Here is a 72,089-nt window from a genome sequence, read left to right on the forward strand (position 1 = left end):
ACGTGAATCGATATAGCGCCGCTGGTGGAATGATTGTGTCACTGTTTTCTCATTATACGAATATCTATATTTGTAATTCTTCACAACCAGTTTATAACGATGCCGTTTGGCCCCCCACGCGGCAAAAGCTTGAGAATAGGATGGCTTGTCGTGTGACCTGCCATTCGGGTGCGCGGCTACTGCTGTTCTTTATATATATATATATATATATATATATATATATATATATATATGGAATTGCAATACAGTTTTCCTACAGCAAGTTTATTTATCTATTATTTATTTATTTATTTATTTATTTATTTATTCATTGTGACTTGCAATGCACAGCCAGAACTTCTATTGTTGGGAGTAGAAACGTGGCGCTTCCTACGCGCGACGTAATCAAACCACCCTAATGAGCGGTCCTCATCGTCTTCATTGTGATGGCGACGTGTACTGGCGCATTGTAAGTGCTACTGTTGCTGCTTTTAATAGAGAGTTTTATAGTGTCGGCAAACTTTTTACCGTTTGCGCATTGTCGGTTTACCGGGGGTGTAAACGTCAACGGCCGGGGTGGTGTAGTCACATGTTGGCTTAGACCTCAACCAAACACAGAGCTATTACTGCAGTAGCCAGGTGTATTCTACTTCGCTGCTGGTGCAAATTTTCGGCAGTGACGTAAGCACTAACGCTTTGCCTTTTTAAGTGTATTTTTCGCCAGGAACATTCCATGTAAAACAAAGACGTGCCTATAAGGCACTGTCGTTATACAAAACGTCACAGGACGTCGCTACCAGCGTTGTTGCCGTCGTACACCTCTGCGGTAACCTGTTAAACCGCAAATGATTAGGAGTCTGAGGACAAACTGAGACTCTCTATTTACTAACCAAGCCATGTATTATAGCTGCGCGGCTGGCGGTGATGCGGGCCTTTCAAAACATGGGTCGTCTTTTTCACTGCCGTCGTGTATGGGAACAGAGCGGTTAGGTGCTTGTTCGTGCGGCTTTAAGTTCTCCTCTCGTATGCGAGCTAGAATTTACAATTCCAAATCGCTGAGGTTTTCGAGTGGCGACATGTTTGGGCATGTGAACACACAGAAATTGCTCGCGGTGGTACCGCGCCGTCACCTGAAAAATCGTGTTTTTTTTTTTTTTTTTAGATGAGATGGCTTGGCTTGTCTATGGGCAGAGTGGGGACGCCGGAGGCAAGCCTTGACATAACCGTCTACCTAAGGGGAAAGGAGCGATATAAATCTTTAAAAGGTCTGCACAGCAACTCACTTATTGCGGCAGCTCTTTGTTTTTAAATTGTGGCTGAAAGACCAAAGTGCAGGTGGGTAACTAAAATTGCACTTACTCCTGTGAAAGCCGCCAATCGTTCTGCTTTCCCATTTGGCGAAGCGGGCTATCGGCGTAGCTCTTGCTTCTCTGTGTTGCTTGCATCGGGACTCCTACTTTTTTATAGATTGTCATGGAGGAAAGAAAAAAATGTGAGCAGCTTGCACTTGTGGTGCAAGGCTGGAGTAAACAGTGGAGCTGGTGATCGAGCTAGCTTCTTCCAGGTTTTACTAGGCTTGGCTAAGTTTTTCTAGGAAATGGTAAGTGCTGCTAGGCACGGTATTTCGAATCGGCTCGCCGCCGGCGTGCAGATTCTCGCTCGGCCGCGCGACGCGCTTCAAGATGAGCTGCTTCTTATTCGGTTGTCCCGATCTTCTTTGGTCGTCCCATGTCAAGGCTACATGTACTTGCCACAGAGTCAACGAGAGTTCTGCCGCCGTCGCGGCGGCTCTAAGCTTTATCTCCCTGGTGACGTCACGGCCAAGCTGCGCCTCCCTACTTGCCGCGGCGTGGCTGGTCGAAACCTGCCGAGCCGCCGCCAGAGGCACCTGCTGCAGTCATGGACACCGCGCGCATTCGGCGCGAACGCGGGCAAACGGGGAAACGCGGACGGCGTCGGCAGCAGCTCTGCTCGTTGCCTCGTTGGTACTGCTACAAATTCTTTCTCTGTCTCTCTTTGTCTCTCCCGAGCATAGCCCACGCCGCGCGCATGCTCTCCTTCCTTCTCCTTAACATCTCATGTCAAGGCAACATGAGCTCGGCACGGAGAGGAGGCGAAGCACACGCTGCTCCGCGAGGTGGTTGCTAGGCAACGCGCGGTGACGTCATCGCCAGGAGCAGTTTTTGTTCGCACTACGCGGCGCAACCGAGAGCTTAAACAGCTCCGCTGTTAAAACTAAGAGGCTCTGACGTCGCTCTTTGTGAAGCCTCCGTGACACCGTAAGCTGCCGTTACTCCGCCATCTTATCGGGGCAGATTCTCCTCTCTTGTTAACATTAATCGCCTCCAGTGTGCAACCAAGTGCTGCCCTGCCGGGCTGCGCGCACGCGCTGTGCCGTTCCGACCAACGGATCCATTCGTGGTGTACCTTCACAATACCGTTGCAAAAGTATTTCGTTCGAGTATTGGGCTCTAGCGTAGGAAGGCGTTCATAGTGAACTTCACAAATTAGGCTGTGAGGCCGGTTCCCGCTTCTTATATTTGCCGGCATTTGTGAAGATAAATCTATGCATTCTAACAGCACTGCAATAATGCACAGGCGATGACCGGCAGTACACTTTACGCACATCATGCCACATCGACCTATGGCTAGCCCATCTGCCGTTTACCAGAACAAATACGTAAGGTGGTCGTGACTTCAGGAACTGTTCTGCTTTATTGCGCAAGTTTCGGGCGGCCGCGCACCGTGGAGATGTGACGAGCCGCAGGGCGCCGACAAGGAGGCCAGCAGAAGAGAACGTCATTTAAGCGTTAATACACTTACTGTGGCCTGAGGTACTATATCGTTCTCACGGTAAGTGAAGCTCCACGGAAACAAGGTTCGGTGGTATCCGCCGCGCGGTGCCGAACAGTGCGCGCGTATGCGTGCGGCTACCGCGTTGACCAGGCCTACGTGCGACCATCAGCCGTTTGACGTACGCGCAGGCGCACGTTCTTCTGTCGAGCCTTGTTCACTCTTGCACCGCGTCTGCCAACTTCCACTTCTTTGCGCCCCTCGGGAACAAGGATAAGATGTCTGCTGTAACGAGGGACTCACAGCAGCGGCTTCTTTCCTATCCGTCCACATGGCTGTTCTGCGTGTCACAAATGCATCGTTCGCTGTCAAAAGCAGGAACACTGCACAACTGTCACTCACTTGCAAGGCGTTTATCGTACAGATTCTGAAGCACAGTGGTTTCAATTTGTGATGGCACGCTAACATGAATCCTCCTTAGACGGCAAATTACACCCAGGTAGTCCTTCGTATTACGGGACGTGGTATACGTGGTGTACGGCGTTGCAGGCGCGCTGGTTTCACGATTGTTACTTCTTAAATTCACACCTGGCCACAACAACAGCCTGGAGAGCACGGTCTATAGCTAACGCAGTGGCACAAAACGCGGAGACTATATAATGCAAATCTGCACACACGACGTGTTTGCCACAGTACGAGACCTACAGAGCAGCTCACATGAGCCCACGCCGCCATAACAAAACCGCCATTGCGCCACGAAAACAGGGAATTCACAGCGAAAAATACCACGTGGCTTCCTCCGCACTTTTCTCCTAGCGCGCGGACTGGGTAGGTTGTCTCCTCAGTTTTTTTTTCCCCTTCCTCCATGTAGAATGCTCAAATTGAAACATTGTGCTTACAAAATTTCCTCGCGCTTTTGGAAGTAATAGCTGCAGGTATAAACACTTACAAGGATGATCTTTTCGTTGCGGCATAAAAAACTGGGTCCTTAAATATCGGTTGTTGGCCCCTATAATTATCTCCCTAAGTGTGTTACTTCATCACTAATTATTCTGTTTGCGAACTAGTGTAATATACCTCTAAATTGCCAACCATGGTGATTCATATAAACTAGCAGGAAATCTCTACAATGTGTCACTCTGGCGTAAGTAAGTAAAATGGCGTAAGACGAATAAAATGTCGTGCTAACAAGAGTAACTGCGCATATCACGTACTCTCAACGCTAGAAATCAGTGTAGATGTATATTGAATGACATTTTCTCATCATCAGTTAGCACTCACAAGCACCTTGGTTTTCACACTAGTCGTGATCGGTCAGGGAGCGTGCGTTTTAGCGATTTTACTGCTAATGTTAATTGTATGCTGGGATATATTAACACAGAGACACGGCACCAACAGCAAAAAAAAAAAAAAGAAAATCAGAATACTGACATTCATATTTTAATCTCCGCTCACGCGCAGGAATTGTGATTCTTTACGACACGGCCAATCGTATATATAATCTTCCATAATCAGACGCGTCTGATGATGGAAGCTGAGTGAATTGCCAGGGTTGGCGATGCGTGGGTTAATAAACCTTCCATTGCCTCGTAGAATATAAAACTGTACAATTCCGGCGCGTGCGCTGAGATTTAACAATATACGAATTGGCAGCATATCTATTTGTTTTTGTTGCTTTTAGGGGTCGTGTTTGTGTGTTCTTGTTCACTTCTGTGTCTTCATCTTGCTTGGACTACTCTAGAGCTCATAAAGGTAGGTACAGGCGTTCAGAAGGGCGGCGCGGATGTCGAGCCACGGGGACGGTGGACGAAGTGGCCGCGCGACATGCTCGGAATACAACTATGCCCAGCACAGGCGGAGGTCAGCGTTGACCTAACCCTCAAAGATCACTGCGGGCGAGCCGAAGTGACCACCCACATATAACGCATCCCGAAGGAATACTCGACGAGTAGGGAACACAGAGTGCAGTGCTTGCGTGGCACCAACGGAAACCCCAACGTGACTGCACTTTGATTCGCAAGGTTGTTCAGGACTTTACTACGCTATTTACCTGCTTTGAATTATACAAAGCCGATGTTAGTTACCCTCCTCGGATGATGACAACTCCCAGAATAGAGCTATTCGTCGAGAGGATAACAAGTAAGATATATATGTTCATGACAGCCGTCCAACAACTCGCACTGTACAAGATTTGTATCGTATGTCCTCAGTATATGTACATGCATGCAGACGGATCGCGCCCTAAAGATTCCTCTGCTTTAGCTTCCGTCATTCCCCAATTGATTTTATAGCCATAGACATGGTTCTGAGTTATCCTGAGTGACATCTTCGACTTGAGCTATCTCCCTGCGTTCCGCATCTTCTTTTTCTCTCGTTTTCTGTATTCGACTGAAGCTGAACGTTTTGCTGTTTTATCCATCTTGCTCTTTTCTCGGTATATGCGAAAATGAGTTGTCAGTAGCAATTTTCAAGCCACTCTCACGTCACTAGAGAACATAACCAAAAATTCTTTGATTACACATTTATTCTAAGAAATGATGAAACCACCAAAATGCTCACAAAGGCCAGCGCAAAGAATCACATTATAGCGTTTGAATAAATACCAGGACACTGGTATTTACTGCAGCGGTGCAGCACGAAACGAGTACACGAGAACGAAGAAGCATTAAATCTCCCTGTTTTCCCCTGTGAAGCCCGCCAGCTACTGCGACAGATATCTTGTCGTGACAGCAAGAAACCTGGTTTGATTGGCAGTCTAGATGTTCCGGGTTATTCTTTTTGGACCCATGCATAAAACTGTCTATTCTATCAAATCTGAGCGATAACAGAAAAGTTGAAAGATTACTGCAGCGTCATCAGCTAGGCACAACATGTACGGTGCCCATTATTCTGCAGGAAAAAACACGCCACAATGTCCGCAGTGTCCTTGCAGCCATGCAGACGGTTATGTGCACTACCTGTTTCTCAGGTGCCCAAGACAAAACTGCGCAAGTGAATACTGAGAGCAGAGCTATCGATACTAGACTGTCAACCATATACCCTGAAAAAAAAAAGCTTGGTTCACTAGCCAACAAAGGGATTACAGAGAAAAGCCCTTCTCGCTCTAAAAGTTTTGTTTAAACGTTTTGATATCTTAGGTTTACGTTATATTTTACAGTCATCTAACACAAAAGTCACAATACTACAGATGATTGATATATCGCGTAAGTTGACCTAGTTAACTTTTAACTAGTCTGGTGGTATGTTATGCACACGTACTTGCTCTAGATGGCAAGCAGTCATTCATATGGTATGCTACGCCCGTAAGTCTATATACTTGCGTTAGTCGACTCGTCTGCGAAACTACGAACTTATGAGCGTGCCCTCGGACATATTAATATACATTTATGTATTTATGCAACTGTATATATTGTGAGACAGGTCCGTATCCGAGGAAGGACTTCTGTCACAAGCATCGGGCTGCAAACGGATGGCCTGCATTGCGTCCAGATGTTGGCAAGTGGCGATGACATCGTCAACGGTAGCGATATTTTTGATCGCGAGTGCGTTGAACGCGATGTGTGCAGTGCCCTTCAGGATGTGACGAACACGATCGCATTCTTTCGTGGTGTAGTCAAAGCGGCGACAAAGGGGAGAACGTCATTGATAGAAGAAGTGTATGTCTCACCGGGGAGTTGCATTCGTCTACCAAGCTTCCTCTTGGCGGCCTGAGAGCGGACGTTTGGGATGTCGAAAATCTCTCCGAGCTGGCGCTTGAACGCAGCCCAGTCAGGCAAGGTGCTCTCATGGTTAAAGAACCAAGCCTTAGCAGCATAGGTGAGGTAGAAAGCGTCGTTGCGGTGCTTGTGTGAATCGTCCCACCAGTTAAACTCACTCACTCACTCACTTCCACTTTCCAAACCAGCTGTCAAGCATTTGTCAACGCCGTACTGATACCAGGACGAATGGCGCCGCCAATACCTTCTCTGGGAGATAGGGTGTGGCCAAAAAAAAATTGCCCGCCAATCCACCCTGTGAAGGTGGTTGGAAAGCGAAGCTTTTTACGCCACCCTCACGGTGACTGCGGCGCACTTGATATTTCACAAACTACAACGTAACTTTAACCACGGCCTTTATTATTATTTACTTCACATTATTTACTTCACAACAATGTTCACTACAGCTTTATGATTGGTGTGATATACACTACTAGACTATCCCATAGTGGGGTAGTCTAGAAAATGAACCGAAGCAGTTACTAGGCTGAAAGGGTTTCGAATGACGTCAACCCTCTTTCAAGCAGCTGCATAAGCTTTGCAACAGCTGCAATCTAATCTTACGGACCGCGCCGAGCCTGTTTCCGTTGTTTGCCCGCAGCCCTTATCATCCATCATGTTGGCTCATCACTTTGAAGCTTGTTTTCGTGGTTTTTCTTGCGAAAACGAGTCCTTAGTTGTACGCTGAATGCCTGAATTCAAGTAAGCTATACTGCTATACCTGCAATTGTTAGCGGTTCGTCGGGATCGTTTTTTGCTTACAACGACGGACACGACAGAACCCTTGGCTGGTAGAGGTACATAGCCTCGCTTTAAAAGCGGACGATGGGGCATATGCCCAATGTTATGAAGCATAAAACTACGTGCGGCAATACCTACCTGCCTCCCTGGTGGCGCGCGTGGTGTGTGTGTGTGTGTGTGTGTGTGTGTGTGTGTGTGTGTGTGTGTGTGTGTGTGTGTGTGTGTGTGTGTGTGTGTGTGTGTGTGTGTGTGTGTGTGTGTGTGTGTGTGTGTGTGTGCGTGCGTGGTGTGGGAGAGAGAGAGAGAGAGAGAGGGGGAGGTAATTATGACTGATGAGCACATGAATTAAATCTGTGCGTGCCAGCAGGTCCTTTGCTAAATATCCCTTCAGCAATGACTTGAAAACATAATATGTGCACAGGCAATGTTTTCATGTATGTGGTTTAATTACAGGCAATTGCGATTACAGAGTACTAAGCAAGGAAATCTTCGCTTCAAGAAAAGTGCATTAAAGGAGTGGCTGGGTTTATGCGTGTCTTATCTAGTCGAAACTATAGCCTCCGCTTGTGCACGATATGCGCTTTAAGTACAAGGGCAAAGCAGGAACTGCAGTCAAGATTTAGCTACATTGCAAAAACACTCGCTGTCTCAGCAAGAATAAACTCACGAGACCATGTTTCTTTCACAGCTATGAATGACCGAACTCGAGCTGTGTTCGTCTCGTATCAGTTTGTGCCAATATCGAGAAGACGAGCCATGCTTGTCCAGGGCAGGTTCCTTTACCCTCAGTGCCAGAAACAACTCGCTCCCATATTTCATTTCCCGTTTCGCAGTCGGGTCTGTGTATTCAGGCATATTTTACGAGCTACTTTGCATAATTTGGGATGTATTCCGACAATAATATGAAAAGATGACACGTGTCACAGAACTAAGTGCCTTCTTTGACAGATGTAGGTGAATATAGAGGACAAATCGTAAATAGAAAATAGTTTTATTGCGTTAGCATTCTTAGGGTACTTCACACATTTTCCGGTGGCTTTGCATGTATGCACGTGTACGTATATAAACATTTTACCGGCTATACCTGGGTCACTGGGTACTCCATGATTTAATAGGTAGCGCATGGTGCTGCTGTGCTGAGGGAACGGCGTTCGAAACCAACCGTGGAACCAACTTGGGTGGCTGAGCATGTTATGTGGCCATGTGTACATACGTGCCGCTCTTCAACGAACCTCCTACACGCCGACACGGGGCACCGTAGACGCGGGACTGGGTAGGTAACGCTGTTCGAAGAAACTTTGACGCCGACTTGGAGCACTGGGTATATGCCACTGGGTGTGCGGCAAGCGAGGGAACGATTGTCAGCATTCGCAGGCATTGGCGCGCCACTCTACTGGTCTCGGAGGCAACGCTCAGACTTCTCGGCAGCAACACTAGGTGGCGCAGCGTGTCCACCAAGAAGCGTGAGAGAGGAGCTCAGTTGCCGCATGACGGGTTTCTAGGCGTTCGCACGCATCGGCGCGCCATGCATTCCGGAGGCCACGCCCAGGCTTCACTGCCGTGGCGCTAAATGGCGCCGAGTGTTCGTAGAGAAGGGCGAAAGAGGAATCCCGCTGCAGTACACATCTCATACATAACTCGTTTCGACGGCGGCAATACGTTGTGTCGCTATTTTGATTCCATGCTACACGCATTACCGTCGAAAGTCATCGTGAGATCGGGTCTGCCGAATTTTTGTTTTATCTGCATATGAAGCATAACTTTCTACAGCCACCACCGTAATCATATTGACCTAAGCCGACACTTGAACTATTCTATGGAAGAAGGGGAACCTATGCGAGCACTCGGCGTTTCTTTCCCCTTCAGGAGGCTCGCCAGCTATAGCACCGAACAGCGGTCACATTCCACTTGATTCCAATGGCTTAGCACTCGAGTGTAAGTTATTCGCTTCAATGCACGCGCATCTATTTTGTCGCGCTCCAATCCTTCAATGCACCGCCATCTGTTTGTGTCACGCTCCACTCTTTACACCCCGCAGCGTACAGGCGACAATGAATACTCAATTCTCGGTTCGCGTGTTTTCGCATTCGACGCACTACAGGCTATGAAGAGGGCCCAGGGCGCGCTTCATCACCAATAGATGTCACTAAAATGGCAGGGAAAAGGTGACCCAAACGTATACCAGAGTTAAATAAAAAAAATCATCAATCTCTCAACTTAGTAATTGCCGCTTGCTTCCTGACCTCTTGCGCGAGACCTTGGGGTGGAGGGAAATGTCACGGCCATTGAAAGAACCCATGAGGCATCTCATGCAGCCGAGGAAGCTGCGTGCGCTGTGCTAAAAAAATACATATGCTCCTATTTTTCTTCCCAGATATTAAAAATGAGGCGCCATAGCAGAGAGCTGTCTGTGTCGTTCGTCGTACACTCGGGAAAACTCCCGTTGGGGAAAAAGAGCGCGCGGGGAAAGAAAAGGGAGCGCGACGGAGAAGGAAGGCGGAGGGAAAGTCGCGCGCCAGTGGCGTCTCCTACCGCCGGCTGCTTACCACGTGAGAACACGTTTCTGCGGTTGGCTTGCACTGCTCCGCATTCACCTCCAGGACCGTCCCGAGCGTGGCATGCCTGTTGGATTACAGCGACAAGCTTGGTGAGTGGGTGTGTCTCCTCTATGTCTTACTCGCGTTACAGAATCAGTTCACCTAACAGCGCGGCGTATTTGTTTTTATTTTTGGCTATTTGGCGAATAAGCTCTTCGTCATTTTCTGCAGTTGACGACAAACAACAAAAAAAAAAGAAAGGAAAGGAAAGAAGTGCGGTGTCTCGATTTCATTAGTTTTGGCATTACGGACTTAAGGTACGTGAAACGGTACTTGCCAGTGGACGAAAACGCTGAAAAAAGGTAGAAACTATTCTTTGACGCGGTGAGATGTGTTTTTTTTTTTTCTCGTTTTTCGTCGTAGTTGATATCAATTCAGAGACATATACTGTTAATTGTCGCACGAAGTTACTCTCGCGAAATCTATCAACGAAATCATTCATCTTGCCTTTCGTATGAATAAAAAAGGCACATTTCTTGCTTTATTTCGCGGTTGTGGTTGAAGGTTCTTGCGACGTATCTCTTCAATTTTTTTACAGGTATACACCCGTGAGCAAAAGTATGCGGACCACAGGGTCGCCGAAAAAACTGCATTTCTTCGTAATTAACACGCATCAACTGAAATTGAAGAGTACAATGGAAAGTTCGCAATGCCAAGTTTGGACTTCAGTCCTCAATTTCAAGTTTCATTCCCAGGCAGTTGAAAAAATCGGCTTTTTCGCGAAGTCCCTTGTCCGTATACTTTTGCTCACGGGTGTACGTTATACGGATTTACGTTATACGTAGTTATGGAAGCATGTCCGACCTATCTCATTGACTTCGGCATGTTTCTCGTTAAGATACGTAGGGAATCAGCACGTGGAACCACTTAAATACTCGCTTGCCTCGCGTCAACGTTCCTGATGTGTGCGTTGCAGTGAAGCGCTCCTGAGTGAGCACAGCCGGCGAACATTGGCATGCTCGTCACTGCTGCAACAACTGCCGTATCTTCTTCCACCGCGTTGATGCGCGCTTTCACGGAAACAAAAACGTATTCCATTAGCAGCCTCTCTTTGCGATACTATACCAACAACTGCTCCTCGCAAATGAACCAATCGCTTTCCTCGCGTCAACGTTGCTAGCTGTCTGAGTTGCAGTGGAGAGCGCCTGAGTGAATGATATGTTTCGATACCGATCCGCGTGAGTGATTGGTGTAAATGCGTCGGGGTCGCACCCTGTTGTTCGCATATTTCGCACTTACTGACATGTCGAAGTCATAACTGCGATGCACAAATTCACAGAAATGGTAACTAACCTGAAGTAGGGAAACTCAACTATTCACCGAACAGTATGCTCCGCTTACCGCTCTTCAAGTCGCCTTTTGTTTTCATTGGCAAACAGGCGTGTGTGAACCCTTGTGGTGCGGTTTATTTTGTCGTTCACAAGTAGTCCCTTCTTTACCTTCCACGAAGACTGTGCTTTTATCATACCGCTATGCAGACCACAAATAAAAACTTGGCAATCGCTAGCGCGTGTAGCGGCGTCATATGAGACGCCATGCTTCTGTATACGTTTCAAAGCCTTCGCCGTGACTGTGGAGACCTTTGGCTTGATGTTGCGTCGTCTACTTACAGCAATTAATGCTGTAGGTGAGTTTCTGCGCAAGCATGAGCGATAATCTATATATACGTGCAGCAGTAGCGCACCCAGGATCTCTGCCAGGGGGAGGGGGGGGGGGGTGACAGTTTGCCAATACCATCTAAACAGCACTAATTTCAATTTCTTCACGAGAAATTGTTAAAAAATTCGCTTTTTGCGCAAGTTTGCGAGTGTGCAGACGATTGCGCGTCTTACATCTTTCTTAGTTGCAGTACTCAAAGGTGCAAGGTAAGAAAAGGGGTTAAACAAAAGGGGGGGTTAACTCGGCCTCGGAGGGGGGGGGGGGGGGGGGTTGCAACCCCTGAAACCGCCCCGTCGGTGCGCCACTGACGTGCAGTACAGCTTCCTTCATGGCAATCAATCTGAGGGCTCACTCACGGTACTGAAATGCTGGAGCTGGATAATCTGCGTCCAAAAAATAAAGAAAATGTCAGAAGGTGCAATTGGTTAAACATTAATGAGGTTTGGCACAGAGTTGCCATTTCCAGGAAAATTTTTGATATACAGGGTGTTTCAGAAGACGTGTTCAAAATACCTTAAATATATAGGCAAGATGTGATATGAAAGCGAGTTCCTCGCATTTGTTTTTATGAGACATACATACGTTTTAAAACAATTCAAGCTAGTAATAATTCAAGCATATAAATGCGATTTAGACCAATAAACTTTACGACTGACCAAGGACACAGCATGATAAGGACTTCCGATTGATGTTCGCCCGACGCTGAGGCCTATTTACATGACTCATGGCCGTCTGTTTAACAGCATGACAGTTTCGCTCTTCGTCAGTTCGCTACAATTGTATGGTTGCTATTGACCGGAACTTATTAAACTGCAGAAACGAAGAACTTCAACTTTTACATATCTCAAACCGCATATGAACTCTCCGTATGGACCACCTAATTTAACTCTTGCGTTAGGATCAATCAGAAGAGAATAGCTTTGGGCATGTTGGTTATTGATCGTAATACAACTAACATAGCACAGCAAAGATAAGGGACAAGTCGAGACAGGACAAGCGGTAACTTTCAACAAAGGTTTTAATGTAGGTCCTGAGCATATATATATATATATATATATATATATATATATATATATATATATAAATTTACACCCATGATATACACCCATCAGTTTTCCTTCTTTCTCACTGTAGATTCAGATGGGGTTATATATGTGCTCAGGATCTGCATTAACACCTTTGTTGAATGTTACCGCTTGTCCTGCCTCGACTTGAACCTCTTCTTTAGTGCACTATGTTAGTTGTATTAGGATCAATCGTCGGGCTCTTTCGGATATAAATTTTAATTACATCCCAAAGGTTCCACGCTGGGCTTGTTGGTAATTCATACTGAAGGTCTTAGGGGATCGTCCCGGACCGAAAACAAAAGAGGTCACAGAACACACACACGGCCACACGGCTCTACGCGCGCCATCTCTATGTGTATTTTCTGTCGCTCTTTTACTCTGTGTCGGGTGCGTCACGCCTGATGCATATCATAATATTGTAAAAAGCAGATCATATTGCCGCGCCTGTACTCCGATGAAGAGGTAACCGGATGCGGTAATCGTTGCATCGATTACCGCAAATTAAATCGGATGCGGTAATCGTATTTGCGGTAATCGGTGCATCGATTGCCGCAAATTAAACCAAGTCACAAAGAAAGACGTCTACCGGCTGCCACGCATAGACGATTCGCTGGACAGGCTGCGGCATGCACGTTATTTTTCATCAATGGACCTGCGAAGCGGGTATTGGCAGATAGAGGTCGATGAGAGAGATCGTGAGAAAACGGCCTTCGTGACCCCCGACGGTCTTTACGAGTTTAAGGTACTTCCGTTCGGTCTGTGCTCAGCGCCAGCCAGTTATCAGCGTTTAATGGACACCGTACTATCAGGCCTGAAGTGGCAAACTTGCTTGGTCTATTTAGACGACGTCATAGTGTTCTCAGCTACATTACAGGAGCACCTAAGCCGGTTACTCACTGTTCTTCATGCCATACGCTCAGCTGGCCTGACGTTAAAGCCCGAGAAATGTCACTTTGGTTTCAGTGAACTGTGCTTCCTCGGCCACGTCGTCAGTTACGAGGTTGTACGACCTGACCCCGATAAAATAGACGCTGTGGCAAAGTTCCCCACACCGCCCGACAAGAAGGCAGTGAGGCGCTTCTTGGGGCTGTGCGCCTATTACCGGCGATTCATTGCGAACTTCTCACGTATTGCTGCCCCGTTAACACGCCTTACACGCGACGATGTTCCCTTTCGGTGGGGTGAAAATGAGCAAGTAGCATTTGACGAACTACGCCAGCGCCTGCAAACGCCTCCAGTTCTTGCACACTTTGACCTGGAAGCCCCTACAGAACTTCACACCGATGCGAGCAATGTTGGTCTGGGGGCCGTACTGGTGCAGTGGCAAGACGGCTTCGAAAAAGTAATCGCTTACGCCAGCCGAACTCTCTCTCGTACGGAGGAAAACTACTCGACTACCGATAAGGAATGCCTCGCCGTGGTGTGGGCGGTTAGCAAATTTCGCCCGTATTTGTACGGCCGTTCATTCAAGGTTGTCAGCGATCATCATTCTCTTTGTTGGCTGACTATAGCTTGAAAGATCCGTCTTGCCGTCTGGCGCGCTGGAGTCTTAGGCTTCAGGAGTTCGACATGACCATAATTTACAAGTCTGGGAAAAGGCACACCGACGCCGACTGCCTTTCGCGGTCACCCGTCGAGCCAGCAGGTACCGATGACGGGGACGTGGACGCTGCATTTTGGGAGTCGTTGACGCCGTCACCGTTTCACAGGAGCAGCGCCACGACCCAGAGCTACTCCCACTCATTAATTTCTTGGAAGGCCGAAGTAAAGACGCCCCGCGACTCTTTGCCAGGGGACTGCCGTCATTTTGTCTGTGGAATGATGTTCTCTATAAGAAGAACTTTTCTGCCAGCGGCAACACGTACCTGCTTATCGTACCGGCATCACTTCTTAAAGAAATACTAACAGCATGCCACAATGAAGCCACCTCAGGTCATCTAGGCTGCACGAGAACACTGTCCCGACTCCGACGCAAGTACTATTGGCCAAAGCTACCCGCTACTGTGAAACATCATGTACAAACATGTTCCGACTGCCAAAGACGCAAATCACCTCCCGGCAAGCCTGCAGGTCTCTTACATCCAGTCGAGGTACCAGGACAGCCTTTCACCCAAGTTGGAATGGATTTCTTGGGCCCATTTCCAACGTCTATAGCCCGCAACAAATGTATCATTGTCGCAACCGATTACCTGACGCGCTACGCAGAGACTAAAGCTATACGCAGCGGGGCACAGAAGCCGAAGCGGCTCATTTTTTCATCGAAAACGTCGTCCTTCGGCACGGTGCCCCAAAAGTAGTTATCACAGACAGGGGAGCTGCCTTCACTGCAGAACGTCTTGACTCGGTTGTGGTACAAGCCACCGGAAAACAACCGCATATCATTCCCAGACCAACGGACTAACCGAGCGGCTTAATAAGACCCTTGCAGACATGCTATGCATGTACGTCGACGTGGAACACAAGAACTGGGATCAGATTTTGCCTTATGTGACTTTCCCGTACAATACCGCTCGGCAAGAAACTACTCGAATGACACCCTTCAGCTTGGTCCACGGTCGCGAAGCCACGACGACGTTGGATGCCATGCTGCCTCACGAGTGTGACGACATACCTACCGACGTTGTAGAATTTACTCAGCACGCCTGAAAAAGCCAGACAGCTTGCCCGCGTACGCATCTGCTACCAGCAAGCCCAAAATGCAAAACGCTACGATCTTCGACACAGGTCCGTTCTCTACACTCCCGGCGATAAAGTATGGGTTTGGATACCCATACGCCGTCGTGGACTTTCTGAAAAACTGCTAAGACGGTACTTTGGGCCGTACAGAGTGATTCGACGCCTGAGCGACGTGACATACGAGGTCGTTCCTGACACTGACAGTAGCTCCAGTCGCCGCAAGAACTTACCCGAAGTGGTGCATGTCGTGCGGATGAAGCCGTATCTGTCGAATTAAGTTTCGTTTGTTATTTTCTGTTGTTTTTGTGGATTTCGTTTTGCGTGTCTTATACTTTGTGCCATTTGTATACCGCCCTCATATGCGCATCGGGATGATGCTTCCTTCGGAGGGACGCAAATGCCGCGCCTGTACTCCGATGAAGAGGAGGACTATACGAGCAGGCATGCGCGTTTCTATCAAGGCGCGGCGAAGAAGTCGCAGTAGCGCGCTGTATTAAAAAGGCGACCTGCTCCTATCCCTCTTGATCAGGGCTGTGCGACCTCTGTTTTTGACGTTGCGACAATATCAAGTTCATTTCTTGTAGTGCTGACGTTATCACGTCAATACTTTTGTCAATACCTTGAAACACAACCGTAACTGTGAACGCTGTTTTTGTCGGCTTTACGAGCCATTGTAGGCAGCAAAGACGTCAAGGTGTTAGAATCTTAGCTACGTCTATGTTAGGATCTTTTACTTTTTGCGACGTATCTGACAGGCTATGAGGCCGTAAAAGCTCGGTTGTGTGTTAAATGACGACCGAGGTTGCACATGAGATGGCGCGGGAGGAATTCTGGGCGTGTTTCAAGGCGGCGCCAACAGTAACGGGAGGAATTCCGGGAGGAATTCAAGGCAGGCGCCAACAGTAACGCAGACGCGTGAATGCGCCTCGAGTGTCCGTGTAATTCAGATGGCGCTAAAGAAGACATAAACATGAAATGTCAAGTACGATGCAACACTCGATGCATCTATATTGTGTGTCATCATCTGGTTGGCGCTCGTACTGAACACAGTGTATTCAATACATACACCGCACTTTGCGCAGACGTGGTGTTCTGGTTGTTGACGTCCATTAATGATCTTAGCATAAATATGGCTTGTCATTCTGCAACTGGTACCTCATCAGCAGGTGCGCATATCAGAGAAGGGAGAAGCACACTGAGACTACTTCACATTCTGTGCATGCCATAGTGCAGTCCATTCTTCTGAACAGTTAGGCTTGCCGGATTCTACCTCCGATGTTCCCTCAACTTCGGATGCACGCGGCGCTAGAGGGGCAGAAAATACTGGCTATGTAGACGTCTCCTTCGCAGCATTCGTAGTCTGCCGTGAAGACCATCGCTATCGACGTAGGCGATTCCGGACAATTGCAGTGGCTTTTCTGTGGGTTAAATTTCCTGGTCATTTTCTTAAAGATAACGGACTCGATCTTAATTTGAGGACAGTCTTTGGAAGTGACGTCATGATAAACCTGGCAGTTCGAGCACTTCAGTGTTGTTGGAGGGAGGTTAACATTTGTGTGTTGCATGGCAAATTCCTTTTCAGTGGTTCCCCGCACACAGAGCACATACCACTAAGCCTGTTCCCATGGCCTTCCCGAGTCCAAGCTTCAGTGTAAGAAAAAGCGCGATCGGTCAAAGACAACAGAAAAACACCGGACGAGAGCATTAGTCGTCTTTGTCCGTTCGCGCTTTTTTCAACAATGAATGCGCAGCAGCTCCTTCAATTTGCCCTTTTAATCAAGCTTCACGCTTGCACGTGTGGCTCTGAAGTAATTTGGGAATAAATGGACTAATTATGTGCCAGAAGTGACAATCGTGACATATGTCACCCTTAAATGTAACCTTGACACAGCGTACGTTCGCAAGGCGGCAATTGTGCACAATTTTAACACTTTCGGTAGCAGACTTTTTAAGTATTGAGAGGTCCGTGTTTTGTATATAGATGACGTCGGCTGTGGTAACACTTTCCTCAGGTATATGACACAGGACTTTGATTTTGTCCAGCTGAGTTATATTGCGAACTGTGCCTAGCACGCTCCTGTCGATAATGCCAGTGGTCCGAATGTTTCTTCCGGTGTTTAGTTTCACATGCTTAATTTCATTTGGAGGAATGTTTTCAAAGAATAATGATAGAGCTTGCCTGTTCAGTACATGAAGATTGATCCTTGAGTCCTCTGGCAGGAACAATATAGTATGTAACCGGCGCTGAGGCACAGGCTTCAGAGTCAACGTGCACACTAGATGCCGAGAATGCCTTGAGAAGTCTTCTTTTGGTCTTGTGACGTGATACAGTAAAAAATTCGTCATTAGAGAAATCATCACCTGAGGCGGAGTATACATTTGCGTGAGAGTGCGTCCAGTTAATATTAGGGGCGAAGCTCCCTATGGCGGCACCCGTTCCGTCCCCGTCGTAGTAGTAGTAGTAGTGTGTAACCAGTCTGAGAAAAATGAGAAAAAAATTCCGAAGTTGTGTCCGTAGCGCGGAATCGAACCAGGGACCCCTCGCTTCCGAGCGCGCCGCGTTAGCCCACTACGCCACGAAGCGGACACGGACAAACGCACCACGATGGTTATAAATACCCAACATTAACGAAAGGCCGCGTTTCTAGCGCGTTTCTAACGCGTTTGTGCTAGCGCGTTACGGCCCGTGTAAGAAGCTGGTGTAAGACGCTGTGGCCTCTCCACCTTACCTTCAACGCGTTTCGAACGCGCTGCCCAAAGCGGTGGCAAGTCAAGTTCAAGTCGAGGAGCGTTTATGAATACGGGGGGTATACTCTCTCAGCAGTCATGTGATGGCGTCGGCAAACGCGGTGCACGTTCCGGCATGTGTAAATGGCTGCGTAAGACGCTGTGGCCGCTCCCCCTTACTAGAGAGTACTGCACGTTTCTAACGCGTTTGTGCTAGCGTCCCCTTAAGCGGAAGATCCGATGATTCCCTCCGGAGCTTCGCCCACTCATCATCATTCACCTCGTGGATCTGCTGTCATTTTTTAACATAATCTTCGTAAGCTGAACATTCGGCAATCTAGATTTATATACTTGTGTACATGAAAGCAAAGCCTCTTTATTTGAATCTCCGACTTAGCGAAACTTTCTTTACTTCAAGAGTCTTCAAGCATCAATTACATTCTGAAAGCCCATACGGACGTCATCCCATATTTTTCTTATCGAAAAGTTCATGACCCGAATCGTAAAGTTCTTCGTACATTTCCTGTGCAAACCATTTTTATCAGCAAAAACATTACACGCTCTCAGTGCTGGGGTTTTCATGGCCCCTGTCGTATAATAAATCCGGTCTGAAATAAAACATTAAAACCAGGCCATACCTTTGGTCACGCCTGCGACTGGCTGGTTTACGTAGTCCGAGCTCTTCGACGATTCTGTATGCAAAGAATTATTGAGTCCGGCAAGCTTTCATCAGCGCTGCGAGTAAAGTGCCCACGTCAGCCAAAGAGGACGTAGGCCGCACAAGTGGTTGCTTAAAGTGCGTATCAGTACAGCTCATAACAAACATCAGCGTACACTGCGATCTTATAAAATGGTTTGCAAGGTGCTCTGAAACTGCTCAGACCTCCGTGTGCTTTGTCCAGTCGTTTCTTTTTTCGCTGTTCATACGTTATTACAATTCCTGCAAGGGAATAGCCTATCTTTCAACGATAACTACATGGTGAAACTAGTTTTTGCTTGACCAAGTTCATCAGATATGCGATCATGGCGCAAAAAGAGGGAACCAAGCATGACAAAAATATCACAAAGGGCACTCGCTTTGTTTCGCTGTGCTATGCCCTTTAGCCGATTCCATTCGCTCTCTGCCCCACTGTCTTTTCTGCTGCTACTTCATTGTCTTATACACCTTTCCGACACAGTCAAACTTCTTAAAAGAAGGCTGCCTGAGAAGGCTGTTCAGAAACAACGCGAAGGCAGAAGGGTATAGGAGCTTACATCTCTAGACGAAGAGAAGAACTGGCATATTCTGACGTAGTCGGAGTCCTCGATAGACAGAAGGAGCCCACTTGAGACTTATTGGAGAACATGTACGATACCGGTCGGCTGGAGCACAGCGTAGCCAGCCGGTACTTACACTGGCTAGCCTCCTTGTCTTTCTTTCCCATTGTTTCTCTCTCTAAGCCATTATTGGGAGAAGTATTCTGGCGGAAAATGGACGTATCATGATATTTCAGCCGAGCCGCCGCCCCCTCAACGCATCACACCGTCAACTCAGACTACGCTTCAATCAACCCCGTCTGAACTTCGCCCAATCCACCAAAATGAAATTTCGGCACTCGCGATGTCGCCATTGTGCTTCTACACCACTGACAAGCAAGAGGTACAGTTGGAAAATACACGTAGGGGATTGGTATTCTCATTTTGTACGTTCTATATACGACACAATTCAACAGATGGCAGAAGTAGGGAAACCCACAGCAGCGAGACCGACTGATATTTTTGCTGATGACAACGGCTTGCACAACAAAGAAACGAAGAGCTTTGCGAAATCTGATCATGAAGCTCCCCGAAGCTCAAGCCAGCTGCCTTAAATTCCTAGGTTCAAATCTGCATTTTTGTTTGCCACCAACATTATGAACTGCTGAGCTCGCAGAGTATGCGCGTGCGCTGTTTTCCTATAGAATCGGTTTACACGCATTCCGGACATTGCCTGTTCTCTTGCTAATAGTTTTTTCGCGTTAACCTATAGTTGTGCGCGTTTACCTGCGATTATCACCTGCCACTGAATTGAAAGGTTTGCGACGACAATATAGGCTTAGGATGCATTATTTTCGTCTACCTTTTCTGATGATAGCCTGAAGGCGCGACAGTGAATCGTTTCTCACCTGCTTTACGCAAATAGCAGCAGCGTCACCCAAATATCATTGAGGAAAATCACATCGCTGAATCTGCAACTCTGTGCGCATCACAACCATTTGGAGCCGTGGATTCAGGTACGGGAAAGCGAGGGCTGAGCAAAGGCCCTTTTGCAAATGTCGAGCGTATAGCTCGAAATTTACAAGGAGGCAAAAACAAAATCCGCTCTCTTTCCAAGAAAGTCCCGAATATGATAGAGAAAAATTAATACAGAAATAAATTATGATGTAGTTTGAGGTGAGTTGTGAATGGTGACATGGCTATTCAGGCTTTCCACAACGCAGGGACGCTTTCGAGCGCACCACGCCCGAAGCACTGGAGCAATGCGCGCGTCGAATTCAGTGACGTCGCAACAGGTATAGATAGACCCGTCGTTTCTCTGTTCTCGTCGGTATATAAACGGTATTGGTTCAGGACTTGGGAGATCAAAAATATATGTTCTTTATTGAGAGCGCGAAACGTCGCGCGAACATTCCATCTCGGAGAGTGCAGAATGACATATGTTACAAAGCTTTTGGCCTACGTGCTAACACATGCTGTAGTACCGAAATGCCGCGGACAAACGCTAGAAAGAAAAGCAGCGCTCATGGCGGTACATTGTTAAGTAGAATTCAGTCTTATTACGCAATAGGCAGTTCTTGCGTTACACAGCTCTTCTCAAGGAAGATAAGAAATTAAATATACGTTCAAGTAAGATTGTGTATAACTGACGCCGCCTTTATGCCAGTCACTGCAAATAGAAGATCGTCGTTTGTCGCGGGTTCGGCGGGGCTAATTTTTGACATGGCGTCTAAATATAATGCCAGCGCCACTGGTGTTCTCGCGTGCATCGCCTTATCCGCAGTAATAAATACAGGGGACGCTCTCCAAATATCGCAAAAGTCCAAAAGCCGAGTCATACATAACTCTTCGTGCTCTTTGTGGGAAGGCCTGTAGCCATCACTCCATCCTTTAACGACAGTTGCGGATTTATATTCGTCTCGACAAGAATCGTCAAAACTGTCTTTAAAGAAGGAAAAAAAAACATTAGAGATTGGTTGTGAATCGGTGGCTCAGGGACGAACAGTGTAAATGAGAAAACGACGTTCACACACAGCATGAATACAAACAGGCTGATAAAATGTACCATACTTTCCGGACTATAGTCCACGGACCACACGAGTTTGAAAGTTGAAATTACGCGGGGTGTTACTATCTATGGGTGCGGACTATGCATGATTTTATTTCTCAAGAATGGAGGTGTGCTTGAAGATAACTAGGTAGCACTGCGCCTGCGAATACTTCCCGTGCTAAATCACATAACAAGATCAGCTCCGCAACGGTCGTCGCTGCTCACACGCAGTATTTCAAGCTCACTTCTGGCCGCTCGTTAGATTGTTAGGGTACATGACATATACGCCATAAAAAAATGAAACACCGTGACAATCTCCAAGCGAATCCTGCGCCTTCACGGCATTATTCAGGCTAAGTGTAGTCGACCGTGTGCGAGAACTAAATATTCCGCAGGCGGCGGTACCGCTTTTCCAAGTAAGCGGTGCTACGGCTGTTGGAAATGCTGCCACTGGCCCCAAAAGACAACGAACGTGGTCACCCCGTCCCGCCGCTGCTGCAGCTTCTGATCGCACTGCAATTCTACGGCGCTGGAACCTTTCAGGGTGTCACCGGGGACATCATTAATGTTTAATTAATTTAATTAATTTCATTATTGAGCGAAGCAAGCTCCAGGAGCACGGCGCGTTCTTCTTCGGAAAAGGTTGTTTTCGTTTTTTTTTTTTTTTTCATCGTTAGCGCGGGTTCTAAAACACACAACACACACACATTCTATGCACAAACACCGCACGTGTTCAGCAACAAAACCAAGAACGTCGGTACGGCGACACCCACAACCGCAGTGGCTGCGAGAACCAATGTAAACTTGTGGCCAGACGAGTTTGAGTGAAGCGCTAAAACCAAATAGTTCTTTGTATTTTACTCGGCAGAATGCGCGTGCAAGCAATGGAACATTTATATACGCATCACGGCCATTATTCAGGCTACAGTGTCGACCGTGTGCGAGAACTAAATATTCCGCAGGCGGAGAAGACATCGAGGAGCCGTTCACCGAATCCGACATGCTAAACTTGTTTTGTTCTGGCAGCCCTGACGAGAGTGAATTTGACGGCTTTTAGTATTGCATTCTATATACAGTCCAACAAAGGACCCAGCCTTTTATTTATCATCATAATCGTCATCATCATCATCCTATATGCATGTCCACTGCAGGACGAAGACCTCTCCCTGTGATATCCAATTACCCCTGTCTTGCGCTAGGTGATTCCAACTTGCGCCTCCAAATTTCCTAAGTTCATCACTTTTACATTTTTTACTGGCTGACTATATTCTTTTTCCTTCTATGCCTACTGTTTACTGGTTGCAGAAAAGTTAAACCACCTAATTTCCCACGAAGTTCATCGCTGCGGACTATACAGTGGGTGGGACTAAGAATATATATATATATATATATATATATATATATATATATATATATATATATATATATATATATTTCATTTTAAACCCTAATTGGCTCTTGCGGACTATACGCCGGGTGCGGACTATAATCTTAAAAATACGGTGTTTTCATACACGGCATTTGTAGCGTAACAGGGTGCCGGAATTAATGTGGCTTTTGAAAACGCAATAAACTTGTTTCCCCCAGGCGCATTCTTACAAATACGAACTGGCGCAGGCATAGTGAGCAAGTTGCTCGCAATACAGTGATACTGCAGTCCCTAAGCTGTTCAATGTATGGCTGGTGCAAGGAGGGATGCAAGCAACGCTGATGGGGCCTCTTGTTCCCAACTCCCTCTATACCGCTATTTGCCGCACTGTCAAGATCAGCAGAAATGAAGCATGTGCTCCACTTCGAAGAAGTTTACGTGCTTGCTTTGTGTGATTTGGGAATAACATCAGGTGGCCGCTTTTACGAATAAGCTCGTCAGCTTCCCGGTCACGTACTGCGACTAGGAAAATCATTCAGTGCTTCGCACCCCACTGCAGTTATACCAATGTCAGAGCTTTTTGAAGAACTTAGGGTAGCCTACCGGGCTCAGCCTGGCTAACCTCGCTGTCTTTCCCTTCTAACTTCTCTCTCTTTCTCTCTCTCTCTTTAGTACGCAACACCAGCATATTCCATGTATCAGGGGCTATTACTAAGCTCAAGCTACAGATTCAATGTTGCTGTCGCGACGGTTCATTAATTATGTAAGCGAAGCGGCTAAGGAAAATGAACACATGATGCACCGACACTGACGGCAGTCCTTGCTATCGTTTATCTCGTTGAAAGCAATGCGAAGTTGCACTCAAAATGTTGTCGCGATATTTTAATTCTTCTATTGAACCTAATGAAAAGGATAGGTGTAATATCCGCATCGACATCCTCTTAAAATATCCAAAAATTCCGGTAAGATGCCGGGCAAATATTTCTACCAAAAGTTTGGGCAGCTTTTTTAGAACTAATTTAATTCAGATAAATTTCAAATTGTGACATCGCTTACACACAAAGTAAATCATCTTTCTGGAAAGCTAGCGTACACTCGCCGATTTTGTAGATTCTCTCTCGGACTTCATCAGATTGTCCGACGACGTGTTCTCACATTTTACCCTAATGACTTTGAAATAAACAATAGATAAACGAGGTAGTTTAAACAATCTCATCAAATTAGAAAGCTACAGAATAGGCTAAGCGGTCCTCAATCTTCAGGCGGAGAACGGTTTCAAGCTATACCATCGGCATCACGGCTTCTTATTGCTCTCACGATAAGAATCTACGCGCTGAAAACTGTGCCCGAATAAGTCGTAAAGGTTGTAGCAGGTGAAGAAGCTCTTTCTGCCACAGGAAAGGCAAGGGCAAAGGAAAGGGGACCTACGGCGACCGATACGTCACAGCTGTCTTCAGCGGCCCATCTGATTAAAAAGAACTGCCATAACGGTGTTGAAAGAAACGTAGGCTTCAAAAAGAAGTTATTTCAACTACATTTCATAAGTTTCACAAGCACACACATACACGTGCGCACACACACTCACACACACACATACACACGTGCAGGCGCGCGCGCTCGACTTGTTGCCCAGTGGCAAAGGCGTTGTGCTGCAGACCATGATGTCGGGGTGCGATTTGATGTCGGGGCCATATTTTTATGGGGAAGAAATGCAAGAACGCTCGTTTCTTAGATTTACGGGCACATTATAGATCCCTAAGTGGTCAAAATTAATCAGTAGCCGTCTACTACGGCGTCTCTCATGGCCCCAGAGTTGTTTTCATAGGAAGTTTCCATAAGTAGGCAGTCATGCAGGGGGGAATCTCAATTTCACAGTTCGATTCATGACGCCTATATCTCTGCGCACCCCATAGCCGTGATCTTGTAGCGATGCCTTCCGCGCGATTACATGCCACTCTTATCAATCACAGTTCACGGCCGGCTGATGCCATTAATAACGCGGCCGGGGCGTCACTCTGACCACTGAGTAGCGCAAAAACCTCGAAAAGGAATTGCCTAGCAACAGACATTGGCCACATATTCGAGACCCATGTGTGCTGTGAGGAAAGCCAAAGGCTAACCACACAACTTAAACCTATCGGTGTTGTTACGTGTACAAGTATAAGCTCTCGTCTCTCGTCCCTATCACGGATTCGTTGCACCGACTGCAGAGAGTAAATATAGTGGCCGCTTTTATTGGTTTGTGCTCAACGTCACAACATTAACCCGTGAAACCCGAGTCAATGCCTCCTATTCGTGGCTGTTGTGAAACTGTCCTTCGAATCCCGACGTTATGCTAGGTCTTCTCATGGAGCGCCCTCTTTTTGGAAAACTGAGCGTAGACGCATGGATACGTATGCCATTGTCTGCGTTATGCATTTTTTTTTTCGCAATATATGGTCAGTACGACCAATTAAAGACGCAATTTCTCTACCCCACTAATGCATAGAAAGGTGCGCAACAATTTACAGAGAGGGTTTTCTTGTTTTTGTTTATTATTAACTGCCGCGGTATGTGCAGTTGGGCTGCTAAAGAACCCGTAGCATCAAAATTCTAGCTGTAAAAACAAACAAGAACCACTAAGCGAGAGAAAAAAAAAGTAAATAAATATAGGAGAAATTATCAGAATCTTGCCCAATCGCTTAGAAAGAAACGCATTACGTACTTAGAACGTTTTTGTTTCATACTAAGAAGAATCAGTTTGTGAAACGTCTACGTTAATCACACAACTATGTGTGACGACGTTGTTAGAGAAAAGATTAAACACATTTCCCATAGTGTCCAAGAAGCTTTTTTCAGTACTATTAACAGTGTAAGTGACTCCTTTAAAACGCATTCACAAATGGCCGTTGCTTCCCGCCCCTGTTTTTTTTTTTTTCATTTGTACTTTGCATCATTCACAGCATCAAGAAAGTGCCTAGACCACATATGATCGCCCATTCTCGTGACTGTATACTGTTGTGATGTCTGAAGAACTGATTCGTAAAATAACGCGTTGATACGATTCAGTCGAGGACAATCGATCCAATTCTTTTAAAGCGTTTGTATTACTATAAGAATGGACAAATGCTGCTAAAAACCAATAAAAATACGCTATAGCTATATTATATTAGGTCACGCTTGGATCGGTTCAGCAAAAAGGGGAGCATTAAAGGATCGTTGTGGGGTTTTGGCAAAAGTTCATGTGCTTCAATGGGAAATCAATGTCGTCCTTTTGTCCCTGAGAAGCCTTTAATCTCTTTGTCCGGCACGACGCTTAAATCTTGTTATTTCGCTGCACGTCTGGCGCTGCTGCCAGAGTCTTCAGGGTCTTCTAGCATAATGTTCTATCTTTACATTTTGTGTGTTTGCTTCTACTTGCTCTCTTTTTCCTGTCGCCTGTGTCTCGTGTTTTTTCTTGCTTTTTTTTTCGTTTTGTTTTTTGTATCTTCTTTTTTCTTCATGATCATGTCGCTCCAGATTTCTATAAGGGAGAGCATAGATCTCGACCTTGTTTCTTGACGTCGTGTTGATTTTCTTTTCGTTCCTTGCTCTCACACGGCTTTTTTCTTCTCTCCTTTTTTCATATTGCATCCCGGCTGGCTTTGATTACCCACTCCTTCATTAAAAGCACTGTACAGTTGGCGTCCTTTCCTAAGCTGTAGAGTTCAGGCACATACTGTCCTTTCTTTCTCATTTTACTTATTTTGGCACAATATTGATAGCCACAAAGGCATTTGAAGAATCTCTTTTCCAGGCCTTCCATCTGCTCTTGCGAGAACTAGAGAATGGAACCATGGATTTTATAATCTAGGTTATAGCTTGTAATTGACTACCTGCGTTTTCTTTAACCTAGGAGTGCTAAAAGCAGTTCGATTTGAATGTACAAGCTACCGCGCTGAATTCTTCGTGTTGGGTTTACCACAAGCGAAAGCTCTCCGGCTGCATTAGAGAAAGCAGCAATATTGTTCGACAGTTTGCGCAATCTCTCAAATCTTCATTTCTGTTGCTGCTTTCCGGTCAATACAGTGAGCGTTTTCCAATACGACTAAAGTTTACGAAAAAAAAAAACTGCCACAGCTGCGCAGCTTACGTCGTTCCAGACACACGACTACACCAGAGAAACAGCAGGTCCAGGCAGAATTGCAGAAAAAATAAAAATAAAATAGAAGTTGGTTGAGGCGTATTCATACTTTTTTGTTTAATTCTCGCCTTGGCCTCGTGTTTCTGTAATGTACAATGTCACGAAAGTGCTGCTACGCTTCTTGAGGTAAACCGACTTACATGACCGCCTGTGACAGACTGCAAAGGGCATGCAAAGGACCCTTTGCATGCACATGCAAAGGGTCCTGTGCATGTACCTCCACACATGCACAGGACCGCCTGTGCATGTGTGGAGGTGCACACTGTGGAATTCTCGTCTTCTTCTCACCTTTCAGGCCCCCTTCCGCTATTCAGAGTAGCCAATCAGGCTGAGCCTGGCTAACCTCCCTGCCTTTTCCTTATCAATCTTCTCTCGCTCTCCTTTCTTTCTATATCATCAATCGTGATATCAGTCATAATCGATGATTATTCAATAATGATACAACCATGATTACAATCATGATAAAACTTATTCTCAACTTGTTTCTGTTACCAATAAATTGTTGTTACATTGTCGCGCATTTTTAACGCGACAGCTTTAAGGGCCCCGTGTCGCAGAAAATTAGTTGTCGGCGTCGGCGGCGTTGTCCGGCCAAGAAAATCATCCCGAACCACTCCGACCACGCAGGCCCTCCGCGTGGCGCAGAAGCGCTGGTAAACTCATTGAATTTCTCAAAGTAAAATGCCTTAGAAAAAATCGTAAAGTACGACTTCACCACAACCTACAGGCATGCTAGCATCGGATTGTAATTTGAATATACGAGAAAACATAATTCTGTTATGGCGGGAACTAGCACACAAACCCCTTTTCAAGCATTTCTACCATTCATACAGTGGCGCGGCCCAATCGGTTGTCCTTGCAAGAACGCCGTTCAGGCGGCGCTCGCCTCCTCAGCAGGGGTGCGCCTAGGCGAAAGTGCAGAAAAAAAGAAAGCTGTAGTTGCCGGGAAGCCTGACAAACAGTCAGAGATCTATCGCGTTCCACTCTTAAAGGCGAAGCTTGGCATCCTCCAAATTTTTTATTCCTCTACATCTGACACTATACCCAAAATATTAATTAATCCTCTTATGCATCACGAAGTAATCTTCGACTGCTCGTGATTCTCTGAACAAATTGTCGCGAGTAAATATATATGCTCAAAGTAAGCCGTAGCGTGTCATGGCGACGATTGAAAGCACGAAAGAACGAGCCGAGAGAAGCTTCGTTTTAAGTATATGTAAGCGAGAAAGTTATGGAATTAGTGAATAGCAAACATTTCCGGCTGCTATCTACATAGCTGAAATAAGGAGCGCCGATGAATTATTTCGTATTATAAAAAACTGTCGAGATTTCAGGTGGAAAACGGCGGAAGCAGATATAAGTATTGTGTTGCTTAAATTACATCCGGAATATTGGGATGGCGGATATTTTTTATTCTTTATTTGATCTACGAAAATATATAACCCCCAGATGAAACACAAAACGAGAGAGCAAACGTGTCTTCATTAAAATTTAGTGATGAGGTACAGAGCTTTCCTCTTGCTTCTGGCATCTGGAGGCCACAGGGATGAGACAGGAGGATTGGGTTTGAAGGGGATGCTGGGCTGAAGCTATACTTCTGCTTACCCTCACTGAACACGAAAAACTAAATAAATTTAAGTTATTTCCGTTGCTTTTTAGAGATTCATTATGATCTTGCACTAAGCTCATTTATATTGCTCACGCACTCGCAAATTTCATCATATTATCTGTAGACAGTTTAAATATCTCGGAGAAGCTTTAGAAAGGAACATACGTATTAAAAGCGTGGAAAAAGAACCAGCATATACCTACGTGAAGCGGTGAGACAAACCTACGGCTAGTACGCAAGCGAAAAGGAATGGTTACAGGGGCCACATTTCTTTGTAATATTACCGTTTCCCTACCTTCGGTAGTACGCAAGAGGCTTCCCTTTTGAGGATATTGGAACTCATGACGCTCAAGCATTTCTTTTTTTTTTTCTTCTTTTTTTTCCTTTTTCGAAGTCGCAATCGTCTAAGTACTCGTAATCCTTTTCAGCCCATGTTTAGTGATAGGTTACCTTCGGTGAAGTTATTTACAAGATTAATCGGGCTCCTTAAGCGTGGTTTACGCTTCATCTACCAGAATATTTCACTGCAGTCCTCAGACTAACTAACGCTCTGCACTATCATTGTCCTAGGAATACGTACAGTTTTCCCATGTATACCCGCCGTATACCGTGCACATTTAACAAGGAGACTCAATAAGCCACGAAAGGTCGCATACTACACGAATGACGCAAGATCTCAAGTATAGAAGCCAACTAGCGTTTCCGTTCCCGTTGCAATCGCCACTCCTTCCTTTTATTAGTTTATTTTTCGCGCTGTTCTTCCTGGGCCTGCGACAGTGGTAATTGGCTTCAGACAACCCAGGGATTTCTCCATCTTTCTTCTAGCTGCCGAGCGACGTCTTTTACTATACTTGGGAAGTGGGTCCAATTTCCCGTTGCGCAAAGCGCGATCAGATTGCTGCTGCAACGGGAACCGCGCACTCAACGCTACTGAAACCCAAGTTCTTGATCGCGTCCTCTCCTGTCGGCGTTCCTATTTGTTTATTTTTGGCGACAAGAGCATGAGGCATCGTTGCACTCTGCTCTTTATTCCTTTAGAAAAACACGAGATGGCACAAGTTATTCTAGATTCGTCGAGGCGCCGACCGTGACGCCGAACGACATGTTTTTCGCACAGAGTTTCAGTGCTTCAAGATCATTGTTTTCACGGGTGGTGAATGAATTCAAATAAAAAAATAATAATGATCAAGAAGTCTCGTCAATTCAGGAACTGATTAAAAAAACGAATATTTATTGAGTTCTTAATGTTGACGTTCCACGCAATCATTATTAATTAATACAACGGTGCGAGCGCCTACGTGTGTTCGTATCTAAAAGGCCTGTTCAGAGAGATTTACTTTTTAGTTCCGTTTAAGTTTCTTTGGCTCTGCCTGCAGCAGCATCAGCAACAAAATGTTTTGGCAATGCCAGCATACTTACTCACAGTTTGTCCCAAGTTTCTGTTCTGATTTATTATTATTTTTTGATGGACTAGTCTCAGTAAGTCGTTTACCTCTTCTTTAACACCAGGGGCCGTAATCACAAAAGCGGCTGACGCTACAATGTATTCATATGTGGAAATCTCAGCCAGTCCAAATGCTGGACATATTATTATAGTGAAGGCAGGTCAGCCATTGGCAAAAAACACCTAGAAACAAAAATCTTTGTGAATTCTCACTTTAGTTACAGCGAGCAGCGCTGTATGGAATATGTGTGCATCTCTTGCAAAGAAATTAAGTGGGATATTGCTCCAGCAACGCAAGAATGACAGAGCACGTTTTCATCAGTTCTATAACATTCTGACACTGCATGTAATTTGAGAGTAACGCACCATTCGGGTGAGATTCGTAGGTAATTTTAGCCCTTGTATAGGTAGCTGTTGTCAGAGGGCGTAGCTGTACACTTCCGTAAAATAGTGAGTGATATTGTGGCTGAACTTAGTTTTCAGTACGATGGGTTTATAAATAAAAACGTCCTGGTTTGACATAGATTCCAGCATGTGTGTTCGATCTCCATAATTTTTAAAACCAAGAGTAAATTTCTGCACTAAAAAAACGAAAAAAAAGAAAACCTCAGGCTTAAACTTTCCTATTCCTTTTCTCAAGGATTCAGCGAATGGCGACGTCGGAATTCGTCACGACTGACTGAGCTTCGAGCAGGGAAATACCAGAGTGTGGAAGATGTTCCTTTTTTCGAAAGCAAATGAACACGTGCATTCTTGGGTGCGAAAATTATAAGAGAAGCCAACGCTGTCAAGGAGAAGTCTTTGCGGCAATAAACACTCACATACCTCGTTGGTCACACCTTGGCGAAATCTTAGTCTCTTCATTGATCACTTATGATCATTGGTCACACCAATACAACGTTGCTGCTTCGTCTTCTTCTCTTGTTTTCTTTGTCGTGTTATTTTTTTTTCTTCTTGTTCTTTTAAAAAAAGCTCTTTGACTTCTGTACACACCAGCTTTTCTCCTCCTCCATTGAGGGTGGAAAATAGGGAGCTACACGTACATAAAAAACACTGCTAATAAATGTCGTTGCTGCACACACAGCTGCAGTTGCCGCAGTTGCTGCTTGGTCCTTCCCGAAAAAGTGGCTCCATCGAAATTCACTGTGTTGCCACTGTTTAGCAACACAACGTTGCTTACTAATAAAAAAAAAGAAAGTGTCCGGCAATTCGCGGACAAAATTCCCGTGTAGGACTCAGCGAGAGAAATCGCGAGTCAACGCATTGTAGGAGTTAAGGGCGGGACGAACGTTAGCCTAGCGACGATTAAAATATTCTGAAAACTATTATAAAGGAAGCGCTCGTGCACCGTAAGCCAGTCTCGCGTCGCTTGATCCGCCTGTAGTAAGCAACATACTCGTCGTCCTCCCTAGAAGAGAGCGAATCGATATAATATGACGAAATATCTGCAGGAACAAGCAAATCGTCAAATTATCCTATGTGCAACGCACCCGCAGTCTGTCGGTGTCAATAAGAGTTCGTGATGCAGAACGCAACGCATACCTAAAAAAAAAAGAGAAGAATCTCGTGAGAGTGGCCGCGTCTCTCAGGAATGCAATTTGTACCGGAATGCGCCTGGAAGAGCGAAGTCGCCGCTCAAGAAGCGTAGATTGCTTCGCAAAAGCGCATTGTGTCGGTCGGCGCCTTTTAACGTGTATGCTGCGCGTAGGACTAGCAGCAACCCTGTAAATCTGAAAAAAAAAGAAGAAAAGATTAATTCTTGACTTTAAATGTAGACATTATTGGAAACTATAAATAAAATTTCAATTCAATGCCAAAATAATAGCTACAATGAGGCGTGTTTTAGATTCCGCCTATATCGTTTCTCTATTATATCTCACTTTTGTAACTGCTGGCGGGTGGTGTTTGCTTTTAGTCACACATGTTTTGATCGCATACGCCTATTAGAAAACCCCTATTTTTAACTCTGAGATATAACGTTAGCGCACAATACCAGGTGTTGTATGAGCGCCAAGAAGTCAAGCGAAATATTTAAAGAAGCGAGGAAGAAAAGTTCACTCTGCGGTGACTCTGGTCATGATAATTCTTTTTGATGAAGGCACGTTTTCCGGTAGGGAAGGGGTGTACCACCTCAAGTGCATATAGGAGATTTCACTCCAACGTATACGAGCATGCTCAGCTGCCGTCTTCGCTTGAGGTAAGCGCTTCGCACATGGCTTTTATAAACACCTTCCGACTACGATTTCTTGCGTTCATCATACGGTTGTTACTGTTTTTTGTTAACCAGGTCAAAGTGAGAAGTTTTGAAGGTAAATATCTCGCTATCCTAGCTCGCTGGCAATTGTAAGAGTGTTCGTATAGGTAGTATTCATCACTAAATCATCATCTTGTCAAAATAATGGAAGCATTAAATATTTACCGAATACCGATGACAAACATTTCTCTTGGTCCATGCCGAAGTTGACAGCTTCACTTCGAAATTGAAGTAGCTGCCCCACCAGAACTTCAACGAAGCCCGAACGCTAAAAAACTTCATCACAGCCTACGTACCCTGGAGTCTTTGTTACGTCCTCAAGTGCCAACTAGCCTCGGCCGCGGCGGATGCAACATTGCTCTGCCACCGCTATGACTGAGTGGGACATTCACGAACGCCTATCCTTTCCGTCGTGAAACGGCCGACACACCAGCGTGCCACACTTGCAGGTCTGAAGAAACTATCGTACACCTGTTGTGCACATGCCCTCATTACTCTCTCCCGCGCATCTCTTCACAGACCGCACTAAGCTAACCGGATTCTAACGGAACATTTCCTAAAACTAAAATTCTTGGACCATGCAGTCACATCCGCAGATGGCGCAGAAAGTTATTTGTGTGCTACTGCAGTTTTTGGTGAACACCGGCCTGAGTGACCAACCGTAGTCCTTCTGTGCGTCCTGCTGCGTGCTCTCAGTGTTGCCTACCGCCCTCTTTTCCTATTTTTGTTCCCCCTTTCCATTACACCCAGTGTACGGTAAGCTCGTCTGATTGATCTCCATAACTTAACTCTCGTTGGTATCTCAGTTTCTTTCTTTAAAACAATTCAGAGCCTTTCCCCTGTCGAGAAAATGCGGGTAAGCGAAGCTTGCGGCAAGATTCAGATACTTTTCCCTGTCGAGAAAATGGGAGTAAGCGAAGCTTGCGGCAAAACGACGCTGTCGCAGGCGTTCCGCTTCGTTTGCCCTAAACTCGGCAAGAGAAGACAATAACGGCCGTCGTAGTCCTGCTTGTATCGTTGTCGTGATTGTTGCGCGCTGCTGAGGATGCCTTCTTCAGCTGATACAGGGAAAAACTCCACGAGTCTTACTGTGCTAATGCACTTGACTCGCCGCGGCACTATGGCGTTGCGTTGCTAAGCACGAGGTCGCGTGTTCGAATCCCGACCACGGTGGCCGCATTAGATGAGGACGAAATGAATAAAAAAAAGAATACTCGTGTAATTAAATTTGGATGCATGTCAGAGAATCCAAGGTGGTCAAAATTATGATACGGCATGCCATGCGGCGTGCCTAGTCATCATATCTTGGTTTTGGAACGTAAAGCCACAGCACTTTGTTTTTAATGATTCCCTTGCTATTGCCCTCCCTTCCTCGCACTTAAGCGTAGCTGCAACTTTCTTTACTGATCGATATTGCATAAAGCATGCAAATTTAATACATCCACTTCAACAGCTAAAGTATTAGTGTATATTAATAGAACAGAGGAGCTGTGAAACACCTTTCGAGAAAGCGGCAGCTTATCCCGTCCCATCGCAACAACGTCGTATGACTCAAGAGACGCTGGGCAAAACGTGCCGCACTTGCGGTGCTCGGTCAGTATGGGCTCCGTACAGTCGAGTTTGGGGCTGCTCTGGCGCCATCTGCCGCAGCGACGCGACAGTATTGGGAAGGTGGCTCCGCATCTCGGCTGGCTCGATGTGTATTCTTTCCCGCGCGCTACACTTCGTCTCGGCCACGTTTGAAGTCGTTTTGCTTTGTTCACCAGCCTCCCTTTCTTTTTTTTTTTTTTTATACGTCTTGCCACGGTGCAATGGCATGCGCTTCATCGGCAAGCGTCGAAATAAACGGAGGTGAAAAAAAAAAGGCAAGTGGAACCGGCGATACTGCTGCGTAAAAGACTGTCCCAACCACGAAGGCCAGCCCGGGATAAAGTTGTACAGGTTTCCTGGCAAGTCTTGCGAAATCGAACGGCTAAAGAAATGAATCGCAGCTGTGAGGAGAGTAAAGTAAGTCAGCTTCTTTCATATTTGTGAGAAGGGTTTGTTTTGTAAACCATGTTACGCATGCGCGTTTCGCAGCTCGTTGTGCGATGAATTCTGATGAATTTTTATGGTTCATTATAACTTATAAAGCTGCCAATAATTTAATTTACAATATTATAACGATTAAATATCTTCGCAAATTGCGCATTTCTTGAGCAGATACAAGGCATTACACTTTTCGCGTGACGGACAGATTGTACTGGCACCTTTCTTTTATCCAGCGGCCGTGGTACTGGGCTATATACTCACCAAAGATTGCTTACGCATTAAAAAGACCGGATAAATAAGGGCTCATTTGTCTCACTTGCCGCGCAAAGCGACTCGTAGTTGCGCGGATTAGGTCGGCAAGTAAGTCCCGGTTCCGTGTTCAGCAGTGAGCTCCTATATGACAGACGGCTTACCAACTGCTTTAAAACCACAAAAGCTTTCGTTTGGCGGCGTGCCAGACGACGACGAAGTACACAACGTTAGAGCACCACGGTGTCACATGGTCAGTGTCAATCAAGATCGCGCCCGATCCGGATCACATTTCTCAATTTCTATCAAGCGTGGTCACTGCCACACAGTCCAACAATCTGAATCGAGTTAGTTTAGCTCACTCGACATGACTGTGCTGACGACAGCCTACGAGTGACTGTGTAGCTGCACGCGGTCCAGATCGAGCTGTATGACAATCTAAAGTAACAGTGTGACACCAAATGATAGGCCGTGGCGTACAACACGCCCGAGCGAAATGAGGCATGCATTGCCAACAGTGAGGCGTCGATTAAAAGTCGGTCAACTACAACGTTTCCAGGGTGCCAGTTAGTGACTTAGCTTTTAGTGTAACAGTAGGCTTTACTCACGTGAAGGATGATTTCGTACAGTTGCTTTTCCTGCTGCGAACGGCACTTCGCGTGAGCGTCCACGCCGTCCACTTCTTTCACAGAGGTAACATGCGAAGTAGCGTAGAGCTTGTCTCCGCTGGTTAACACTGCCCCATGAAAGTACTCGTCTATTCCTTTAATAGGCCTGAACCCCGCAAGAACTATTTGCGACATCACAGAGGGCTACGCTTGCACTTTCACGTACACACACGCACAAAAAAGAAAAAAAAAGACGGCGGATCGCGGATACACGTGCGGCTTTCGGAGACGTGTATATCTTACGTAGTTTCGAAATCTCGCGGTCTTCCCACCTTCCCAGTTTCGCGCCACCCGCCACATACGGCGCTGAGCATCGCTGCACTGCTGCTGCGCAGCAGCGCCGCCTGTTCACTGTACGGAGCCTACCGGGGCGTTTCTAAGCTTCAGCGATGCAATGCCACTTATTTGTGAAGCAACACATTCGACGTGTAAGGATTCAAGTGTTGGAAGCCGATTGACTCCTTTTCAATGTACAATTTTCTGGCGAAAATCGTCGGCATAAGAGGCTCTTTCGGGGTACTGGAGTAAAACAATCTTAAATAGCCTGCAATCTACGCTTTATCGCATTTATTTGATAATGAAATTGAATTATTCCAGCACAAGACCATGCGGGGGTCTATCACTTGACAATTTAGGTTGGAAACAAGAGCTTCATTGCGCTTACATCATATACGAAGCGCGACGACGCATTTATTTGTGTTTGCTTGTGTACGGGCTGACATTTGCATCCGCACTCACGTACGTGTGTGCGTGTCCGTGCGTGCGTGCGTGTGTAATAATAAATTATGGGGTTTTACGTGCCAAAACCACGATCTGATTGTCAGGCATGCCGTAGTGGGTGACTCCGGAAATTTGGACCACCTGGGGTTCTTTAACGTGCACCTAAATCTAAGTACACGGGTGTTTTCGCCTTGCGCCCCCATCGAAATGCGGCCGCCGTGGCCGGGATTCGATCCCGCTACCTCGTGCTCAGCAGCCCAACACCATAGCCACTGAGCAACCACGGCGGGTGTGTGTGTGTGTGTGTGTGTGTGTGTGTGTGTGTGTGTGTGTGTGTGTGCGTGTGCGTGTGCGTTCGTGTGCGTGTGTGTGTGTGGGGGGGGGGGGGATTTTTATCTATGAGAGAGAGAGAGAGTCCGTTTGTATGTACGATATGTGCAAGCGCTTGGATTGGCAATCGTGCGCGTTTGTATATGCGTATATCTTTAAATGTGTGGATGTCGATGCTGTGTCCCAGTATGACGAAGAGGCAATGTCGCATTTAGACCACTCCTCACACTTGAAAATCAAGAAGTGCGTGTCATAGCAAAGTTGGACCACAAGATGCATGCCACAAATATGATTTTACGAAGATCCCTTAACAGATGTTTTTCCCATAGCTTATTATTTCTTTATTTTCCAGCGAGCCAAATGACGCAGTTTCATTTACTTTCCAAATTTGCGATCAGCCGAGATCACCGCGAAGCGTTTTGTGACCTAAGACAGGCGACAATTATTGCTGAAAGGAAACAGCCGTAGGAAGGAAACCAATGGTTGAAAATATATCACATTTCTTATTTTTCGTGTTGTCGCACAAAAAAGAAAAAAAACGTAATTTCCAATTGCAATATTAAATACGTTGCCTTTTTTTTTCACTTTCCGTTACAGGAGCATTCCAGGGATGTGAGGAATCAGCCATGAGAGATGTCCTGATATACGTCCGACATCGATTTGTGCTTTGGCGAGAGGATTGTACTGATAGCATGGCTGCAGACGTCTTGAAGAAAAGTACGTGCTTTCACACTACCAGTGGCACGGCGATTCAAGCACAAATGCCACAATGCAGCATGTAAGGTCGGCCTAAATATTAAGAAAGCATGACAGCGGCAGCAAGTGACAGTATTACCATGAACTATGATCACCTGAGCGGTACTACCGCCACCTTCCTCCTGGATAACGTCACCGACGCCAACTTCAGCCCCGAGGACGTCCTGGGCCCCCGTTACCACAAGAGAGCGCGCATCGTCATCATCATCATCATGATTGTCACCTCTATTGTGGGCAACAGCATTGTCTGCTGGAAGCTCCTCGTTAAGCGACGTCATCGTCGCGTTTCCAAGGCCAGGGTGCTCTTTCTTAATCTGGCGATTGCGGACCTCTTGGTGGCATGCATCACGATGACGTCACAGGTTGTGTGGGAGGTGATGGGCAGGGTATGGATTGCGGGCGACACCTTCTGCCGCTTCTTCAAGTTCCTACAGACGTTCGCGCTCGTATCGTCCTCCTACATGTTAGTGGCCATCGCTCTGGACAGGCACATCGCCATCGCCACCCCTTTGGCACCCAGCCCTGATCCGTGGAAGTTGGCGGCCATCACGTGGTTTGCTTCTTGTATACCCTCACTGCCAAACGTGTACGTGTTTCACAGCGTGGAGGTGGCACCGGGAATGTGCTTCTGCGCGTCCATATTCTACGACCGCGACGTGCCGCTGTATCACCGCCAGGTCTACATGGCATTTGTTTTCTTCATGGTGTTTCTGGTTCCACTCGTACTGCTCGTGTCCTTCTATACGGGCATCCTTTGGGCCATGTGGAAGCATAGTTCTAGCAGCGGCAAAGTGGGTCAGCAAACGACTTCCTCCCTTCCGCGAGCGAAGGTGAGTTGATATTCTGAGATATGCAAAGCACTGCTGTTTGCTTTCACTGTTTTTAGAGCTGCATCACTGGTTTATTGTGACTAGGATAAAGGGGGGGGGGGGGGGGGGGCTCCGAAATTATTATGCCTACGCAGGTCTTATTGACAAAGAGTTGAAAGTCGCCCAGAGTTCAGGAAACTGATGTCACGCTACTATAGTTGCTAGTCATTGAGTGGCTACCAAACCAATGTCAAGCGGCAAAGTGAGGAATATTCAACTGACAGAAAATACGCGTATTTTGTGTTCGTATTTGCGAGTGCTTGTTTATTCGTTTTTTCGTCCTCCTCCAGAAAGTGGCCGATCAATAACGCTAACTGATTAGTCGTTGGGTAGACTCATCCGCTCTTCCGCTAATAAATCACGCACTTTTATAATTCGTGTCTGAGTAGATCTCTTGCGATGGCGAGAAATATACAATAACTCGTTGTGTAAAGGTATAAACAAATTGAAACATCCGTCCGTAACAGTGCGAATGTGCAGGAACTATTAAAATGACATGAAGTAAACATTAAAGAACTGATCACAGCATGCACCGGACGTACATTCTGTGATCGATAGCAAATATTGATACATTGAGACGATTGTGAATACAAGTGCTACATCTAAAGAATTACGAGAAATTAAACCTAAACGGTAATTACAGAACCATAAACGGCTGTTCATGGTAAGTTTTAAAGCACTACGATATTATCTGCTTCCACTGTTCCCGCGTGTTTCTTTAACATTACAATGAGAACTCGGTGCCTTGGAGGCGCCAACATGTCCTCCAATTAATGTTAATAATGAAATACCAGCGCTAAGAAGTAACAGTAGCCATTTATTATACCTTTTATTTAGAAAATAACTGTAGACTTCACACTTAGCAGGGATCACACAGTATTTTGCTATATCGTTGTCCAGAAAGCCCGTTGCTCCGAAATTTGTGAGAGAAAAAAAAGATGTGGTATAAGTGGCTAAGCGCCCAAAGAATTTCGTGTCCCCATCACCACTCAAAACGCAGAGATGTCAAGGTTCCAAGGTTCCAACTTTTGCCGAAAGCGATTACATTCGCGCCGCATTTCATGCTTTTATTTCTTTGTTTGTGACCAACTTTTTGCTACGAGAAAAACAACACAAGGTTGTTCTTGTGTATAAAACTATCGCACTTCCTTATCCAGTAAACAGAAAAAGAAAGGAAACATGTACAGGGAGGCAGTCAGGTTAAACTGAGGTATAGCTCTGGTTGGCAACACTGCACGGTCGTAAAGGCTAAGGTATGTAAGGTTTATCCATGGAGCAAAAACCACCTTTAGCATGACAGCTCAAAATCAAGCAGAAATTAAAGCCGAGTACATGTTAGGCGTAGGGTGACCCTGTAATCCAACGTTCAACACACCATAATACGCTCAACTCAACCCAGCGCGCAACCAGAACGAACAGCTCGGTCTCCATCATACTGACGGCGTTGGCGACTGCACTGTAAAAAATGCAGTAATGTTGAACGGCAAAGTGAGATAAATGTGCGTGTGCGCAGTACCAACCGTATACAGTACGCTTTCATTACCGTCCGGCCCTTAAGCGCCAGCTGCTGAGATCAACACGCTAAAACGTGAGGGCCTCCATCAGATTAATGATCTTCGTCGCTTCGTCGTATGTAACCAAACTTTACACCGACAGTTAGTGATGTTTGATGGTAGCTTGCATATGCTGTATCACAGCGCCGTTCCTTCTACGACCTTCTCCAACCCTTTTTTTTTTCTTGATTTGTTTATGAATCCAATGGCTGCGCGCACACTTCATGATTTCCACGTGGCGCCCACATACTTTATTTAGTCAGTGCTTGAGATGCGCGTTTTCGCCACACAAGATTGGCGTCTCACGAGCAGAAAACCGTCTGCATGTGTAGCTTCTTGTAGTATAAGTAGCAGTGCCGCAAGTAAACTGTGTGAACATTTAGTTGTTATGGCACAATGAACAGTAGAGGCACTATAGAATCCTCAGTGCGGAGCCAACTTCACAATAAAAAGCACTTTCTCACATTCTCCCCCCTATAGTAGCGAGGAGCCTGAATGTTTCCGAAAGACTAAGATGGCGGCATAGTAAGAAAAGTTTCGTTATCCAAAAGGAGAGTCTAGACGGGCTAGCGTGATCGGAGGTAAATGAAAAGGGTCGTTCTGGAAGTAGAGCTTCATTATAAGTAATGAAGAGTGCAGCTGGAGTAGGAAAAATGCACACGAGACTGAGTCACGCGAACTTGTTGGTCACAGACTCTACGCGTATTGTGACACCGCGTGTGCGTGCGATCCTTTATCGGAAGACTCACGCCATTCTCTTCTATAGGCCTGGCATTCTACTCCAATGTAGTAGAGACAAACGAAACCACAAACCAAACAGAAACATCCACAAACAGAAACAATAGCGACTACGTCTACTGGAACAACGTGTTTTATTAGGCCTCGTTTCTCAACTGGTCATCAACGCTTTCGTAGCCCGCAGCGAGAAAACGACGCATTACCACCGGCTCAAAATTAACGGATGTCACAACGAAGACGAACACAGATTCCAACAACAGCCTGTGAGAGGCGTCGGGGATGCAAACACAAATGACATGACCTAGGACCTTCGAAACGTTACGCATTGGTAGTAAAGCAAAGCAGAAGTTATGCAAGATGCCGTAGTAGCGGGCTCCGGATTATTTTCGACCACTCGGCACTTTTTAATGTGTATCTACGGCAGTGTACAGGAGCGTTCTTGCATTCCATCATTACTGCAATGCGGCCGCAGCAGCCGCATAGCCTGTAATTGAACGCACGACCGCGTGCTCAGCCGCAGAGCACGACATCTATTGAGCCACCACGGTGAGTATACTTTAGCGAAGAGCAGCTCAGATTAATTGTTACTACATCTGGACAACGAATAACCGTGGCGCTGAAAAATAAACGAAGGCGCGGGAAATGACAAATTGTTTTCGTTTGTGACGACTTCTTTATAGAGAAGCAAGACGCTTATAAACGTTGCGATCACACCTGTGAAAGAGGCAGCGAAGCCTACATGAAGTACCCTTAACAGCTCTCACTGTAAAAATCTTTCTTGAATAAAGGTTCGCTATATTCAGTAAATTACAGGTACTACAAGCACTCTTATCGTTCTTTGCCAAGCTATAACGTTCTTGATGCGGTCAAATGTGAGAGAAGCAGGACTACCTACCACAATCTTCGCATTTATTCCACGCGCGTGCGACACGTGGTAAACGAAAAGTAATAAAGTAAATGCGACCGACCCATCGAAGCAGGGCGGGGGACACTGTGTAGCCGAGTCATTTGAGAGCGAGTAATGGAAGCGAAAAACACATGAAAATGGAAAGCAAAGCAAACAGAATCGAGAAACACGTAAAAATGGAAAGCCAGGCAAAAATAGATGTTATGCGAAGCAGTGTGTGGGGAGCCTATACCAAGTTAGCGAAACGACCATGAAAGCACCAAGACGTACGTGGCTCTTTCATGACTTACATGACACGCATGTCATGACATTCATGTCATGAGTCCTCCGGAGTCCCTTTAACTACACCTAAGAGACCTTAAGGCCTTAGTCATGCTCAGGACTATGACTTCGACCATCAACCTTTAGCGTTTTCCGTCACTTACCACATCCCAACCCATTACATTGGTTTTTGAGTGTTAATATTTTTTGCTGAGTCATTGTCATTTTTGCTGAGTCATGCTCATGAATATGACTTCTGCAGCCATCCTTTAGTGTATCCTTCACTTAGTACCCACGTCCGAAACCATTTCAGTGGTTTTGAGTGTTAATCTGTTTGCGCTGAGTCATTGTCATTTTTGCTGAGTCATGCTTATGACTATGACTTCTATAACCATCCTTTAGTGTACATCCTTTAGTGTTTTCTTCACTTGTAACCACGTGAGAATGCATTTCGGTGGTTTTGAGTGTTAATCTTCTTTCGCTGAGTCAGTCATTTTTGCTGAGTCATGGTCATGACTTTGGCTTCTATCACAATCCTTCAGTGTTTCGTTCACTTAGTGCCCACGTTCGAACCCATTTCAGTGGTTCTTTAGTATTAATCTTTTTTCGCTGAGTCATTGTCATTTTTTCTCAGTCATGGTCATGACTATGATTTCTACCATCATCTTTTAGTGTTTCCTTCACTTAGTGCCGTCGTCCGAACCAATTTTAGTGGTTTTTGAGTGTTGATCTTTTTCGCTAGACAATTGTCATGACCTACATGACACGCATCTCATGACAGTCATGTCATGACATATCATTTATGTTCGTCATATACTCTTGTCATAGTATGCCAAGTTTGGTACATACCGAGTTAACGAAACAACCATGAGAGCACAATGACGTAGGCAGCTTGATAGATACTGTCAAAGTAGCAAATGTTCTCCAAGAAATACTTCGCATTTAATAATATCATGCAGAAGCCCTTCAGTATTCTTTAAGCGCCCGGCACCCGTTTCAGACCTCCTGGAAAATGAAACGACGAGCAAGCAGCACAGTATAGAGTGAATTACATTATTTCCCTATGTTTATCTTTATCTATGACTCCTTCAGTAGAAGCCAGCCGCCCCTTACGTGCGTTTTTTTTTTTTTTTTTGATCGGATGCAAATGGGTGTTTTTCTGCTCTGCACTTCGATGGTTAGGGGATGCCATACACCAGTGTTTCTTAAACTGTGGGCCATGAGCCCCAGTTGGGTCATGAATCTTTTTATGGGGGTCATGGAGGACCCAACTGTCGCTATCACCAATGACGGGGATGCCTCTTACCAACCTTTGACGGCAAGCTTTGAACTATCCACTTGTCTTTTCGCACTCTTTCGTTTATCGGTGCAAGATGACGAAATTTTGCCTGGGTGGCTGTCAAAGAAATGCTATCTCATTTAGCCTTCGAGTCTCAAGTGGTAAACTACATCTTTCTCATTAAAATACATCATTAAATCAATCCTTGTTAAAGAACATTAACAAGCAATGTTGGTAGCTCTATCAGCGTAGGTTAATGTCTTTCAAATGTATTAAACAGTAGATGCATGCGGCGTCATCGAAAAAAGTAACACGTCTTATAAAGGTGGGGGTCATTGAATGTTTGGCAATTTTCCAATGGGTCACATATTGGAAAAGTCTGGGAAACACTGCCATACGTACTTAAGTGCAGCGTGGCGGAGGGCGCGGTCAGTTATCTTTTCTGTTGCACTTGCATTATTATTATTTGGTTTGTACACATATAACACAAGGACACGAAGGAAATATGGAGGGAGCAAGCTGACAACTGCCAACGAGAGGGGCAGAACGCCTGCCTACTCTTTCAGGAGAAGGCAGGCACTTTTACGTCAGGCCCATCAAATACGGTGCATTTAACCTTGTGGTAAATAGGTAATGTATCACTTGCACCCGAAAGCTTTCCTCTTTCACCGAGATCACAGACTGACAGTTCGTCTATGCGCCAATTCACCGCGTGAATATTGTTCCCAGAAAGCAATTCGCGACTCTTGATGGGACCTCCATTTAGTAAGGAAGAGTTGCCCTCTCTACCTTTCACCTCTTATTTTCCTTCCTTCCTTCCTTCAGCTAGTAGTCTAAGAAAATAGCATAGCTTACGTTAAAGGGTTTTCTTTAATTAGTTGCCAAAAGGCGAGGAGTGCGCCGAAGTGGAGAGAGTTTAGGTGGGTCCACGCTAGCGCACTGACAGTAGATAAACAGTTTGGGAGGGCGGTGCCGGCGTCTGCGATTGGTCCACTTCCTCTTGCATAGCTTGCAGTGGCTGGTCGATGGCATGCAACGGAAGGTTAAAAATGCCGATAAATGGATGCTCAAGGAAGAGTTTACAGAGCGACGTCGCATACGTGCCGAAAGGTCTCGACAACGTATACCGCCACGCAAAAACATTTCTGCTGTGCTGAGAAATCCATTATGCACCTCCGACTCCGAATATCTATATCGACAAAGCGTTTTTGTATTCCTTTGGGCGCGGGCAATCTCCGGCTATTGCAAAAACATTTCAGCTTTGTTCGGCATATTAATGTATGTTTGGGTGCGTACACGTCACTTTGACATGATGACTTCTCGCGGATTTGTGACATGCGTACGCTAAAGACAGACGAAGTGGAGCCCAAAAAATTTTGACCAAGAGCGGTGGGCTAATGGCGAAAAAAAGCGTTGAATAGGAAATAATAATTTTTCTGTTCGGCCTAATCACACATAATCACTTTTCTACACGTCACATCATAAGGGGATATTTTCGTGGTTTTCGCAACGTCGCGTGATAGAAAAGCGAAAGGTAGGTGGCCCGAAAACTTTTTGACCAGCCGTGGAAATCTATGGCGGAAATGGAATAGAAACAGATTGGAATAGCTGTTACGTTACAGCGCTCCAGACTGCTCGGCTGCAGAAGCCGAATATTTAACACGAAAGGTTTCCTGCCTGGCTCGAGCGAAAATCTTTACCACGTCACGCAATAATCATCACGTAAATCTACGTGATCGCGATACATTACGATCATGTGCTCACCTGATGGTTACGAAAGTCGGCACGGAAAGCTTAGAAACTGTTTGCTTTATTAAATACATTTTGCCGTTCATGGCGTATATTTGTTGTATGAAGATATTTATGCTTCATGTGTTTTATCGCTGAGTACTTCCGTAGAAAACAAGGCAAAGCAGCATGTGCACCAGTAAGGCTACTAAGGATAGTAGTTCTCGGAAGTGTCTTGCGGTCTGATTCAGCATCTACGGGCGACGGCGTTCATGACAATTTTTCGAGTGTGATCCCCGACAACCATCACAGATCGGTGGCCTTGCCACGTCTCACGCCTTTTTCGCACGCCTACGATCACCTTTAAGCATGAGCATGCGGGTGCGGGCGCGATGCCGCCTCGATCAGCTCTAACGATGCAGTTTCGCCACATGCGCACTCACCGTCGCGTCATATGACGCCTGGAAGCCTCCTAGACACTGTCTACGCTGCGCAACGCCACTGTCTACGCTGCTTGCTATCGCTGTCACTGCTACGCCCTTCGGGCGAAACGGTAGTTAACAGAAGACTGGTGGACAATTGTATTTATGGACTTGTTTTTGTGAATGTGCAAAAAAGCTGCCACTGCTTTTTAGAATACAGGTAGCACTTTCGTGTTGTAGTTCATTCCTCTGACAGAGGTATCAACCAATTGTTTTGCATTCCACATAATTCGTAAACTATTTCCATGACGTATATGAGGTCCCATAGGAACGCGGCACCATGTAGCTTAACACGAAGCCTTGCGCAGGCGAATCTAAAATTACACACGTAAAAAATTACATTTCGCAGTTGCCACGTCTGCTTCGAAGTAAATTAATACAAAGTTAGTTAGGGAATCTTGTCATTTAGCTCTCTGGACATTGCAATTTCTCGAGCAGTTAATTGTGTGACTTACTAAATATACGTTGTTCGCACGGAAGAAGAAAAAATACGGCATATACAATAACCACGCAACATAGTAGTTACATTAAAGTCTCGGGTCTAGTCTGGGGCTCTGTAACCAGTGCTCAACAGCTCTCTTAGGTGTCACAAAATGCGCACAAAACAGCACCTTCCGATAGACAGCATTTGCCTTCCGATGACTGAAATCGATAGAGGCGCAGCCTTCCACTGTTGCAGTAGACAGGGTAGTCGTAAAATAAATGCTACAATGTCTCAAGCACGTGACAGTATTCACAGTTCAGGCGGTCCTCACGGCCGATTAGATGTCCGTAACGTGGAATGAAGGCGAGGTCAAGGCGAAGTTACTGGCCGTGGTGGCGTAATGGCTTTGACGTTGCGCTGCGAAGCCTAATGTCGCGGGATCAAATCCCGGCTGCGGCTGCAGAATTTCGATGGGAGCGAGATTCAAAAAAGGCCCGTGTACCATGCAATAGGTGCATGTTAAGGAACACCAGATGGTCAAACTATTCCGGAGCCCCACACTACGGCATGCCTCATAACCAAATTGTTGTTTCGGTGCGTAAAACCACAGAGTTTCATTTTATTAAATTCATGGTGAAGTCAATGATGCATGCTTATTTGGCATCGCTTGACTTTAGCTGGGAGGCGATTAGTCCTGTCACGGTCTATCTCTCAAAAGCGCATATATGACAATGGTGTGGTTGAGTCCAGTTCGGAAATGCCATGACATGTCCATAGCAGGTGATGAGTTGTGGCTGGCTCATCAGTGTCCGAAGTGCCGCAGGTTGGTACCAGCGATTTTTTTATTCATCAGCCTTTGATAGCGGGCCTGGCCCTCCTCCAGATAAGCTGATGGTAGAGTGCGACGCGATCCCGTCGGGAAAGCCCTTGGGAGAGGGCAGTGTACTAGTTTGGCAGTCTAAATCGTTTGCTAGCTGACCGATGCATTTGTACTTTCTAAAGAACTTTTGAGCGAATTCATCTTCAAAGTAAAATGCGAGAAATTTCATATCGTGTCCTTACTATCCCTATTAGAAACGTTGTCATCATGCTTAGTGTGCTTGAGACCGTCTGTAGTGGCGCTTGTTGCACTGTTCTGACCGCATCCTCGCACTTCATTTTTTCGTGCAGGTTAAGACGCTCAAGCTGACCGCCGTCGTGTTCGGTGCCTTCCTCGTGACCAATGTGCCCTATATGGTCCAGGAGGTCATTCTGGCGTTCGGAAACCCTGATATTCTGAACGCGAACGTGGTAGCTTTGTCCGGCGTCATTTCGGCTTCGAACAGCGCCATCAACCCGTACATCTTCCTGTACTTCCAGAAGAGCCAAGGAAGTAGAAGACCAGGCTTGTTGGGGTCTTTTCTAAAAGGTCTCCCGTGCTGTCACCGCCGGATCGCACGTGTAGACAATGGCACCCCGAAGACGGCAACAGTGACCGTCACTTACTCTGGTCGCCACTCACGGACGGTCACTACAGTGAACTCTGAATCGTACTCGGGCCAAAGTCAGCCATGAAGACATTCTTTTCACGCGTAAATGCCGACAACCTGCTGCACTGTGCCTGTGCTCAATCAGTGTCTCCGGAAAGGCGCTATACTGATACCCTTTCTCGACATGCTAACATATTTATTGGAAGTTTAGTACTTTCTACAAGAAAATACGGAGGGTTATTCCTTTATTTGTAAATATTTCACTATAAGAATGCGATGGGTGTCTTGAAAGGTATGCGATTACTGTGTGTATTCGTGACCACTGTGAATGTTCTCTATGTTGCCACTCTGGGCAGCATAAGCGTATGTGTTTTTGTTAAAGCGATTTACGCTCTAATTACGCTTGAACCAGGGTAGCAAGTGAATATCCTAGAAGAAATTCCGCTGATCAGGGACCATGCTTTGCCGATGTGGCTCAAAGCTTTTGTGGACACTATCTGCAAGAAAATGGACTGTACATTAAGTGTAAGTGCCACTTTTTCTGCAGTAATCACCAGATTCTCCGCACAGAAAACCATGAATCGTCTGTATTCGTTCGAACACTCATAAATATCTGAAAAATGATTTGTTGCTGTGGTAAAATGCAATAAAAATAAACAATTCGTCTCATACTTTTCCCTGTACTTCAACGTAGCGACACATACCCATACAATCTACGTCACATTAAGACTTAAAGAAAACACAAGAAATATGTCTGCGAGAAGATAAGCAGTTAGTATGTGGGCTTGACTTCGTAGTCCTTTCTTTTGCGCTTAGTGATTGCATGGTACTTCGTCAACTGGACAAAGAAGATTCTCTCCTATGTCACGGCTTGCACAGCAGCCACAATCTGACTGCTATGCAGGCTATAGTATTAACTTGCCGGACAAAAATAAAGTTTTTACCTACCTTCCTAAAAGCGGGCTAGTTCGTATTATAGATTTTGTAGGGTTGAAGCGAGAAAAGAAGGCAGTGACGACCAAAGCAGACACGGACAGGCACTAACTTCCAACTGACTTTTATTGAGTGATACAACGCCATTTCTTTCAGTATTGTACAAAATATTCACCAAGCCAACTTCCAAAATAATACGAGAAACACTTGACTTCAATCAATTGAGAAAACAGGCTGGCTTCAGGAAGGAATATTCTACAATAGATCGCATCCAAGTCACCAATCACGTAATCAAGAAATCTAAGGAATACAATCAACCTTTTTATATGACTTTCATAGATTAAGAAAAAAATTTGATTCCGTAGAGATACCAGCGATCGTGGAAGCGTTGCGTAATCAAGGAGTACAAGTGCATACGTGAATTCCTTGGGAAATATCTACAAAGATTCTACAGCTATTTTGATTCTCTACAAGAAAAGTAGAAAATTATCTATAAAGAGAGGGGCCAGGCAGGGAGACACAATCTCTTCAATGCTATTCCCTGCATTCTTAGAAGAAGTATTCAATCTGTTAAACTGGGAAGGCTTAGGAGTGAAGATCAACGGCGAATATCTCACCAAACTTCGGTTTGCAAATGACATTGCCCTGTTCAGCAACACTGGGGATGAATTGCAGCAAATGATTGAGGACCTTAATCAAGAACGTGCGAGAGTCGGGGTGTAGATGAATAAGCAGTAGACTCAATAACTCTATTATCAGATTATAAATGGATATAATTTCGTTAATTGCTTAATTAAGAAGCATCAGGAAGAATTAACATTACTCCATTGAGGAGCATCGGAAAAGAGCAACATTTAGTCCTTAAAGGAGTGACCGCATGGGGAGTAACAGTTCACCCATCGCAGTAACGCCTGAAAAGGACGAATGGTTCTGGCAGAACAGTTACTGCCCAAAATGAGCGACCTCGATAGCCCATTCCCTCCATTTTTTCTTAGAGTGTGGGGATGAATTGCAGCATATGATTGAGGACCTCAGCAGGGACATTGTAAATGTAGAGTTCAGGAATAATACCCAAAAGACAAAGGCAATGTTCTTCTTTCTTTCTGGGGTTTAACATGCCAAAACCAGTTCTGATTATGAGGCACGCCGTAGTGGAGGACTCCAGATTAATTTTGGCCACCTGGGGTTCTTTAACGTGCAGTACAACGTAAGCACATGGGCGTTTTTGCATTTCGCCTCCATCGTAATGCTGCCGCCGCGGCCGGGATTCGATCCCGCGATCTCGTGCTCAGCAGCGCAACGCCTAAAAGGTAATGTTCAATACCCCGGCAAGTGAACAAAAAATTCATTATTGGCACTCAGCCTTTAGAGTCTGTGCAAGAATATGTTGATCTAGTTCATTTGTTCACAGGATAGCCTGATCATTAAAATGAAATTTACAGAAGAATAAAATGGGTTAGAACGCATACGGCTGGCATTACCAAATCCTTACGGGCAACTTACCGCTATCCCTGAAAAGAAAAAGGTACAATCATTGCATTCTACCGATAGTAATATGTAGGGCAGAAACTTGGAAGTCAACGAAGAAGCTCATGAAAAACTTAAGAACCGCATAAAGTGCGATGGAACGAAAAAATGTTTGGCGTAACGTTAAGAGACCGGCAGTGAGCGGTGGGGATCAGAGAACAAACGGGCATAGCCGATATTCTAATTGACATCAAGAGAAAAAAAAAGGATGGAGCCAGAGAGGCCATGTAATGGATAGAGCAAACAACAGGTGGACAATTAGAGTTACAGAATGGCTGGCCAGGGAAGGAAATCGCAGTCGAGGATGGCAGAAAATTAGGTGGGGTGATGAAATTAGGAAATATGCAGGCGGAAGCTGGAATCAGCTAGCGCAAGACAGGGGTAATTGGAGATCGCTGGAGGAGGCCTTCGTCCTGCAATGGTCATAAAAACAGGCTGATAAAATGATGATGAAAACACCATTACATACACAGAAATTGCCAGAAAAAACATGCAAAGAAACAACCATCGAGGCATGTGAAACCCCGTACCAGGGCACTGATCAGTTTGTTAACTAAACATGCTATGATACCTTGGAGGAGCACCAGTAGCCGCGAAGGCAGCGACGCAAAAGTTAAGCGGATTTGGTCCTGACCTGTATCCGTCATTCAAGCTATTAGGTCCACCAGGGATGTGTTATTGTTTTGAACACTTATTTCAAATTTAGAAGTCATGCGTTTCACTGGGTGGATGGCAGGTCAAATGAATAAGGCAATGCAAATCAAAGCAACAAAATAGCAAGTAAATTCATACAATCAAGTCTGATCGAGGTACCGGTGGCGCTACAGTAGGCAGTAAAGAAAACTAAGAGGCACAAAAAAAGGAAATGCTTGTGTGGTTTTAATCTATATTCTGTACTATAAACATACGTGTTTTATCTCAATCACTATCTTTCCGCCTTATTGATTGGAACTACAAAATGACAGCCCGCTATCATAGCGAATGAAATGATGTACGCAGAATTCTATGTTTGCGCTGGGATCATGCGGTGATGTATTGTGAAGGGAAAATTAACAGTGGTGGTGTTTTAGAATGTATAGCTGAACATCTGCACAAAGTGGTGATACTTGGAGCCCCTTACTCTGTTAAATCAAGAATTTCTGAATCAAACACTTTCCCTTGGTATAAGTCTCATACTGCAAGTTAACATTCTTTGAGTTAGCATGCCTGTATGTTATATATTCCAACACAACTGAACTATCTGTTGATAAGACCTAAAATGCAGAGACTGGCTGAAAGGGAAGTCGTGAAACACTGACTACACAGTAACTGTATAGCGCTAAGCCGGCACCTCATCTAGGCGCTGATATTGGCATTTTGGGGGGCAAAAAAAAAGTACCATTTGGAAGACGTGGCTTTATTCGTAACAGCTAAATGAGAATAACCAATGCAGCGGGGCATTTGTTCGAGTGTTGTATTTGCAATGTCTTTATACAGAAATAATTCTTTGTTCGTAGTGCAATCTCTTCACGCGAAATAGATCATCACAACAAATACGCGAAGAGCACGAAAAAGTTTTCACTCGTAAATTTAGTAGATTTGTGGCACCAGGGGCCCAATGTATAAAATAGAAAGGTGGACTACAACATATAAGTTGATGCGAAAAACATGTTTTATACATCCCACGAATTAGAGCAGTTATGACAAGCCGTTCTACTTGTTTCGTCAGTTCTGTGATCCAGATTATTTTTTCGCCAGTATTAGCTTGTTCACAATCATGTACAATATAGTCCCCCTGAGCTCTCTTCCAAGCCTAGAAGTTAAATCTCCGATGATATAGCACGTGCACTTATATATCCATGTCTCTATTTTCCCTCTCCCCCTTCCCCTAACATTTTCACGAATAGAAAACGTTGGCGTTCGGGGGCGTCGGACTTGGGTAACCCTGGCTCCTGCTGTCACCTGGACTTTGGAATCTGCAAGTGACAAACCCTGCTACGTGTCCTAAGTGCCCGGCTCCTCTGTCTATGACATCCGTCACTTTTTGGGGTTGTGCTCGGGTATTTTGGAAATTAGATACAACCGGCTCATAGAGGACGAACTGAAGCCTAATGTTTCAGGGGACTACACCCGTTGAATAACGGACGACAAATACGTTAACTCATTGCCGCAGTATCTGCATCGAAGAGCTGTTACTTGATGCCCCCCCCCCCCCCCTGGTTCATTATTTTTTGTGCTACATATGCCTAGCGCCAAATCTCCCCCCCCCCCCAAAAAAAAAAAAAAAAAGAAAGAAAGAGAGCTCGTCCAGAATCAATTTTCCATTGTGGTCAGAGAACCAACCTTGCCTGGAATTGCGGACTCTGAATTCAAAAAGTCTTCGCTACAGTGCAGAAGATAGGGCTTCAAAACTTGAAAAGGGAAAGCGTTTTATCGCTTCGGTACACACGCAGACCTCCACTTTGCACCCAGGCACGAAGTCACTACTGGTGCGAACAGACACATCTATAGCCACATCGACCCGTATAAACCGGGCAATGTTCTCTTGGAGAGATATGTCTGATGATAAGAGCGCGCTTCACTGAACCAAACGCCTACCCATCTAGCCGCAGCAACAAGTCATGGGTTTGTCAGTGACGTAGCGCTTCATTTCTCCTGACAGCTAACCGAGCTGAAGGGCGTCTTTTTAACCGCCTCTGCGAGTGAGGAAGCATGTAGGCCACGTAGCGCTCTTTTTCTTCTTTTTCTTCGAGAGCAGCAGAAATAGCGCGACATTAAGTGCGTCTGTTCCGTCATTCGCACGGGATAGCCGGCTTTCCTTCAAAACTTCGTGCAACAAAGGATACCCAAATACATTTCGTAAGGTTTTTCGATTAAATTGAATAACGCCAACTGTTTTTGACGTTTAAAAACTAAGTCGTGAGGTTTAACGGTTCGAATTTGCACAGTGGGCTATCAGGAACGCCGCAGTGACGCACTCCAGACAGATAAATTTTGACCATCTGGGGTTTCGTTATCATGCACCCCATGCACGGTACGTGAACGTTTCTTTCTTTTTTTATAAAAAATAAATAAAATCTCATACATTCCAACTTGCCTTGAGGGCGAGTGAGGAGGCACTTACAAAACAAGAGCTTAATAGTTTTATTTATTTGTGCTAACAATACCTAATTTGACTAACAATATGTTAGTTAAATTTAGCTCTTAGTTGAAAGAGAAAATCCCCTCCATTAGAGCACAGATTATTCAGTCGCTACACCCGCTCACGCCTCAATTGCATATGTTCCAGAGGTTCCTTGCATGTCGCCTTCAGAGGTCGTTGGGCTACTGTGAACAAAGACACAATGGGCCTGTGTGTGTGGGTCCAAAGAGAACTAATGGCCCGGGATTTGCCCGGGAGTTTGCAGCACGCAAACCTACATTTGGTTAAAATTCCAGACGAAGGATTTTAAACCTCCTTTTTTCATTTGCTTCCGTTTTTTTTGCTTCCTCGTGGTTGCACTTCATTTCGTGTGCGCAGGATGCATGTTTTTGAAATGTTAATTTGAATTTGTGAGTGATTTTTGCTTTAAATGCCCTGTATAAGAGCGCATGTTTACAAAATGTCGATTTTTTAAACATGATTGTCTCTTTGTAATGCCCACCTTCTATGCTCTCAACTGAGAGTGGCAGTATTGAAAATAAATAAAAAATAAGCCTCGCACAATATGATGAAGAAAAAAATTTCCAGGTACGCGTCGCAGCAGTGGTAAATTCGATTGTTCTATAAGGATGCTCTTTCTGGTATTGGTTATCTCGGCCCCCTCTTGTTAGAGCGACGACGGAAACGAAATGACCATAATCACCTAGATTATCTGCCACGGCCAGATGGCGTGAATGGCATGCCGCGTGCAATAAAGAAAAAGAAACGAACAGAAACGGGGCCAGACGGAAACCAAAATTGCATTTCCAAGCATATGTAGTCATGGTGAGTGGGCAGCACGCGAACCTACATTTGGTTAAAATTCCAGACGAAGGATTTTAAACCTCCCCATATTTCTTTCCTTTCTTTTTGTTTGTTTCTTGTTCTTGTTTTTTGTGTGTTTGTTTCTTTGTTCTTTTTTCCCGACGCCAGATTTCTCTCACAAAGAAAATTGGGCGCTGCCCAGGCTACCTACCACGCACGTTTTGTGAAGCGGCCCTCGAATCATGAAACCACGACGGACAAAAGTGGCGACGGTGGTGGCGGACAAATGATTGCGCCAACAAGAGAAAAGAAAAAATCACCGCCCGAGCACTAGATGGTTAACCAGTGAAGCTGAAACGTGCGGCCCTGGTGTTTAGCACTGGGTTAATTCCGACGATGTATTGAAGCGTTTCTCAATTATTGATTACATGTTTGGGTTTCTAGTGGAACGCAAGCGCCAATGGCGGGCGGGTGCTGCTAACCACGAGGCCAAGCTAACTCGTGATATCGAACGCATGCGACAACGGCGAGCCGAGGAGGAGGCGTTGCGGGCAGAGCAGCGTCAACGTGGCAATGGCGTGAACGCGTTCGCCGGGGCATGGAGGCTATGGCCGGGGCCAACGCTCGCTTTCGGCGGGACTTTCTCGAGCGGCACTTTTGCTTTCAGCTGCGACGAAACGACCATGTTGAAATCGCGAAGTGAAACGCAAGCGCCAATGGCGGGCGGATGCTGCTAACCACAACACCGAGCTAACTCGAGATTAGAGTATACTCTACTCGAGATATCAAACGCATGCGACAACGGCGAGCCGAGGAGACGGCGTTGCAGGCAGAGCAGCGTCAACATGGCAATGGCGGGAACGCGTTCGCCGGGGCGTTGCGCGTGCTTGGGTACGTCGCAGAGAACGACGTCACTAACGGCGCTGCCAATGGCATGCGCGCTTGGGTGCGACGTAGAGAACGACGTAACTGAGGGTGCAGTCAATGGAGACGTTTATCGAAACATGTGGCGAACGGTTTTTCGTTTCGCCTAGCCAGATACAGCTTTCGCCGTAAAAAGGAATAATGTATTCAACTTCTCAAAAATCTAGCATTGTTCCAATTTCCGCAAGACTTAAATGTTAAGAATGGTTATTTCCCTGCACGATGTCATGCGAGATATGTCTGTCGCTTCACCACACAATGCCGAAATTTATCGCAGTATTTTAAGGAAGGCCGCTTGAAAAATGCTAAATGACAAAACAGCGCTAGTACCTTTCAAGATGAGAGAAACAAAACTATAACTAAGCTTCTAGAAATAGCCAATAGAGACTTTAGTAAAACACTTTCTTCAAACAGCTTTGCTCTCTTCGCTGGTTACTCAGAAAAATGCTCTGCGTGTGCAGCGCGCCGTGAGTTTTTTCATGGAGCAAATCCTTCTAATCCTTTGTACGTAAGATCTGACACGAATGATCGCATATTTTTAAAGCATGCGATGGAAAACCTTAAAAACAACTGCTAAGCAAGAAAAAAAAACATATACCAAGCTAGAAACCAGAATCTGGATAAAAGAAACTGGAATTTTGACCTTGATAGCAAAGTATTAGAAACCTTAAGGAAAATTCTGCTGTTTCTGCGCAAGAATACCAAATGAACGCACTGAAGCTGTTAACTTCACTCCTAGGCTTGATATTTTTCTCGCCTTCTTATTGCGTGCTAGCTCTTCACCCTGGCACCCGAGGCAGATAAAGTGACCTCTAAAAACCGCGTGCGACGGCTCGAACACGTGACATCCAATACCGGGCGCGCTAGGAAGACGACACCCATAAAGCCACCAGCCATCTCGGCTCGCCCTCGCATGTATGCCCTCTCACTCGCATCAGACCACGTGACCTCCAACGCACGGCACGGCCGAGTGGGCTCGGTGGCCTGGACAACGCATGCGCCTCACTCTCTGCACAGCCTGGCAGCAGCGATGCCGACGGCGGCACCAAGTGCGACATCACAATAAAACGCATGAAAGCATTAATGATGGATAAAGATTGCGCTGCTTTTACTCCATGAATGGCATAAAGCACAACTGAAAATTTTGCTCATAGACCAGAAACAAAGACATTTCACTACGACAGTTCGTGCTTGTACCCCTATACTTATGCCCCTGTGCTTGTACCCCAAAAATTATGGGGTTTTACCTGCCAAAACCACGATCTAATTATGAGGAACGCCGTAGTGGGGGACTCCGGAAATTTAGACCACCTGGGATTCCTAAACGTGCACGTAAATTTAAGTACACGGGTGTTCTCGCATTTCGCCCCCATCGAAATGCGGCAGCCGTGGGTGGGATTCGATCCCGCGACCTCGTGCTCAGCAGCCCAACACCATAGCCACTGAGCAACCACGGCGGGTTGCTTGTACCCCAGGCCCTTTCCTGGGTTGAAACCACGTCATTTGTAACGAAAACCATGATACCTGGCATGTCCTAGCACATTCTTACACGAACAATACCAGTGTCTTCCCTCAGTTACAATTACCATACTCTTAACTTATGGAAGGCAAAACCCGGCAGTAGCAGTGGCGATGGACGAACGAACGGACGCATTCTCTGATCAGTTCTTCTATATGTTTCCTGGAAATCAGTGGCTAAATATTTCTCCGTTTTATGCGCTGTTGATGTTGTTCTTTTGTTTGTTTCAATGAAAAGTTAATCTTTCATACTACAGATCTACATGGGCTTTGAGGAGGCTGAAGCACAAATAAGAAATTATCGCCCGAGAATAGAGTCTTGGTGAAAGAAAATATAAAAAGTTGACGACGCAACTGCAATTCATCTAGCGGAATCACAAGAAACGTCTACTGTTCAAAGTCATCTCTCAGTTCGGTTAGTGAGTGAAGATCCTTCGTTCAGCTTTTTTCTTTTTTTTTTTTTTTTTTTTGTAGCGATAGCTACATTACGCCAGGTTTTCGCCTCTTCGCCGTCGCCGCACTTCGAGCCGTGGCCGCACTGTGACGTCACACCACGGCCCTCGATTCTCCAGCAACTCGGCTCGCCGCGGTCGCCGCGCGGCCACCGCTCCTGCCGTTGGGCGCTACCCGCGTCCTCTGTGTGACGTCACATCACGGACCTCGATTCTCCGGCGACTCAGCTCGTCGCGGTCGCCGCGCGGCCGCCGCGCGGCCGCCGCTCCTACAGGCACGCGTCCGCCGTTGCATGGCAACCGCTACAGCTGGCGCGCTCCCCGCGCCCTCTGTGTGACGTCACACAACGGGCCTCGATTCTCCGGCAACTCGCCTCGTCGCGGGTCGCCGCACGGCCAGCGCTCCTGCCGTTGGGCACTACGCAGTGGGGAATTAGTTTGGACCTGGTTCTTGCCCGGAACTTTGACGAGTCTAACTACGCCATTGACGATCTCGCCACAAAGGCCCATGACTTTACGGATCGTAGAAACGTATTCATTGATGTGAAAAATACAGTTTTACCCGTTGTTTGACCACAACGCCTCTCCTTTCTTAGTCTAGTGGGAAACCACTGAGTTTAATGACAACATCTCTAATTACAAGCGAAGCCTAAGCGCAGCCGGGTGTCTGTAGCTATCGCTACTCGACTGGGTTTAACCAGAGCTAAACCACAGCCAATCTTTTTCATAAGTACAAGAAATGATTGAGAGAATTCGCTTACGCGAGGGGCGTACTGACATCACGGCGAAAACACAGCTGAATAGAAGCGATGCATGGCATCGAGTGTAGGATTGAAAAGGATAGCTCGTCGGTCCTTCGGTCTCACCGCTGCCGCTGTATTGTGTTTCAGATCGAGTGGCGTGATGTTTTCTTGTGCCTTGCGAGCAGGAAACATGCCCTTTTTTACATGCAGTGGCACAGTTGCTGCGTTAGCTACGTGGCATTGTCTTCGATCAACACTGTAGAGGGGAGGAACCTCCAACGAAGTAAAATAGCTTCATTAACACCTTCGCCTAGCAAGCTGACGGTCGTCATATGCCCTGTCAACGACGTATACGCTTGCGTTCGTAAAACACTTGTGGCGTTCGAACGGAATGCATTGCGTGCTACAAGTAGCCTATACTCTTATTTACGACAATAGTAAGCCTAGAATTCTTCGGCTGCCACGTTAGGCGTGACGTAAGCATTGCGCAGGATCTGTGACATGGAACTCACGTGTGCTCTAACCTCGGTTTTACATTCCTCCGTGGAATGCGTGCACGGAAGCTAAATTTCCAAAGGAACTTTTTATGTCTCCCGTTTCCGACTGTGAATTCCACCGAGAGTCCTGCCGTATAGGTGAGAATAATGCGTGCGTTAGCAAGTTATTCATTAGGGAGGTCGAGAGGGTGTGAGGGAAAGGCACAGTGCTCAGGTGGATTTCATGCCTGGATGCCGGATGCACTGGGTGTGGGAAGAGAAGCGTGGACACAATGGGCGAGGAGGAAAGAAAAGTTGACAAGATGCGTGCGGACACTGGGGCGCGTGTGGACACTGGTGTTGCCTATTAGCCAAGGTTGGACCTTCAGACTGTTTAATTACGTGCACATTTCCGCAGCGTGGCTATATTATAAACTCATTTTGTAATTGTCCTGTCTCAATCACGAAAAACAACGTGGAGTTAGTCAAGGGGTTCATATATGATTTACTTCTTTCAGCTTACCCTGTGCATGACTTATATAACGAGCAGGCGAAAAAAAGTTCTCTCTTTTTTTTTTTTCCTATGTTGTAGACTCATAACTGAATCCAGTTGTTCCCTAAAGCACTTCTTTTATTCAAAAGAAAGGAAAAGATGAACATTTTGTCAAGTGTCAACCCCTTTTCACTGAGCAGTAACATTAAGACAACAACACTAATATAAGAAACGGGGACAGCTGATAAGAAAGTCAAGCGTTAACATACAGGGTGTTTCATTTTAGCTGCACCAAATTTTTACAAATTTGCCTGTGGCAGATAGCACAATTATGATCCTTAATCTAAACTACTCGATGAGGCGGTCGTTACTTCCACGAGAAATCAAAACGCCTAATTGAATAATTAGGATAAATACGTTAATTAACTTCATAAGTAATTATTTTACGGCACAACTTTCAATCTAGGAATTATAGACGCTGAGTTCGCAAGGCGTATCCACTTGGAACGAATTCTCAGGAGAGAACCGGTTTCGAGATATTAATTTTCCAAGTGTCGGACGAAATGCATGGGCGTTCCAGTTAGCTTTGTGCTTCAATGCATAAAATAGCGTTTTCCTCAAAAAGTTAACTGGAACGCCCATGCATTTCATCTGACACTTTGAAAATTAATATCTCGAAACTGGTTCGCTCCTGATAATTCTTTTCAAGTGGATACGCCTTGCGAACTCAGCGGCTATAATTCCTAGATTGAAAGATGTGCCGTAAAATAATTACTCATGAAGTTAATGAACCTAATTATCTTAATTATTCAATTAGGCGTTTTGATTTCTCCTGGAAGTAACGGCCGCCTCATCGAGTACTTTAGATCAAGTATAATAATTGTGCTATCTGCCACAGGCAATTTTTAAAAATTTGGTGCAGCTAAAATGAAGCACCCTGTATATATAAGAGTACAGAGGTCTGCAAGTAATCCGAGATTTGTAATTGACCATGTAGATTTAGAAGGCAAGAACCGGCTACACTATACGCTATAAACTGAATCCGGAAAGCTGAAGCGAGGATATAAGGTCGGCGCCTGCATGTGAAGGCGCACAGATGGCAATGATACAGGGGAGATAAAACCCGTGCAAAGGCTAAGAACACGCCGATCTAACGCATGTTGAGATCAAAGTGAAGCGAAGCTTCTTTGTGGCCTTGTGTTAGCGAGGTAGCAGTATAGTAGCTGATAACATGCGCATGGCTTCGTCCTCTGTTACCACTCTTTGTAAAAAGGGTGAATGCGACGTGCACTTGTCAGGGACAGTGATCAAGTTTGATTTATCTGGCCGCAAGTGCTTATCACATATTACTATTTAACGACCGCTATTCCATTACCATCAGGCAGATCAGAAGTCCGCGTATTGTGTCATATATACAGTAGAATCGCGGTAATCGGCCATCGCTTAAGCGGCACAGCTGCCATGGGGTTGATTGAGTGAGATAAAGGGGGTGTGAAAGGCAAGGAGGTTAACCTGAAGAGATTCTGGTTTGATACCCTGCACTGGGGAAGGGGAAATGTAAGACGGAAATAATAGCGGAGTGTCACACACCCCATGAACGCCGGGCCAAATTCCAAAGCCGACTTATCAGCTTCCGGAAATAACCCCACGAAAGCAAGGACAATTAATAATGGGCCCTCTGTTGTGCCAGCGAACGCCGGTTGTGGTCCAATGACTGAGTCAGAGCCCACAGTTGTCAAAACACATTAAAATACATTCTTCCAAACAAGGCAGTTACATGCACAGGTACACACTTAGGCTAGACACATCACAATACAATTCAGATGGGTATTAACAAACACTGGAAAATAATTAACAAGCACTAAGAGTCCAACACGCAAGGCACAGAATGAATAAGAACACAAAGTGCCCAATTGTATTCACCCGTGCTGGTGTTGAGCCGGACGATCTCGGCGTAGCTCGAGGCAAATCTCGAAGAATGAACTTCTTCCGGAAACACAGACGCTCGATGAACTCGTCGACGACGTTGCCGGGGAATCCCCTTCTTCCGCAGATAGTCAGTCTTCGTGTCACATCTTTTCACCGGCGCGGTCTGATCCCCCTTCTGATTCCCGCACGGCACTATTATAGTCTTCGCCGGGGGTTCTCGAACCTTCCTATCGGAGTCGCGCTCCCGTAGCACGAACAAAGCCTGGGAATCTTCTACTCATTTCTCGCGTTTTCAGCCGTGGCCGTCGAAGTGTCGTCGAGGAGGGTGGTGACTCATCTGCACGCTCTAGTACTCTCTCTCTCTCTCTCTCTCTCTCTCGACTTTCCGGGTAAGAGGATGTCTCGGTAGGCACTCTCTCTCTCTCTCTCTCGTTACCGTCGCCTTCGCGTAACTTGTCGATGCTTCTAGACTCTTGGCCGCATCGGCTGTTTGTGGCATAAGCGCTCTGCCCCTCTGTTGAAGCTACAGCTTAAAGGAGTCTCGAAGGCTGTTCCCACCAGAAAAACGCGCAATTGTGATAGGAGCGGGTTCGGCAAAAACTAAAATAAGCCACTGCGTAACAGAATACGACGGCTCGGAAACGGAAACGTCACGGGCTTAAAAATAAGAGTGGGCAACATGGCTGATCACGCTAAGATATCCCAACGAATACAAAATTCAGAACAATTAGAGATATGACAGTGGAACTGCCGCTCCTTCTCCAGGAAAGCGGCAGTGCTCCACCAGTTTATCAAAAAACTCCGAAATCGCTCCGGATGTGATATGTCTGCAGGAGGTCAGTGCCGAGCCGGCCAAACTGCAGGGATACTACACTCTGAGCGATCCTTAAAATTCGCAGGTCGCCACGCTGGTGAGCAAGTCGATAAACGCTCAATTATTAACACTTCCGCAAACTGAGGGAGATACTAATTCCATAGTTATCCGTGTGATGCCAAAGAAACGAAGTAAGACACACACAATAATCACAAATCTGTACAGTCCTCCCAAAAGCAAAGGGAACGACCTACCCCACATTCTCTCAGCAACGAAAGATTTAGCGGGCACCAGGAATAAGGCTGTGATAGTGGGTGACTTTAATGCGCCCCACATACTATGGGGATACGCGAAAACGTCGCCCAAAGGGTTCCTACTCGAGCGCACCGCAACGGCCTTGGGCTTACGGGCAATCAATAAAATCGGCAAACCAACGCGCCCGGGTAACAGCGTCAGCAGAGACACGGCGCCCGACCGTGCCTTTACAATTAACGTCAGGGAGGCACAATGGGTTTCCTTCGACGAAAATCTTGTAAGTGATTACGACATAATCCGAATAGCGCTCTCCGCGTGAAACATACGGATAACGATAGGAATCACTAGGTTAACCGACTGGCCTCGTTATAGAGCACTCCAGAGGGTGCTGGAGGAGTCGGTTACCGCCCCGACCAACATCCGGGAATGGACTCAATTCCTTCAATGAGCACACGGCGACACCACCAAAGCCATTGAGCGCACAGCGGAGGTGCCGGTGATAGACTCTCACCTGGTCAGCCCATGGGAAGAGAGGCGGAAATTGGCCAAGAGGTGGAAAAGACAATGTCTAAACAAACACCTGAGAAAACACATCGCTCTCTTGGCAGAGCAAGCCCAAGGCCACGCCAACGAGCTAGCTAACAACGAGTGGACGACGTTTTGTGGAACCCTATCTGGAACTCTGGGAACGACCAGTACGTTGCGAATATTACGGAGCATGCTGGACCCGATGAGCACACGTACTGAGAATAACAAGAAGCTCCAAATTATAGCAGTCAACTTCGAGGGTACACACCAAGATCTAGTCGATGCTCTTCAGAACAAGTACATAGGACCCTCACCCGCGATGGGATCGTCCTACGCGACGAGACAATACGCGGGGGAGGCCAACCCTAAATTAGACGAAGAAATAACGTACGCGGAAATGTATGAGGCGACACAATCCGCAGTTAAAAACTCGGCACCGGGCCCAGACTCGATCACAAATTCAATGATTTGAAACTTGGATTCGGTAGCCCTAGCGAAAATAACAAAGGTTTTTAATAGCGAGTGCTGGACCAAGGGAGACTTGCCCCAAGAGTGGAAATTGGCTAAAATAATCATGATCCCCAAACCAAAAAAAGAATCCCTCGATCGACACACTCCGGCCGGTATCGCTCAAGTCCTGCCTGGGTAATCTCTATGAAAGGGTGATCCATAGCAGATTTCAGCGATACCTGGAAGAGCGGAGCTGGTTCCCGGACTCCGTGATCGGATTTCGCACGGGTTCATCTTGCCAGGACGCGTTCCTCCTACGTAGAGACGAAATTCTAACTAATATACCGTACGGCGACGAGAGACTAGTCCTAGCACTAGACCTCAAAGGAGCCTTCGACAACGTCTCTCACGCCGCAATATTGGAGGAACTCGAACTCGCGGGTTGTGGTGAGCGCAAAATACAATTACTTAAGGGCGTTTCTTTCCAACCGCGAGGCGAGCATCAGTATTGGTCCAAATCACATCAAATTTATTTCAAATGCCTAACAAAGGACCTCAAGGAGCGATAATATCTCCTCTGCTCTTCAACATGGCGATGTGTCGTCTCGCGCGCGATCTGGATCGGGTAACCGACCTAGGTTACACGCTCTACGCGAATGACATCACGCTGTGGACGAGCAGAGGTTTACTAGGGGATAAGGATTATACGCTCCAAAGCGCAGTATTAGCGGTAGGGAAATTTTCCAGATGGAGCGGCCTGAAGTGCGCGCCCGAAAAATCTGAGGTCATGCGGACACGCGAAAGGCCACAAATCCAGAGGATCGATTAACATCGTAGTTGAGAGCCAATCAGTCCGAGAGGTACCCACGATGCGAGTCCTGGGTTTGTGGCTGCAGAGCGACGGGAGAGCAGTACAGACGCTCAAAACCCTGAAATCCACAGCCCACAACACAGCTCAAATGATATGTCGCGTGACGTATCTAAAAGTGGGAATGCGAGAAGACGATACCCTAAGGCTCTTACAGGCCTTAGGGGTTAGTTGAATCACGTATGGCTTAACGTACCAAATCCTGAACAGGAAGGAGGAAAGGCAGGCCAACACAATAATCGGAACCGCTTTCAAAGCTGCTCTGGGCCTGCCTAATTGTACCTCCACGGAGTGCATGTTAGCTTTGTGAGTGCACAATACTTTCGACGAACTGAGGCAGGCCACTCTGATGCGACAGAGGGAACGCCTACGCTTCACAAAAACTGGCAGGGCAATATTGCTAGACTCAATATCCCAGCATACCCCATTTATCTCACCGAACAGACCGTGCCTCTCCATGCTTCGGTGAGATCCAAAATTACAGTAGCCCCAATTCCCAATAACATGCATCCCGAGTACAACAAAGAAAGGCGCAAAGCACGTGCACAACACATTCAATCAACGTACTCTAATAACCATAGGTACAACACGTACTACACGGACGCAGCTGTGTATGTCGAGGCGCCCGGGCAGCGCTATCAAAGGAGGTACGCACTGGCAGTCGTGAACGGGATCTGCCAGCAGCAAATAACCTCATCGGCCACGGCGGGGTCCCCCACCTCGTCCGAAATATTAGCAGTGGCGATCGCACTCGCTCACGCGGAGCGTTCGCAAAGGAACTCGGTCGTTGTCACGGACTCACAGGAGACATGCCACATGTTTCTTAAGGGGCACGCGACTGCGGCTAGCCTCGCGATCATCCCAAAATCCTTCAATCACCGTCATCGCCTACTCTGGTGCCCGGGCCACGCGGGGGCACAGGGGAACGAAAAGACTAACGCGTTATCTCGGGGGTTTACTAAACGAGCGACCGCGTCCTCTTCTAACCCCAATCACTCGCACTATCCCTCACAAAATTCCACCAATTTAAATGCCAAAGACATGCTTGCTCATCAGCGCGGAGTCCGCAGAAAATACCCGCCGCCTCACCCACAACTTAGCGGGGAAGAGGCCGCCGATTGGCGTAAAATGCAGACTGGGGTATTCCCCCATTTAAAATTGCTAAACGCCATGTATCTCACTCGTTATAGGGCCAACCGTCCTTGGTGCGGTAGCATACCTACCCCAATACATGTAACCTGGGAGTGCGCTAAGCACCCTCATAGACCAAATACCAGTAACACAATGGAGCAGTGGGAGGCACAGCTCGCCCGCTCCGACCTGGTAAGACAAAAGTTCTTAATTAGTCAGGTCAGGCAGGCGGCAGAGGCCAGTGGGGCCCTGGACTGAGAGGCTCCGACAACCCCACCCTAATATCTTTTCCATTCCAATAAAGTTTCAATTAAAGTTTCTATTTTTATTTGTTGAACAACTTTAAGTTCACAAAACGCCCCAACGAACAGAATATAAAATTTAGATTGGCGCAGCACAACATGCTGAGATTTTATTTATCTGTCTGCTAAAAACGCAGGCCGTCCTAGGGGCTGCTAGCAGAGAGTTCTGTGGCACATGAGGCGCGAGTCAACGTCGTAGCTAAAGTCAACAAGCGCATCTTGAGAGAATGGAATAAAATGTTGAGGAACCGGAAGTAATGTGGCTTAAAAGAGAGGAACAGCGGATACCTCAGCGCTGGACTCGCGACTACATTTCTACAAAGCAAGCAAAAAGAAATGAATAAAGTAACAGGCACGTTATCCAGCAACGCAGGTTTTACATGCTGTGCGAGTTAGTCCCAGCCCCGAAGTGCGAGCAAGAACCAGCGTTCCTTTTACTTAGTTGCTCTGCAATGTCTCTGAATTTATGTCGCTGCTGGTCCTTCGTATCAATTCAAAGTCCAGCGCTGTTATTCCGCTACTTGCTTTGTTGAAGTATTTCAGGATGTACCATGCAGCTAGTCCAATTTTCAGCTATCGCCCATCCTTCACTTGCATATATCGCAGGAAGCTTCGCGGTCAAATTTTCGTGATCAAGTGTATGAAACTAATATTGGTGCCAAGAAGTGGCTTTGATAGCCAAGCAAGAAGGTGATACAAAGGCAAATCTTTGTATACAGGCCTGTCAACTACAAGGCGTGTAATGTTGGCACATCATTAAGCTCTGAAATTGAATTCAGCCCTAGAGGGAGGAGGTAACCGACGCAGTGCAAAAGGTCTTTGTGAAAAATCAGAAGTTTTTGCCCCCAAGCATTTAAACTCTGTTGCCAGTTTTTCTTTATACATCTCAGATAATTGCTTTGCAACTAGGGATTGGGGACGTATTAGGCTTGCAAGCGTGGAGACTGTCGCAGGAAACAGCAAGCTCCTACTATAACAAAAGACTTCTTGCCATTTACGTTAGTGGTTACGAAACTTAAGTGCATATGACGTATATTTAGGGCATTCCCCGAGAAAGGATTAGTTAACTCCTGGCATTAGCAGTTACGTAAACAACTTACTCGTTCTAATTAGAGTCAGTGCTTTTCCAAAGTGCAATGTTCCCTTAGTGTGGCAGCTAATTTACGCAGCTAACTACTGAGAATTCAATAAAAGAGCAATTAAGAAAACAAAGAACAGGCTCACCCAATTTTTCTCCTTAGTTCTGTTTCAAGCATTACACCTACCGAGGAATAGACTGGTTAAGTACGTCAAACGAAAACGAAAACTGCCTTCATGCAAGACTGTTTTCGCTTATCTCTAGGTGTTCCTAAATAAGCGTCAAGCAGGCAAGTAGTAAATGAACTGAAGTCCCTCCCTCTTCTCCTTCTAGCCTCTCAGGCCCTACTGACCCAACTCCTTCGGTTGAATGAGTCCCCTACTGGAAGAGCGTTGGTTCAAAGATTCCATGCTTGACCTTGCTCCCATTTCTATTCAGCACTGATTACACTTCGTCTCTTTGGCCTTCGACAACCCAAACGGAGACAGCGAGTCTAAAATGAAAATAAATTCAGTCGTCAATTAGAGAATGGTCTGCTGTCAAGCAAGTTTTGTCGGCATTCGCTAGATCTTCTGAGAGACCTCACGAACAAGTAATTAAGATGAACTTCCAGTAGATACGTTCCCATCTAGATCTTTCCGGAAACAAAAAATGTCGCAGTTTCGCCCAAAAGGCGAAGCATCGATTGCGATAGCAAATTAGTAGAGCGCTATTCCGAGTAGGGATAGTAGTTTTATCGGCTGCATAAACTTGGACACATTGGCTTACTAACTGAATTAACAATCGTGGTGTCAGCGCGCACAAGCAAACATGAATAGATCACACTGAATGACCGCAGCCAACGACTGTCAAAACGCTGGCAGCAAGCGCAAGTTCGCGCGGTCTATCGCTTCAACGGAAACTGAGCGGCAAATGCACAGCTCATACAAAGGTGAGAGCCGTGTGGAGATAAGAGACGGTGCGGGCGACCGCCGGGCAGAGAAATTGTTGGCAGAGGAAAAGCTGCACCCCCCCCCCCTCCCTCCCTCTTCCCGTTTCTTGCTTTCGCGTGGGAGATTGAGTGGTAAGATACGCCTTTGGCGCCGGAGCACAGCGCCGCCCCGCCTCCCTTCCTCCCATACCCCAACGGCCTTTCGCGGGACGATCGCGTTTGCTTTCCGCCGTGCGTTCGCCCTCCGTGATAGCGCGCTTCCCCCGCGCGCTTTCGCTCGCGCATACGGCGCGCGGCGACGATTTTATCGCCCTTGGAATCTATACTGAACCTCACGGCGACGGCGACGGCGACGCCGACGGCAGAAATCCGGTTGAAGTGTCCATATAATTGCTATCGCAATAAAAAGTTAATTCCATCGCACGTCCAGTGCTAACAAGGCCACCAAAAAAGTACATAAAAATGCTCAGCTAATAAAGGAGACTATTCGCTGCCATTTTTGGAAGCTTTGGACGCCGAAGCATCACTCCTACCCCTATCGAGAGGCTAATCCACCCTGGTGGCCACACTACTTTTTTCCGAATCACATCGGGTTCAGCATACGTGCTGGATTAGCCATTTACGAGTGAAATCGCACTTGTCCCGCTTTGTGCAGACTGCAGAGAGTTCGGCGACACATATCTTCTTATATTGTAATGCCGGCATCATACTGTGCTGCGAAACGTATTACTTGATTACTGATGGCAAGAGGAGCAGAGGATTCTAACACGATTGTGTACAACGTCTAGCGTTTCCAAAATGCCACCAAATTACCCGATGAGAAACACTGCGTATTCTTCTTGAGCTTCTTGTATCACAGAGGACTTTAACACTCGTGGGAACAAGCTCTATACCTGGAAAGAGGCGCTACAGGTGGAGGGATTGACAGCCTCGACTCCCAAACTAAACCCGCCTGTTACATCATCACCCCCACCATAACTAGTACTTGTACTTAATGCTCTTCATCAGCAAATTTACTTAGTGCACCGTTTTCAGAGAGTTCAAAAAGTGTCTACGTGTTACTTTACACTCCTCACCCTTGAATTCAGGCGGAGCCAGAAAACGCCATGTTTCACTTTGTCTAAAGCGATATTTCGCTCCCTCATTTTCGATACCGCTTTATATGTGGTAGTTTAATTTCAACAACACTTGCTGATAAACAGTTGTAGCGATAGTCTCAGGATGCACTCATACACTACTCATTGATACACTCACTCATGCGACTCATTGATAGCTATAGCGCAGATGCTTTGAACTGGGCTCCTTGGTTCTTGTTTGGCGTGTATACAGAAAATTCATAAGCGTATACTCTAACAGGAATACTAACGCGTAAGACGTATAGGACGCTTACAGGCGCCTATGTGTCCTATATAGCCGTCCGTGTTCATCTCACAGCTCTGTTTAAAAGCTGCTATTTCGTATTCTTGCGTTATTCTCACGCAATAGCAGCGCATAGCATGCAGACCAAATCAGCGCACGTCACCGTAATATGTTTGTGCGTCCATGATAAGCACGAAGGAAGCCTGGCATTTCATCAATTGTTTCCTCTTCGTACCACCAGCCTTCTGCCGTTGTAAGAGTCAAGGTGTGCCCGCAGAGGACGATTAATCTGTGAGCTGCTCACGTCTACAAGGCAGCAGATGTGGATGTCATTTGACTGCTCGTACCAATTACGCTCCAAATAAGATCAACCCTGGCACACCCTTGTGGTCTTCTTCGCACACTAACTTGCCCACGCGCCCAGAGGCGGCTTTTCTAAGACACTCATCCACATTCCTTGAGCACACTGACCGGGGCTATAAACAGCACAAATAGGTATCAGCAGTTTCTCGGTTGCTCTACGGCCCGCTCCTCAAAGGACCTATTGCATGATTTCCTATCCTCCGGGAAGCGAAGGTCTCAGGATCCCCAATCCGTCATCACTCTTGCGGAACCGCTCAGATATGATGATCGCATTTTTATGGCGCTTGGCTTACGTTTGCACTGTTTCGCTCCTAGATAGATATACGACAGTATCGCCCACCATTGTTAACACCGCTTAACCTTTTGGCTGGGACATGGACCGGAGTAGGGATGGGACATTTCGCCGTCAACGTACCCACATAAATTCTAATAAAACTGATTTGCCGAATGGAGACAATCTTGAGAAGAAGAAAAAAAAACGTAAGCAGCAAGCTTTGCTTCTCCTTCTTTCGCAAAGGCAAAGGTATACGTGTATTCCCCACTATCAAGGGAAACAACATTTGGTGTTCCGGAACAGTTCTCTCAGGAATTTTGCAGCGCGCAAGGCTCTTACGTGAGGTGTCTTTACGCCCACGTTATGACGGACATGACGCGAACTTTTCAACCAATTTCTATTGCCGGGCCGCCGGAACAGCAGTCATAAAAGCGTTTTTGCGGAAACTAGACGAGTACGCGAGCGCCGAGAAACCTATATAACGCAAACTTCTCCAGCGTAAAGGTTTTCCTGCCTCCAGAAACGGATCACTTCGATGAAGGCATACATTTTACTTAAACTTGTCATAAGGCATCCTAGGGAAAGAAATACAGACGACGTTGCACGAGAAAAGAAAATTCAGTGTATCGCGCATTTGTGAATGTGTTACGTCAAATATAGACCAAAACTTCACGTTTCAGGTCTTTTTTGTTTGGAAACGCCAAGCAAATTGCGCTTTTTCAGCCTGGTTCAGAGAACAGAAGCAAGACAAGTAATAATATTTTAGTGGGTCAGGCTGACAGAATACATTTAAAAGGATACATTTTTCTGGTTTCTTACAAGTATAATCGTGTGGTCTACATTTATGAGAGTTCTACGGGAACGTAAGACAGCTGCCTTAAAACAACAAGTGCAATCAATGCGATAACATTGTGAAAAGTATGCAGGTTATTCGCCCAGCCGGGTCGGCTTAACTAATACGTTAGCGATCGTTTGAGACGTATAGGTATGTTATACGAATAGCGACAAAGGGGTGGTTTCTTTCGCACTTATCTAAAATTCCTCACACCTGCATGAATTTACATGTATTTATAACCCAATACTTAATAAAAGTTCAATGTTTCTGGAGCTCCATTCACACAAATTAAGTTAGTGAGGTAGGGACCGAATTCACAAAGCTTTCCGTTAATAGTGTGTCCAGCATTAAGTTTGACTGGCCTTTGCTCGTATACGAACAAATCTAGCGTAAGAGCTACGTAACACGGACCTAGAATTTTTCGTAAGAGCACGTTTCAGCCAATCGTGATGCTATAAAGATTATTGCCTAAGCTCGCTGGCGAGTGACAAAAAGCACTTACGGGGCCTAATCCACAAAGCGCATAGTTCGTAAGTGCTGTCTCCTATTGGCCGGGCGCGTTCGCTAATGATATTCCTGACGTAACGATTGTGATGACTGCTCCTACGAACAATTCTAGCCAAGTACTTCTTTGTGCATACGCGCCCACGTACTGGTTAAAATTCCTTATTTGTTATATCGCACTCTCAGTCAGGCCCAGATATATATTTGCGAAAATTCGAAAAAAAAGGTTTGCTTTCATGGAAGGGGTTTTTCTCGTTCCTGTTAAATTTTGCAAATTCTTAGTAGAAGGAATTACCCTTGTTTTAATTAGTTGCGCATGAGCAGAGCCTAACCACGAACATCAAAATATTTATACTGCTAGCATGCAGAGTTTTCCCGCGTTCATGCTTTCCGACAGCGGTGTATTCCAAACAACGTCTGCTTTTGTTCGTTTTATGAACGTTCGATGGCACTGTGAGGTAGAAGGGTGGCGTAAAAGGAAGCCGCCGTCGTCGTGCTTCCCTCTTTCTGCCAACTGATGCTGATTAGCGCTTCGCGTAGCTCACGATTGAGCGTATTTCCATGTCAGCGGCAGGTGCGAGAAAGGCAGTTTTATCGCACGGTACGACGAAGTTTCATCTTACGCCGCACAATTACTTCTTCTTTCTGGGGTTTTACGTGCCAAAACCAGTTCTGATTATGAGACACGCCGTAGTGGAGGGCTCCGGATTAATTTTGACCACCTGGGGTTCTTTAACGTGCACTACAACGCAAGCACACGGGCGTTTTTGCATTTCGCCTCCATCGAAATGCGGCCGCCGCGGCCGGGATCTCACAATTACTTCCTAGGAGTATTCCACATTGAAAGTGGAGTATTGCGCTTCCCGGGAGAAATCCATTTTGAAATGTAGAAACACGGAACTATACTTTCATCATGATTTCTTTCATCGTTCTAATATAAACATATGCTGTAAACTTGTAACAAGAAGTTAATAATGTAATTAATTAAACTAGTGAATAGATTGCTTAGATATTCCTTGCAAATAATGGGAGCTTGGGCAGGTAATTATTCTGTGGGAGCAACAGAATTAAAGTAAATTTTGCAGGCTTTTGAATAAACATTGTGCGACGTAAAAAAGAAAGAAAAAAAAACACTATATTACTCAAAGTAAGCAGTTGCGAGCTGAACTGTGTCAAGTTCGTACGTTAAGTAATATATCCTAATCGTTTTGTTATTTTCGAGAGAGAGAGAGAGAGAGAAGTGATATGAGAACCAGGCTGAGCCCGGTTAACTATGTCTGCAGTGGGAAGGGAGGAAGAAGGTTAGAGTAGAAGGACAGAAAACCTGTTTGCCGCACACACGCTCATAAACACATCGTTCAGTTCGTCACAATAAGTGGAACTGATGCACATCATCAACATATCAGCGCTTTTGTGGCTTTGTGCCTGAAGTCAGGATCCCAAGGTCTTCTCCACTACGCCGGGGGAACATACAGTAGGTGCAAGTAACTTTGACGATGGATATTGCTAACTAGGCACTGACCTACGATGCCGTCGATGATAGCTCACTGACTTGTGAGTGCCGCTATTGTCTCCCTTTAAACTGCCCTTCACCAAGCCAAGTCGTGAATTTTGGTCATAAGCTACAAATTGCAAATCACCGTGCAAGAATTGTTCTGTTCAAAGTGTTATACCGCAAGCACATTCTAAAAGGGTCTAGTAGTAGCCGATATAGAATTTCTCGCGGTGTGCCGTGACCCAAGACGAAGTGCGGTAAAACCAAGACAGCAAAATCGCGAGAAGAAGCTGCGACAAGAGCAACAGCTTCGGCGCATCGTGTGAGATTATTATCGAACGATTTGCGGCCGCTCTACATGAAAGTTAAATTAAGTTAATGGATGTTACGTGCTAAAACCACGATCTGATTATGAGACACGCCGTAGTTAGGGACTCCGGATTAATTTATACCACCTGGGTCTCTTTAACGTGCACACAATGCACGATATACGGACGTTTTTGCTTTTCACCCCCATCGAAATGCGGTCGTCGTGGCCGGGATTTGATCCCGTGAACTCGTGCTCAGTAGCAGAACGCCAAAGTCGCTAAGCAACCGCGGCTGTTTACATGAAAGTGGTTAATAGAGGTCGGTCCCAACCGGCTCAAAAAAACAAAAAACAAAAAAAAAATGTGGTTGATCCCTCTTATATAGGAATCGGTATAGAACACGAAAGTGAAACGTGTCTTCACAGAAGTAGTGTAATGTTTATTGCACATTGATATATAATGTCTATTGGTGTTTTGTGGCTAAAGCGCCCTTAGGCGTTGATGCACCCACGCTGACGCCTGGTGGCACGTCTCCTCCATCACGACTACCAACGTCGGTGACCATGAGCAACCGTCGTGCATATGGAAGCTGCACTACGCTGCACACGCTAGCACAACGCGAAAGACGAAGCACGTAACTGACACACTAATACAACGCGCAAGACAAAGCACGTAACTGAATCGTCACCGAGTCAAATCAGCGCGTACAGCGCGTCGTAATTGCAGCCTCCGCGATCAACTTCAGAAACATTTTCAGAGCTAATTGCGGAGGCCACGCTCCGCTGTGCTGAGTACGGTGAACGCCACCTAGGTGGCGTTGGTAGTGCTTCTTGATGCCAGCGTCCCTTCGAATGCTGGCATCGAGGCGTCGTAGTGCTGAGACCACCGAAGCGTTCACTGTCGGTGCGCGTTAAGGCCGGAATACATGGAGCGAATAACCGGCGTCCGAGCGAAGAACTTCGTCGGGCGGCGAACGTCCGACGGCCGGCGTCAAGAAATTTGCCGTCCGCAGCCGATCTGCCTGTCCAAACATTTTCGTCGGGCGAACGCCGCCGCCGGAAGCGTCTAGCGCGCAGCGGTGGACGACAGCCA

The 72,089-nt window shown here is 46.1% G+C and overlaps 1 protein-coding gene across 1 annotated transcript; it reads left to right on the forward strand.

Annotated features, from left to right (window-relative positions):
- Positions 1-9,875: 9,875 nt before the first annotated feature.
- On the forward strand, positions 9,876-47,240 carry LOC119440633 (arg8-vasotocin receptor). The gene is made up of 3 exons (XM_037705526.2): positions 9,876-9,915; positions 36,714-37,702; positions 46,284-47,240. Exons 2-3 carry the CDS (start codon positions 36,923-36,925, stop codon positions 46,665-46,667), a joined length of 1,164 nt encoding a protein of 387 aa, XP_037561454.1. The 5' UTR covers positions 9,876-9,915; positions 36,714-36,922; the 3' UTR covers positions 46,668-47,240.
- Positions 47,241-72,089: the final 24,849 nt, after the last annotated feature.

The sequence above is a fragment of the Dermacentor silvarum genome, chromosome 2 (assembly GCF_013339745.2).
Source record: "Dermacentor silvarum isolate Dsil-2018 chromosome 2, BIME_Dsil_1.4, whole genome shotgun sequence".
Taxonomy (NCBI): domain Eukaryota; kingdom Metazoa; phylum Arthropoda; class Arachnida; order Ixodida; family Ixodidae; genus Dermacentor; species Dermacentor silvarum.

Excerpts from the sequence above, each read along its gene's own strand:
- LOC119440633 (XM_037705526.2), top strand. The coding sequence starts at position 36,923 with ATGACAGCGGCAGCAAGTGACAGTATTACCATGAACTATGATCACCTG. Across the intron at positions 37,703-46,283 it reads CCTCCCTTCCGCGAGCGAAG|GTTAAGACGCTCAAGCTGAC; the intron begins GTGAGTTGATAT and ends TTTTTCGTGCAG.